The sequence below is a fragment of the Crocuta crocuta genome, unplaced genomic scaffold (assembly GCF_008692635.1).
Source record: "Crocuta crocuta isolate KB4526 unplaced genomic scaffold, BGI_CrCroc_1.0 scaffold177, whole genome shotgun sequence".
Lineage (NCBI taxonomy): Eukaryota > Metazoa > Chordata > Mammalia > Carnivora > Hyaenidae > Crocuta > Crocuta crocuta.
The window spans coordinates 822926-895014 of record NW_027531880.1 but is presented as its reverse complement, the minus strand read 5'-3'; the positions used below and the strand labels follow the sequence as shown (position 1 = coordinate 895014).

At 39.2% G+C, this 72089-nt stretch overlaps 1 protein-coding gene across 5 annotated transcripts; it reads right to left on the bottom strand.

Annotated features, from left to right (window-relative positions):
* Positions 1-46004: 46004 nt before the first annotated feature.
* Positions 46005-67062, bottom strand: SLC18A1 (solute carrier family 18 member A1). 5 transcript variants are annotated; one of them, XM_077773096.1, is made up of 15 exons: positions 66939-67062; positions 65919-66282; positions 65249-65307; positions 62552-62635; positions 61351-61443; positions 59432-59521; positions 59147-59190; positions 56814-56874; positions 56635-56730; positions 50255-50333; positions 49462-49513; positions 47888-47951; positions 47512-47631; positions 47156-47289; positions 46005-46325 (listed from the first exon to the last, which is right to left on the bottom strand). In XM_077773096.1, the coding sequence occupies exons 1-15, from the start codon at positions 67060-67062 to the stop codon at positions 46212-46214; spliced, it is 1578 nt and encodes a 525-aa protein (XP_077629222.1). In that variant the 3' UTR covers positions 46005-46211. The 5 variants fall into 5 exon arrangements, with proteins under 5 accessions (XP_077629222.1, XP_077629225.1, XP_077629224.1 ...); XM_077773099.1 differs by lacking the exon at positions 47156-47289; XM_077773098.1 differs by lacking the exon at positions 56635-56730.
* Positions 67063-72089: the final 5027 nt, after the last annotated feature.

Below are 72089 nucleotides of genomic sequence, written 5' to 3'. Positions count from 1 at the left end.
CACCTGTGTCACTAGGCCTCAAGCAGCGCTGCCCATATCCCAGAGTCACACATCCAAGCGTGTGTGTTTTAAGGAAATGACTTTTTTCAGCTTCTAACTTTTCTATCTTGTAGAGAGAATTTTAGGAGTCCAAACAGGAAAAAATGTGGTGAGTCTAGAGGCTTTGGAACAGCTGACTTGCACAGAAAAGAATTGAAAGCATCATGGAAAGTTGAACAATAAACTGTGGGATGGAGAGATAGTCCCAAAACCAAATATATTAGGAAACCCCCCTATTGGAGAAATAATTACTTTTTCTGTGATTTCTGTGACCACTCAATTTGAAACCAGACTTTAATTGAAAGATATTTTCTCCATGGTTTTCCTTAAAGGAGTCCAGTGCTTGGCACTGTCATTATACATATAGCCCTAGATTTTTAGTCACTTCCGACTTAGTGAAAGAAGATGTTAGTTGAAAGATGGTTTATGCACAGTGATTTTTCAGAGCTGAGAATATGGAACTTCCCTTAATGTTCCCCACATAGGTTTTCAAACACTTCAAACTATAATAGAAAATAATCACTGTTTTTGAGTAAATGGTGAGCATCCCTCATATCATATGCAAATACTTTCTTGTTTTCCTTCTCAGATGGCTTTTATGTCCATTATCTGTCTTAATCTTGATGCATTATTATGGAAAGAAGCAAAACAAGGTTGTTATTGTTTAAATCCATATAGGGGTGAGAAAACTGAGGTAGTTATAGGATCACGCAGGCTAAAGGGAGGATCTATACCTGATTGGAGTATCTGATCCTCCAGTTCAGGTCTCTCTTAGGTCACAACGCCAACCAGTTCACTGTCCTTCTCCTGGCTGGGTTCCTCCATTATGCAAAGCTTTGGTTGGGTTCAAATTATTTTTATTCTAAGAGACGTATCAAAAATTGGTGGGGAGATTACATGAGATTTCAAAACAAAGCATATTGTTGGTGGGAATGTAAACTGGTGCAGCCACTCTGGAAAACAGTATGGAGGTTCCTCAAAAAGTTTAAAATAGGACTATCCTGCAGTCCAGCAATTGCACTACAAGGTTTTTACCCAAGGAATACAAATATGCTAATTCAAAGGGATACATGCACCTTGATGTTTACAGCATCATTATCCACAATAGTCAAATTGTGGAAACAGCCCAAGTGTCCATCAACTGATGAACAGATAAAGAATAAAATTTTGCCATTTGCAGTGACATGGATGGAGCTAGAGAGTATTATACGAAGCGAATTAAGTCGGTAAAAGACAAATACCATATGATCCCACTCATATGTGGAATTTAAGAAACAAAACAACAAGTGAAGTGCAAAAAAGACAGAGAAAGAGACAAACAAAGAAACAGACTCTTAATTCTAGAGAACAAACTGATGGTTACCAGAGAGAAGATGGGGGTGGGGTGGGTGGAATAGATAATGGGCATTAAGGAGTGCACTTGCTGCAAGGAACTCTGGGTGTTATATGAATGTGTTCAATCACTGTATTGTACACATGCAACTACTATTAAACTGTATGTTAACTAACTGGAATTTAAAGGAAAAACTTTAAAAATATAAAATGAAAATAAATACAAAGCAGAGTTTTGATGTATTGCTTTTAATTATTTATTATTCTTTTTTTAATTTGCTTTTCATGGGAATAGTTTTAAATTTTGACTAACCTAGAAACAGGCTATGAGATCTTTATGTTTANGAACAGATAAAGAATAAAATTTTGCCATTTGCAGTGACATGGATGGAGCTAGAGAGTATTATACGAAGCGAATTAAGTCGGTAAAAGACAAATACCATATGATCCCACTCATATGTGGAATTTAAGAAACAAAACAACAAGTGAAGTGCAAAAAAGACAGAGAAAGAGACAAACAAAGAAACAGACTCTTAATTCTAGAGAACAAACTGATGGTTACCAGAGAGAAGATGGGGGTGGGGTGGGTGGAATAGATAATGGGCATTAAGGAGTGCACTTGCTGCAAGGAACTCTGGGTGTTATATGAATGTGTTCAATCACTGTATTGTACACATGCAACTACTATTAAACTGTATGTTAACTAACTGGAATTTAAAGGAAAAACTTTAAAAATATAAAATGAAAATAAATACAAAGCAGAGTTTTGATGTATTGCTTTTAATTATTTATTATTCTTTTTTTAATTTGCTTTTCATGGGAATAGTTTTAAATTTTGACTAACCTAGAAACAGGCTATGAGATCTTTATGTTTATCAAAAGAGATCTATAGAGAAAACACTGCACAACACTGGGCTGAATGGTCAGCAAGATTTTATCCAGCAAGATTTTATCCAACACTTCCGATCACTGATTCTAATACCATTTTCTTTAGCACCATCTAGAATTTCATTTGCATATTTTGATCCATATTCCCCAGACTTTCAGATATATTTGCTAGGTTTGCTTTTTTAAATGTTACTCATGCATGTATGTACATATGTATGTGTTTTGCTAACTTAACTTAAAAAGGACGGTTACATGATTTAAGACAGAATCTAACCCAGGAGTAAGGGAATAATTTGAAGATTTTACAAGGATCTTCCAGTTGCAGATTCTAAAAGGAAGTAGATACCACCCAAATGAATATTATTGTGACAACCTAAAATATTCATGATTTGTTTTGCTAGAAGCTCATTTTAAGGAATGTGTTGTTAGAACTCTGTTTCAGGCTGGAAATTGAGTAGAGCCTCTTTGCAGAGAACTGGTTAAAGAAGCAAATCCTATGAATTCAGTAAAGGAAATGAGTGCATGCCAGCCCCTTCTTTCTCCGAACTCTTGGATCTTGTCTTTCACTTAGATAAATGATCTAGAAATGGTTCCAGGTATGTTTTTGAATGTTTGTGAATATAGAGGTATGCATTGAAGGATAATTTTTCTAGAAAGTAGTACAGTAAATTTAGCTCAGGGCTTCTTTCCTTTCCTTCTCCTGCTGGATTGTAAAAAAACAGAAAATCAAGTGTTCTTTGGCAACCATAAATGATGATTGTCATCTGGATAAAAATCAGGTAAAACGTGTTATAAATGGCTTTTGTAACCATCATTTTTACTGATCGTTTACTCAGAGAAGGAAATAGGTTCATTTTACAGAATCTTCAGTGTTTAGTGGACTGTGTAAGGAGACCTAGATCTGCATTCTGACTCAGCCATCCATGAGTTAAATGACCTGAGCATGACACTGAGCCTCATGGAATGTCTGTGTCTCCATTTACATATTTGTAGAGCAAAGAACACCTACCCTGTTCATACTGAATCAAATGCCACAAAAATTTTATGATATTATTATTATTTTCCATCAGGAGTTTTTATCTGCATATCCTAAACTAAATTTCCGTATTTTCCAAGACCAAAGGAGACCCTGTCTGTGGTTTTAAGACTGGTCTCAGATCCACAAGGAGATAGGGGGTTGCCAGAATGTGCTATAGTTCCCTTCCCCAAAACTGAATGTGCTGTGTGACCTAAGATGCTTCAGCAGAGACTGCCAGAAACAGAACCCTCTCTCTTGATCTGAACACAGCTTGACATACATAAGACATGATACAATGTTACTGTTCCAACAGACCCAGTTTCAGGCCAGGCAGCTCTTCAGCCAACTTCCTGTCCCAGGGCTCTGCATGTCAAGGCTGATTCCACCTGGACCACACATCAGAAACCATTGACTTTAGTGTTAGGAATGACTATGTCTTCACCACATCTAGGGCACTAAAGTAGCAGACTTGTGGGAAAAATCAAGGCAGATACTGCTTGCTGTTGGTTAGAATTGTTTCTTGATTTGGTATTACAGAAATGTGTGGAGAATTTGATCAGGTCCTCTTTCACCTAAAAGGATGTGTCTCTAGCTTTCCTTGCCAAATATAATGAAATGCCTTTACCACAGCTCTCAGGGGAGACATGGTCATATATTTTAGGAACATTTGGCCTAGCACTGTGAGTTATGAAATGATTTTGAAAGAGTGATCCAGTGATATCCTGTTTGGATAGAAAGGGAATGTGGTATATTTTGCTGTTGTTTTGCTTTTTAGTGGAAAAGTAAATCTTACAAAACTAGACCAATTCCCTCTGCTTTCTCTACTTCCTTTCCCCTGTGTGTATGGGAGAAAACATAGACATACTCTCAGTGTCTTCATGCTTCCTACTATACAGAGAAATATTTCCACCAGTGAGTCCTTTAAACCCACAGTGATCTCTCTAATGCAGTATATTTCCTCAAAATTGTATGTATCTAGCACATTTGGGTTATCTGCTTATGGTCTCTCTTGGCTGCCAGATGATTCTTGGCTCTCCTCATGCTGTTCTTTCATTTTCTTGGTCCAAACAAGATAAAAATTTTGAAAGAGTTCCTTGGACTTCTGCACCCTGTACCAAATTTTGCAATCTCCTCAGTTCTGACAGAAAACGAAGTCAGGGATTAACAGCTACAATATGGCAACTGCAGTGCAAGATCTGAGACCACGTTTCAGGCTCTGCTGCTCCCATGGCGGGGGGGCACTCCTGCGGCCTCCTCCCCAGGATGCTCTCTGTCTTGCATAGCACTGCCAACATTATCTTCATGGACGATAATTGTTACAGAGCTCCCTTTCCTACCAACAGTGAGATAAAAGCCAACTTTCCCCAACCTGGCTTTTGAAGTTTCTTATAACCCAGGGCCAGCATGCAGCTCCTTTGCCTCCCATTTTGCTTAATATGGACTTATTTCCTGTCTCATTGCCTCTCTCTGCCACTGCCACCGGAGTTTTTCTCAAAATATCTGTTTTGCTTTCTGAAGACATATTTCTGAGCTTTTTTAGCCCAGTTGAAATCAGCTGCTTCTTGAGAATGCTGCTCAAACCTTGTAACTTCCATAGTATCTTCCTTCACATGAAGTGATGTCTATTTTTTTCTATTCTTTCTAAATTTCTATGACTCAGAAATTTTCTGTATTTTTCACTTCAATCAGTCACTCTCCCGTAACTGCAATCTTTAATAATGTTATGGACTGAAAGTTTGCATTCCTCTAAAATTTATATGTTGAAGTCCTACCCCTCAATGTGATGGTATTTGGAGAGGGGCCTTGGGGAAATAATTAAGGTTAGAAGAGGTCCTGAGGGCAGGTACCCCAGTCTCATGGGATTAGTGCTTTTATAAGATAAGACATGAGTTCTCTCTATTCTCTCCCTCTCCCCACCTCCACACCTCCTTCTTACCCCCTCCCCATAGGCAGGCACTAAGGAAAGGGTATGTAAGAACAAGGCAAGATGATGGACATCAGTAAGCCAGAGGGAGAGTCATTACCAGAACCCAACCATGCCAGCCCCTGATCTTCAGGAGGACTTCCAGACTCCAGAACTGGGAGAAAATAGCACTTCTGTTGTTTAAACTAGCTAGTTTATGGTATTTTGTTATGGCAGCCTGAGCTAACTCAGACAAATATTTTAAGTCTTTTGCTGGGTAACTTTTTCTCTTGTTTTACGTCCTTATTTTTCCAACAGGATAACTTACACTCCTGGAGATCAAGGCCTTAAATACCTTAATATTCCCCCCAGGGCTCGATATTCAAAATATTAGTTGGTCTCTTTTGAATTCAACTTAATATTTTAAACCGATTGAAGAAAAATCTATCTTTATGGAAGTATGGTTTCTGAAAATAATTCAAGAGGTCCAGTTTTTTAAAAAAATTAAATGTTTATTTTTGAGAGAGAGAGAGAGAAAACGCGTGTGTGTGTGTGCGCATGCACGCGCGCGCGCAAACACACACACACACACACACACTCACACACACACACACGAGTGGGGGAAGGGCAGAGAAAGAGGGAGACCCAGTATTCAAAGCAGGCTCCGGGCTCTGAGCTGTCAGCACAGAGCCTGACACGGGGGCTTGAATCAGGAACTGTGAGATCACGACCTGAGCCAAAGTCAGCACTTAACCGACTGAGCCACCCAGGTGCTTCTCAAGAGGTCCAGTTTTTATCCTCAAGACCATATCCTAAAGAGAATAATGTTTCCTTAAAATATTGTTCAAAAATATCTTTTTGAGACTTGAATGTATAAATAGAAATTATTTGCCAATTCTCTTAGTAATTTGGATATTCATGTGTGTTCCTTACTCTTGATAAAAGTTATATTAGTTTTTCATCCTTCTGACATAGTTTGAAACTCCAATCTGCCATCTTGTTTACATGATTTCTTCACAAGAGCCCTTTCTTCATAATCACAAAGGTTAATGTCAGTTTATCCTTCATCCTGAAGCACTGTGATTTTTTAGGAAGCCGAGTCAGAATTGGTGAGGTTTAACAATGAAAGCATTTTACAATAAAGGTTTTCTTTTCCTAATCAGTATACATTTTGCAAAAGCTTTATTTTCTCCTTAACATGTTCACTACTATATGAGAAAGAAAAGAAAAGAAAAAAAAAAAACCAAAATGGCTGAGGGCTTGTTTCCCACTTCTCTCCTGCATGTGAGGTAGGGTTCTGGCTCTCTGAAATGTGTTCAGAAACAATTCCAAGAATAGCAAGATGGAACGGACTGATTTCTGGGAACTCATTGCACTTCCACCCAGAAATTGAGGAAGACCAGGTGGCCCAGAGATGTCAGCAGCTGATGAAAATAAGTGTGTAAGTATTAGACAAGGGACTTAATTCAGTGGGGCTGCTGTTCCCTGATGGGGAAAAAGACCACAATGCATTTTCTGTCCACAAGTAGATGTTAGTTTGGCAGATGTTATCCCTAGAAAGTGTATTATTAAGAGCTCAGCCTATTAACCTGAGGACCTAGGCCTGATTTGGAATGCCCTCCCATTTCTCCTTCTCTACTGGCTGCTCTCTGAGGATTCTGTTTCCTGCCTCTCTGACCACTGCTCTCTACTGCTCCTGCACTATTGGTCCCAAATGACTGTACTGTGCTCAGCATCCTTATTCAGAAACATTGGATGGTCCTTTAAGAGTCTACAACATTAATTCCAAACATCTTCAGAACAATTTTGAAAACCCTCCACAATTTCTCTTCTTTAACCTGTTCAGGCTCCTCTCTTATTATAACGTCTCATACATGATATCCATAACCCCACTGGGTTTGAACACACTCTAGTGCTTCCTAACTTTGCTCAAGCTGTTCTCTTTCCACATGTCCTTTCCCTCTTTACCAACCTGGCCAGTGCTGTTTGAAGCTGTATTGGAGTCAAAGGCAAAAGGACAAATACACACCTTATCAAAATATGTTCTCACATTTGGAATCAAATGGAAAAGTTAATAAAATCTCTATAGTCAAAAAACATGACTATCTATAAAGCTTTGTGTTTCCCAATCTGTTTGCAGATCATTGTCAATCATCATAAACTTCTTATGTGGTAGGGAACTTGGTACCAGGAGCTGATTGAAAATTACTGTTCCCAATGTACAAGAATGCAGAATTACAAAACAAACATTTTTTCCTTATCGGGGCACCTGGGTGGCTCAGTTGGTTAAGTGCCCAACTTCGGCTCAGGTCATGATCTCGCAGTTTGTGAGTTCGAGCCCCACATCAGGCTCTGTGCTGACAGCTCAGAGTCTGGAGCCTGCTTCTGATTCTGTGTCTCTCTCTCTCTCTGCCCCTCCCCTGCTCATGCGCTGTCTCTCTCTCAAAAAGGAATAAAAAGAAAAAAAAGAAATGTTGATATTTTGTTCATCATGGGCTCTTTTGTGTTTAATTTTTTAAATATTTCATTAAAATACTATTTATCTTAATAACAGAGGGTTGTTTTCCTTTTTTCATTTCTTTTTCTTGGAGTATAATTGATCCATAATGTTACATTAGTTTTAGGTGTGTGACTTAGTGATTTGATAAATTTATATATTATGGTATGTTCACCACAAGTCTAGCTACCATCTGTCACCATATATTGCTATTATATCATCATTGACTGTATTCCTTATGCTGTGCCTTTTATTCCCATGACTTACTCATTCTTTAACTGGAGCCCTGGATCTCCCTCTTGCCTTCACCCATTTTGCCCATTCCCCATCTCCCTCTCCTCTGGCAACCATGAGTTTTCTCTCTGTATTTATAGGTCTGAGTCTACTTTTTGTTTGTTTATTCATTTGTTTTGTTTTTGTTTTTTTTGTTTTCTTAGATTCCGCTTATGAGTGGAATCATATAGTTTTTGTCTTATTACACTTAGCATAATACCCTCTAGTTTCATCCATGGTATCTCATCTTTTTTATGGCTGCAAAATATTCCATTGTACACATATGTATGTATATATATTTCCGTATTCACTTGTCTGATAACTGAGTTTCTTAATTGCACTTTGTACCCTAGTCAAAATGCTTTATTCTCCTTACTCTAATCCCTGCCCTGAATCTGGCAAAATAGGGCATTCAAAGCTGTGTTTAGTTGCTATTTCCTTTCATAAGGAAGCAGATCACACTCATTGGAATTGATCTCTCCATCATCATACTTCCACACCATACTGCTTCAGCCTGGGTCTTCTTAACTACTCTGCTCTTTTTCTGGTTATTGCCATGTGGATCTTGCTCACTTACCAGCTGAGGGCTCCTGGAGAGGTAGGTCCATACCTTTTTCAACTCTATATTCCTTGCTATGTTTAACACAGCACTCTGCATATGTAACTATTCAATGAGTTTGGGCTTGATTAGATAACAAATACTAATCTCCTCACCTGAAATCCCACTCAGATGTTATTTGTAGTAAGATATAACTTAGTAGAATTTTTTTATTGCAAATGAGGGAATTTCGTTCCTGAAGTTCTAAGTATACTAGTTAAAAAGTAGTTCCACAAGGGGAAAAAAAAAGTAGTTCCATTATATGGGGGCTGGAATGTAAATGCACAACAATGCACAACTCCTGCTCTTCTCTGTTAGTGTTTCTTCCCAATGAGCCTTTTCCCATTTCTCCTCATTAGATCAGTGAGGGATTCCCCACAATCATGCTGCCCACATTCTTTACTCTCTTTGCTATAGAACCAGGCTTGGGGCTCAATGCTTCCAATGTTTCTCATATTTGTGTTTATTCCTGATCCTCTCCACTAATCTCTCTCATTCCAGTAGTATCTCTCACATGGGGTAAGCCACTGTTGCCCTAGATTACTGGGAAGAAGGGAGCTTCTGATCTTTCCTAGCGAAGCCCAGAGACTCACTGTGCTAGGGAAATGGCTCTGGAAAGGAGAACCAGGGTCCCCAAGATGCAACTGTCCTTGATTTGAAAGGCTTTGGACCTACTGGCAATTCCCTAGGAAATTTGAAGGTATTTTTCCACACATTTTATGGCATACCTTTCCATGCTTAAATTAAGATGCTATGTATAAGAATGAAAGCAACTCATAAGATTTTTAAACCGAGAGAATGAACAGCTGAATAATTGTCTAAGTGAAGTGGTCTTGGTGATCTCTCTACTCTAAAGGTAATAAATATATCCCTAGACTCTCAGGAAGAAAGGAGGGGAAAGTGGGCCTTTTTATTTGTGGCAGATACAAGGTTGTATAGGCTACTGATGAAAAAGCTCAATTGGTCAGGGCCACAGAGGAATAAAACTGGAGATAAATCCCCCCAAATCAAGGACCTTGACTAACTTGATGCTTCTGGACTGAAGCATCCTGTGGCTTGTTTGAGACACCTTTTAGACTCTGTTATAGTTTGCTGCTTCCTGCTGCAGACACCTAGCACAGACTCTCTAGACTATGTGATCTAGCTTCCTGGTGGTGGCCACTGCTTATATAGCCACTAAACATGCAGTCCAACTCACTGAACTAAGTGTGGAAACTCTTAAAGAGAAACAAATCACAACACCAGAAATGAATTACAATAGCCTTTAACTTAGGTTAATACTATACTTGCTCTATTCAACCTTTGTATAAGCCAATTCCACTGATTCCCAGGATGCTCTTGTTCTCAATCCCAAGTTTGACAAGTGGTGCTTATATGTCCCAAAGGAGCAAGTCTGGTGGGTGGTTTTGCTAGAATAATTTCCTACTTAGCCTCTCCAAGCCAAAGACAGGCACTGTGAAGTCTTTTTAGGAATGATTTTTTCAATATTCTAAATTCCATTTTTTCTACATCATATCAGTGGGTGTGAAAGATGTGTGACACAGGCATTTGGAACTCTATGAGGCTGAGTACACCAAATTCCAAGGCTGTTGGGCTTTAGACACATACTGAAACACGCATGCTGGCCCACATATTTACCCAACTCTGTCCCCCACTATGGCTACCAGTATATCTCATTCCAAGCCCATTTCCATTGCTACTCCATGTTGGTCTTCGCCTCTTGAGTAAATGAGCCAAGTTCATTCATTCATACCATCACGTATTCACTTCCTCATCAAACATGTTTTGAGTAACTTCTATGTCCAAAGCACAGCAAGTGCTGTGAGGGTCTCAGAGATAACTCCCAGAGCACCTGAGAGCCCTGCTAGCTGCCACTTTCTTCTCCCTGTCAGCCCCACCCACTGTCAGCACACCTTAGGGTCAAATTTCCTATTGCCCTTACCTCATTCACAATTCCTTGGATGAATTAAGTTTAAGTGTTCAATAAGAAAAGTTTTGGAGACTTATCCTTACAAGAAGGGGGAAAATTTTAGGAAAGATTCCTAAAACCAGCGGACTGGTTTTTCAATTTGGAAAATAGAAATTCGGGTTAGCTAAATACTACCAGACACCAGGAACTGTGTACAGGCAGAAAAATTGCAAGGCCTATGCCAGAAGAGTCTGCTTCTCAGCTCCTATGGGAGATCAATACAGGCTAATGTACTAACTCACCAGGGATGGCTTTATAAGAAAGATGGCAGGACAAGTATTTTTCTAATGGTAAACATGATGTTTTTCTTGTGGCTGATTCACCCAACTCCCTCCCAAAGCCTACTGAATGAGAGAGTTCTAGCTGAGTTTTTGAACATTCAACCTATCTAATTCTATACTAAACATCAAGCAAACTGCAGTAACTAGAGGCTCCACTTCCTGGCTGGGAAGAGCTCAGACACGGATGTGTATAGAGAGGATCTACAGGTACATGTAAACATGGAAATGAGCAAACACCACCAAGACTACAGGCAACACTTGAAAAGAAAGAAATCTTTTTCTAAAGTTTATTGATTTATTTTGAGAGAGAGAGAGAGAGCCCACGAGCAAGGGAGAGGCAGAGAGAGAGGGAGAGAATCCTAAACATGCTCTGTGCAGCCAGCGTAGAGCCTTATGCAGGGCTCAAACCCACAGACCATGAGATCATAATCTAAGCCGAAATCCAGAGTCAAGCACTTTAGCTACTGTGCCATACAGGTACTCCACAAAGGAAGAAATCTTATTGTCAGGAATTCCTCATTAGGAATGAGTGTGAAAATAAGAAGCCTACAATTTGCTTGCCACATCAGCGGGTAATGTTTCAGGTGCATGATGTTAAACCTCACCCCAGCCCCTGAAAAGCAGATGTTAATATCAGTTTCCCACAGGATAAAACTGAGGCATAAAGGTGACTTGGCTTACCTAGTGTAACTATTGGCAGGACAGGGATGGTGACCCGAGTGTGTAAGTTTCTACCTCTCTCTCAGGTCTTTCCCAGAAATCAGAGCCCTCAATCAATCCCCTCCTCTGGGACATGCAAGAGCCAGGGCTGCCCATTCAGTCAAGGAGGAGACCATGGCCCACTTGGTAGGATTTCAGAAGTGCTGCTGACTGAAAAGTTTCCCTCAATGGCTTGCCAGCAGTGCCTGCTGATAATCATATCATAATTGTTTCTTTGGTTGTTTACATTGTATTTATCTGCATTCACTCTCTTCCTATTTGTTGGCTTCTCCTCAGTCCCCACAAAGCATTCAACTCTTCCCATTAAAAACAACAACAACAACAACACCTTTCCATACTTCTGCCTGTCCCCCTACCCCTTCTTACAGCCTTCTCTTCACTGTTCCAACTTTGGAAAAGAAGTATCACAGTGCTGCTATATGTCTTTATCCTCCTATGACTGGTCCTCATGTCCACTAAATCAAGCCCTCCCAAGAGACTCTTAGTTGTACGTATAATAGAATTTTTGCAGCCTTCTTACTACCTGGCCTTTCCATGGCATTCAATGCTACTGATCACCACTTCATTGAACATTGTCTTCTTTCTCAATTTTAGGCAATTTTGTTTTTTCCTCAGAATTGTTGATGGTGGTCTGTTTCTCCCTCTTCTCTGCCTGCATGTCTGAATGGCTCTAATTTAAAGTCTATCCCCTTGCTATTTCTCCTTCTTTCTTCTCATTCTTGGCCAAAGGCACCACCATAGAAAACCATGCCATAAACGAGGCAGGAAGCCATATTTTTTGACACCTCCTTCTATTCCTCAGTCTCCACATTCATCCACACTAAGTCCTATAAATTCTACTTTTTTTACTCATCCTGTCTCTTCTGCTGTCTCTGCTACTGCCCCTTTTGAGTTCTTTTTTCCCACTTGTAATAAAGAGACTCCCAGCTGATATTCCTGCTCATATCTCTCCACCTCAGTGGAACCTCTACATGGCTATCAGAGATTCTTTGAAAGTATAAACATGGCCATATCAGGACATGACAAAAGCTTTAAATAATCCTGATTATTCAGATATTAACTTACTATAAGTTAATATCAGAATTCCATGGAATGGTCTTTAAGCCTCTTTACAAGGAACCTTGCTGTACAGTCCTTTGCTGGAAGGCCTGCAACCAATCTCACCATTCACCCAGCCCTCTAGGCCCTCTGAAGAACCTATCATTCCTGAGAAGCTATGCCTTCCCATCTGTGGTGTTCACTTCCCCTTTGTCAGAAGCACACTCTTGTCCATCCCTCAAGGTCCAATCCAAATATCAATTCCTCTGGCCAAGTCCCTCTCTTCTCCTCTGACTCTCTCTCCCAAGAATGGTTTAACTGAAGTGTCCTTTGTGCATCTTCAGCAATGTAATCCTTCTGCTAAGAGAGCCCCACCCCCAAGACCCTCTTTAATGAGTTACTGGATAGGTAAGAGTCAAGTTTTGTCTAACTTTGTTTTTCTAGTACAGTCACTGATACATCATAGGAATCAAATAAACCATAATGATGATCATGAAAATACATAAATGAATGAGTGAATGAACCAATGTATTTAAATTTTTCTTTTAAGAGCTTTCATGAAGAAGGACAAAAGAGAGATGGAAGTAGATCAAAGGGGAAGCAGAAGCAATGAACAAGGTAGCATAATTTAGCTTATTCGTTTACCAGTTGTGTTTAATTTTTTTACATTTATTTATTTTTGAGAGACAGAGAGAGAAGATTACAAGTCGGGGAGAGGCAGAGAAAGAAGGAGACACAGAACCCAAACAGGCTCCAGCTGAGCTGCCAGCACAGATCCTGATGCAGGGCTTAAACTCACAAACTGTGAGATCATGACCTGAGCTGAAGTCAGACACTTAACCTAATGAGCCACATAGGTGCCCCTGTTCACCAGTTGTATTTAAATGAAAGGACTATTTAAGTTTTATTTTGCAGAAATCCAGCTAGCAGTTTAGCACTGGGGAGCTGCCTCAGGAACCCCAGGCAAGGTGAGAATCAACAGAGAGCTGACCCCAATCCCAAAAGTGGGAGTGGCTATACACAGCCTCTGGATGCCTGTGCATTCTGAATTTAAAAAAGAAAAATTATCAAAACAAACACTTCATAATTTTCCCTTGAGCCTTTTTCTGGAGTGACAGTTTTCTATGCCTGAAGAAAACTCCCTAAAGTTGAATAAGCTGTAAGTTTCCAAGGATTGGAGCTAGGTTTCCATAGTGTGGTCAGGGCTCCTCCTGGTGGATCTCTATGAAATGAATCTTTCCTAATTCCATCCTCTTCCCCATTTACTCAACATTCTCTCCTTCATCAACTAATGTATGTGCCTTAGTTTTATATTGTTACTGTGGCAAATTATCACAAATATAGTGGCTTAAAACTATACACACACACACACACACACACACACACACACAATCTTATAGTTGTGTAAGGGCCAAGGGCATGCTACCCAGAAATGGACCACTTTACAGAAAGATTATTTTGAGCTGAAGGCAGTTGAGACCCTAAAATTGGTTGGGGAGCAGAAATACCTGTCTCCTGAAAGATCCTTCTAGCTGCAGTAAGAATCAAGTTGACATGAGACAGATTAAAAGGAAAAAATCAAATTTAATAGGCATACCTTTGGAGAACCTACATAGACATAGAAATACCAAAGACAGTTAAAATAAGATATAAATGATATTCTGAACTAAGGAAGATGGGGTGGGATCTGGGATTTCAGAGGAAGGAAATGCACTTGACAAGGTGATAAGAGCAGCATATATCTGGTGATTAGATGTTTGCCCTGACATACAGTTGGGCCACTCAGATAAAATTTATATCTGTGAATAATTCTTATTCTGGGAAAGACCTTTAATTTAGACTCTCCTGTGAGGTTAATAGAGGGACAGAAGTTTCTTTTGAGCTTACAGGATCTCAAGTGACTTCAGCTCAAAATAATCCATATGCCAAAGTGGCACATTCTGGGCTGGAGATAAGGGAGCTTCCCTGAACTCCTCCAGGTCCCTCATCTGAAACTTCCATGGGAGTATCACATATTGAAAGTTGAGCTGGACAAGGAGTCAGGATGGCAGGGGAGTAGGGAGACCCTTGGCTTGCCTTGTCCCTTAAACACAGATATATAAATATCAACTCATTTTGAACACCCAAGACATTGATCTGAAGACAGAGAGCAAAAAATTCACAACTAGAGATGTAAAAAAACACCACATCGTGGAAGGTAGGAACTGTGGAGAGGTGATTTGAGGGAGAGAATAGCTATGGATACTGTGATGGAAAAGGAGTCCTGATTGTGAAGAAAGGAGAGAGAGAGAGAGAGAGAGAGAGACAGAGAGATTGGGAATTGCACAAGAAAAACTCTTCCCCAAAACCATCGACTAGGAAAAGGAGACAGGAGGACTACCACTACCACAAGCTTTTATAAACAGCAGAGTGCAGAGTCTAAAGTTGCAGAAGTCCGAGACATCACCAGGTTGGCAACTGGTGGGCTTAGCAGTGTTCTGGTGGAGAATGAGGGTGGAGAGAACAGGCAGCATGGTCTGAGGATCCCCGGATCCCCTGGGTAGGACGGGGAGAGGCAACACAATTGGACTCCCCTGCTTGGAGTGCCTTTGGGAGAGGGAACGTGATCTCTCTGGGAGCCAGTCACCCATCTTTTGCCACTGAGCTGCCCTATTCACTAGCATAAGAATGATGGCGCTGGCTGAGGGCAGTGAGTCTTGGTCAGCTGCATTTTGCCATATATTCCAAGCTGCTGTGTGGTAGGTGCCTGATTTCTGAGACAAACTGGCAGGTGGTGGCCTTCCCCCAAGGGACTGGTGCCGGTCTGCACCCTACAGCTCTCTAAAATTTGGAGTCTTGGAACCCAGCTGCGCACCTGAGATAAAGTACAAGAGTCCTGCAGCGCCTGGAGGGTGGACAGCTCAGATGAAGGCAGGGTGAAGGCAAGGATCTGAGAGGCTGAGGACACAGAAGAGTGGATTGCTCTTCTGTAAGGGCTTTCTGAAGGGTGGTGGATGAGAGCTCCCTGCTCTGGAGACAGTACAATTTACACCTAACCCATCAGCACTGATCGCTTCAGGGAAAAAAACTCAGCGCCACCTAGGGGAAGCCAGAGCCACTTACACCAAGCCTGGCCAACTTTTGCCAGGCCGGTGCATCTACACTAGGGCAAGTTCCCGTGAGAATTGGTGCGACGGGCCCCTCTCCCAGAAGACCAGAACACACCCCTCATACACACCAAGTCCACAGATCATAGAGTGCTGCAAAACTTCAGCTCTAAGGGAAATAGAATTGAGACCCTTCTTATTTTTTATTTTTATTTATTTTATTTTTTATTTTCAGCAAAAAATTTTAAGGTGTATTTATTTATTTTGAGAGAAACAGAGAGAGAGAGAGCACAGCAGAGAGAGGGAGACAGAGAATCCCAAACAGATTCCACACTGTCAGTGCAGAGCCCGACACAGGGCTCAATCTCATGAACCTGAGTCAAAATCAAGAGTCTCATCACCGACTGAGCCATGCAGGTGATCCTTTTTATTTTTTATTGTGTTTATTTTAATTATTACTTTTAATTTTTTTGCATCCAACTTCTTTCAACAAGCACACCGAAACACACCTAGGATTTAGTGCATGTATATATTTATGTATATAATTTTTTATTACTTATCTTTTTTAATTTGCATCCAAATCATATAGTGCAATAATGATTTCAGAAGTAGACTCTGGTGATTCTTTCCTACTATCTAAGTTTAAAAATATTTTATTTTGTGCACTTGCATGGCTCAGTCAGTTAAGCATCTGACTCTTGGTTTGGCTCAGGTCATGATCTCACAGTTTGTGGGTTTGAGCCTCACCTCAGGCTCTGTGCTGGCAGTGCAGAGCCTGCTTGGGATTCTCTCTTTCCTTCTGTTTCCCTCCCCTGTTCATTCTATCTCTCAAAAAAAATTAATAAACTTTAAAAAACTATTTTATTTTATTATTTTTTAAAATTTCTTGGATCTAACTTCTTGTGACATGCAGATTAAAACACACCCAAGGGTCTAGTTTCCCTTTTTTGTGTGCATGTATGTGTGTGGACAAAATGACCAGATGGAGGAATTCACCCGAAGAGCAAGAATAGAGAGTAAAAGTAAAAGCCAGGAATTTAATCAATAAGGATATAAGTAAGATGTCTTAACTAGAATTTAAAATAACAATTATAGGGATACTAGCTGGGCTTGGAAGAAAAGTCATAGAAGACACTGGAGAATCCTTTATTGTAGAGATAAAAGAACTAAAATCTAATATGGTTGAAATTTAAAATGATACAACCCAGATGCAAATCCAAATAAATGCTATGAGAGCAAGGATTGACAAAACACAGGAATGAATCAGTGATATAGAAGACAAAATTATCGAAAATAATGAAGATGAAAAGAAGGAAAAAGGTATTGGATCATGAATGTAGACTTAGACAACTCAGCAACCACTTCAAACATAATAACATTTGTATCATAAGAGTCACAGAAGATGAAGAGAGAGAAGGGGCAGAAGGCTTATTTGAGCAAATTATAGCTGAAAACTTCCCTAATATGGGGAATTTTGATAACTCGAAACATTAAAAAGAAACAGAAAAAAAATAAACAACCTCAACAAATCTTTCGCTTCCTTATTCTTTTTTTCCTAAATAGTTTATTGTCAAGTTGGTTTACATATAACATCCAGTGCTCATCCCAAAGAGTGCCTCCCTCCATGCCCATCACACCCCTTCCCCTCTCCCCTATTCCCATCAGCCCTCAGTTTTTCTCAGCATTCAAGAGTCTCTCATGGTTTGCTTCCCTCCCTCTCCCCCACTATTTTTCCCCTTCTCCTCCCCCATGGTCCTCTGTTAAGTTCTTCCTAATCCACCTATATGTGCAAACATATGGTATCTGTCCTTCTCTGCCTGACTTATTTCGCTCAGCGTAACACCCTCAAGTTCCATCCATGTTGCTACACATGGCCAGATTTCATTCTTTCTCATTGCCATGGAGCCTTCCATTGTATAGATAAACCACATCTTCTTGATCCATTTGTCATTTGATGGATACTCATGCTCTTTCCATGATTTGGCTATTGTTAAGAGTGCTGCTATGAACATTGGGGTACATGTGCCCCTATGAATAAGCACTCCTGTATCCCTTGGGTAAATTCTTGAAGTGCTATTGCTGGGTCATAGAGGGGTTCTATTGTTAATTTTTTGAGGAACCTCCACACTGTCTTCCAGAGTGGCTGCACCAGTTTACATACCTACCAGCAGTGTAGGAGGGTGCCCATTTCTCCACATCCTTGCCAGCATCTATAGTCTCCTGATTTGTTCATTTAAGCCACTCTGGCCGGCGTGAGGTAGTATCTCATGTAGTTTTGATCTGCATTTCCCTGATGATGAGGGATGCTGAGTATAGTTTCATGTGTCTGTTGGCCATTTGGATGTCCTTCATATCTTCTGCCCATTTCTTCATTGGATTCTTTGTTTTTTGGGTGTGGAGTTTGGTGAGTTCCTTATAGATTTTGGATACTAGCCCTTTATCTGATATGCCATTTGCAACTATCTTTTCCCATTTCGTCAGTTGCCTATTAGTTTTATTGATTGTTTCCCTTGCTGTGCATAAGCTTTTAATCTTGATGAGCTCCCAATAGTTCATTCTTCCCCTTGATTCCCTTGCCTTTGGAGAAGTGTCGAGTAAGAAATTGCTGCAGTTGAGGTCAAGGAGGTTGTTTCCTGCTTTCTCCTCTAGGGTTTTGATGGTTTCCTTTCTCACATTCAGATCCTTTATCCATTTTGAGTTTATTTTTGTGTATGGTGTAAGAAAGTGATCTAGTTTCATTCTTCTGCATGTTGCTGTCCAGGTCTCCCAGCACCATCTGTAAAAGAGGCTGTCTTTTTTCCATTGGATACACTTTCCTGCTTTGTCAAAGATTAGTTGGCCATACATTTGTGGGTCCAATTCTGAGTTCTCTATTCTATTCCGTTGGTCTATGTGTCTGTTTTTGTGCCAATACCATACCGTCTTGATGATGACAACTTTGTAGTTTAGGCTAAAGTCTGGGATTGCGATGCCTCCCATTATGGTTTTCTTCTTGAATATTACTTTGGCTAATCGGGGTCCTTTGTGGTTCGATACAAATTTTAGGATAATTTGTTCTAGCTTTGAGAAGAATGTCAGTGTAATTTGATTGGGATTGCACTGAATGTGTAGATTGCCTTGGGTAGTAATGACATATTAATAATATTTATTCTTCCGTTCCATGAGCGTGGAATGTTTTCCCATTTCTTTGTGTCTTCTTCAATTTCCTTCATAAGTTATCTATAGTTTTCATCATACAGATCTCTTATATCGTTGGTTAGGTTTATTCCTAGGTATTTTATGGGTTTTTTTTTGCAATTGTGAATGCTATCAGTTTCTTGATTTCTCTTTCCGTTGCTTCATTATTGGTGTATCAAAATGTAACCGATTTCTGTATGTTGATTTTGTCACCTGCAGCTTTGCTGAATTCATGGGACAGTTCTAGTAGGCTTCTAGTGGAGTCTGTCAGGTTTTCTAAGTAGAGTATCATGTCGTCTGCGAAAAGTAAGAGTCTGACTTCTTCTTTGCTAATTCTGATGCATTTTATTTCCTTTAGTTGTCTGATGGCTGATGCTAGGACTTCCAGCACTGTGTTAAACAACAGTGGTGAGAGTGGACATCCCTGTCGTGTTTCTGATGTCATCATTGAGGATGATGTTAGCTGAGAGCTTCTCATAAATGTCTTTTATAATGTTTAAATAAGTTCCTTCTGTCCCAACTTTCTCGATAATTCTCTTTGTGTGTTGTTGCATTCGATTTGCAAGTATCTTGTTGAGGATTTTTGCATCTGGATATTGGCCTGTAGTTCTCTCTTTTTTTTTTTTGTTGGGTCTCTGTCTGGCTTGGGAATCAAAGTGATGCTGGCTTTGTAGAATGAATCTGCAAGATTTTCTTTCATTTCTATTTTATGGAATAGCTTGAGAAGAATGGGTATTAACTCTGATTTAAATGTCTGGTAGAATTCCCCAGGGAAGCCATCTGGCCAAGGGCTCTATTCATTGGGAGATTTTTGATAACTGATTCAATTTCTTCAATAGTTATGGGTCTGCTCAGGTTTTCTATCTCTTCCCATGTGAATTTTGGTAGTGAGTGTGTGTTTAGAAATTGGTCCATATCTTCTAAGTTGTCCAGTTTGTTGGCATATAATTTTTCATAATATTTCCTGATAACTGCTTGTATTTCTGAGGGGGTGGTTGTAATAAATCCACTTTAATTCATGATTTTGTCTATTTAGGGCTCTCTCTTTTCTTTTTGAGACACCTGGCTAGAGGTTTGTCAATTTTGTTTATTTTTTCCAAAAAACCAACTCTTGGTTTCATTGATCTGTTCGACTGTTTTTTTTTTTAATTCTATATTGTTTATTTTTGCCCCAATTTTTATTATTTCTCTTCTCCTATTGCGTTTGGGGTGCTCTTGTTGCTCTCTATCAAGTTCCTTTAGGTGCACTCTTAGATATTGTATTTGCGCTTTTTCTAGTTTCTTGAAATAGGCCTGGAGTGCAATGCATTTTTCTCTTAAGACTGCCTTTGCTGCACCCCAAAGAGTTTGGGGTGCTGTATTTTCATTTTCATTTGTTTCCATGTATTTTTAAATTTCTTCTCTCATTGCCTGATTGGCCCATTCATTCTTTAGTAGGGTGTTCTTTAACTTCCATGTTTTTGGAGATTTTCCAGACTTCTTCCTGTGATTGATTTCAAGTTTCACAGCATTGTGATCTGAAAGTGTGCATGGTATGATCTCAATTCTTTTTTATTTATTGAGCGATGCTTTATGACCCAATATGTGATCTATCTTGTAGAATGTGCCATGCACACTTGAGAAGAAAGTGAATTCCATAGCCTCAGGATGTAGAGTTCTAAACATATCTGTTAAATCCATCTGGTCCAATGTCTTATTCAAATCCATTGTTTCTTTAGTGATTTTCTGTCTAGTTGATCTATCCATTGCCTTAAGTGGAGTATTAAAGTCCTCTGCTGTTAGCACATTCTTATCCATAAGACTGTTTCTGTTTGTGATTAATTGTTTATGTATTTGGGTGCTCCTGTATTTGGTGCGTAGACATTTACAATTGTTAGGTCTTCCTAATGGATAGACCCTGTTATCTCTTCCTGATGGATGGACCCTGTAATTTTTATAGTGCCCGTCTTCATCTCTTGTTACTGCCTTTATTTTAAAGTCCAGTTTGTCTGATATAAGTATAGCTACTCCNATGCTTTATGACCCAATATGTGATCTATCTTGTAGAATGTGCCATGCACACTTGAGAAGAAAGTGAATTCCATAGCCTCAGGATGTAGAGTTCTAAACATATCTGTTAAATCCATCTGGTCCAATGTCTTATTCAAATCCATTGTTTCTTTAGTGATTTTCTGTCTAGTTGATCTATCCATTGCCTTAAGTGGAGTATTAAAGTCCTCTGCTGTTAGCACATTCTTATCCATAAGACTGTTTCTGTTTGTGATTAATTGTTTATGTATTTGGGTGCTCCTGTATTTGGTGCATAGACATTTACAATTGTTAGGTCTTCCTAATGGATAGACCCTGTTATCTCTTCCTGATGGATGGACACTGTAATTTTTATAGTGCCCGTCTTCATCTCTTGTTACTGCCTTTATTTTAAAGTCCAGTTTGTCTGATATAAGTATAGCTACTCCAGCTTTCTTTTGACTTCCAGTAGCATGATAGTTATTTCTCCATCCCCTTACTTTCAACCTGAAGGTGTTCTCAGGTCTAAAATAGTCTCTTGCAGACAGCAAATAGATGGACTTTGTTTTTTTATCCATTCTACTACCCTATGTCTTTTGATTGGGGCATTTAGTACATTTACATTCAGTGTTATTGAAAAATATAAGTTTAGAGTCATTGTGTTCTTTGTAGGATTCATGCTTGTGGTGGTGTCTCTGGTACCTTGTGTTCCTTGCAACATTTCCCTCATAGAGCCCCTCTTAGGTTTTCTTGTCGAGCTGCTTTAGTGGTGGTGAATTCTTTCAATTTTTGTTTATTTGGGAAGACTTTTATCTCTCCTTCTGAATGACAGGATTGCTGGTTAGAGGATTCTTGGCTGCATATTTTTTCTGTTCATCACAATGAAGATTTCCTGCCATTCCTTTCTGGCCTGCCAAGTTTCAGTAGATACGTCTGTAGGTACTCTGATAGGTCTCACTTGTATGTTAGGGCCTTTTTATACCTAGCTGCTTTCAGAATTCTCTCTTTGTCCTTATATTTAGCCAGTTTCACTATGATATGTCATCCGAAGATCAATTCAAGTTACGTCTGAGGGGAGTTCTCTATGCCTCTTGGATTTCAATGTCTGTTTCCTTCCCCAGATTGGGGAATTTCTCAGCTATAATTTGTTCAAGGACTCCTTCAGTGCCTTTCCTCCTCTCTTCCTCTTCTGGAGTTCCTATGATACAGATATTGTTCCATTTGATTGCATCACCCAGTTCTTGAACTCTCCTTTCGTGTTCCTGGATCAGTTTATCTTTCTTTTTCTCAGTTTCCTCTTTTTCTATAATTATGTCTTCTAATTCACCTATTCTCCTCTCTGTCTCTTCAATCTGTGTATTGGACACCTCCGTTTTATTATGCACCTCATTTATAACATTTTTTAATTCATCACAACTATTTTAAGCTCCATTGTCTTTGTAGCAATAGCATCTCTGATGTCTTCCATCTCTTTTTCAAGCCCAGTGATTAATTTTATGACTATTGTTCTAAATTCTTGTTCGGTTGTGTTGCTTATATCTGTTTTGAGCAATTCTGTACCTGTCATTCTTCCTCAAATTTCTTTAGAGGAGAGATCTTCCGTTTTGTCATTTTGGCTAGCTTTATGTCTCTTGTTAGTTTTAAAAGCTTGTTATGTGCTCTGTACCTGTGAGTACTGCTATATTAAAGAAGACTCATTGAGGGGCACCTGGGTGGCTTAGTCGGTTAAGCGTCCGACTTTCGCTTAGGTCATGATCTCACGGTTCGTGGGTTCGAGCCCCGCGTCGGGCTCTGTGCTGACTGCCAGCTCAGAGCCTGGAGCCTGTTTCAGTCTGTGACTCCTTCTCTCTCTGACCTTCCCCTGCTCACGCTGTCTCTCTCTCTCTCCTAGAAATAAATAAAACATTTAAAAAAAAAATAATAAAGAAGACTCATTGACTGTCCAGGGCCTGTTCATTCAGGAAGTGTTCTTTTAATGGTGTCTCTTGGTCTCTCTTGTTGAGACTTTGGTTATTTTATTTCCCTATTCATAGAGGTATTTGGGACTCTCCACCATGTGTACTTTGACTTGTTTCTTGAGGTAGCCCTGGAAAAGAAAACAGACAGACAAACACACAAAGAAAAAAGGCACGCAAACACACAGACATATCCAACAAACAAGCAAACTGAAAGGGAAAAATAAAAAGAAGAAAAGAGAAAAAAAGAAGAAAAGAAAAGAAGAAAGAAAAAACCCAAAAGACAAAGGACAGTCTAAAAATAAATAAATTTCCCAGTTATAAATAAAGAGCAGGGTGTATGCAGTGCTGATGGAAGAGCATATATGAAAAGAGAAAGCGAAATTGGAAATGAAATGACCAGGCAGAGAGACTAAGAGGCTTAATTCAGAAAGAGAAAGAGGAGGATATTTTAGGAAGTGAGGAGAAGGAAACGAAGATAATGTTACTCAGAGAAACTATATAGTTTGATACTCCAGAAAGAGAGAAAGAAAGGTAGCAGTGGAGGTGTAGAATATACATCTAGAGAATGGATTTAATGTGACTGTTTCAGTAAACCAATGACCAGAGCGCCCAGTCCAGCAGAGGGGAGGGATACAAATGAGACAAGGGAAAATATATCTGAATAATAAGAATTGATCTAGAGTTAATCACGGCAGTGCATCCATGTTGTTCTTGCACTGGGCTCCGATAAAAAAAAAAAAGCAGCTCTAGCGGGATGGGCGTGGTTTGGTGTAGGCAGGTCTTAGCCTCCACTGCGACCTGCAGGCGGCTCCCTGAGGTTCCTCCCTGGTGGTAGTGGGGAGAAAAATGGTGGTGCCCCAGTCCCTTCTTGAACCAAGCATTGCAAATCACTCTTTTGGGTTCGATCTCCCTGTGCCTTGGGCGTAGCCAAGGTGGGCCATGTTCTATGTCCCAAGCCTCGCCTCGTTTCCAGATCTTAGTCCACGCGCTTTATTGATACTGCCCGAAACATAATCCTGCAGGCCGGGCCCTTCCCAGCTGGGGATTGGGGATCGATCCGGGAGAGCAGAGGAGCAGTTTCAAGCCAGGCCACTTCCCTGCCAGGGATCGAGCTGGGAGAGCAGCCGAGCAGTTTCTCCTGGCACTGCCTGGGACTGGGGCACCCTGCCCAAAGTCAGCACCACAGCTGAGGTTTTCCTCTTCTCCAGGGACAGTTCTATGAGCAGTTTCAGCTGCTCTTTCTTTTCCCTTCGATTCACTGTGGCTCCCCATGAAGGGGGCTCCCTCCCTCCCTCCACGTCTCTTGTCCTGGCCCATTTTTATCTTCCCCAGTTTGCACTCATGCACCTCTGAAGTTGTCTTCTCAGTGGACTCTGTCTCTTTTCCTCCCAAACTCCTGTGGTTCAGTGTCCTATGGCTTCAGGCCTTCTCAGTTTGAGAGATGGGGGTGAGTGAAATGTACAGAGAGCTCCCTACTTCTCCACCATCCTGCCTCTTGGACTTCCTTATTCTTGAAGCCTCCCATCCACTTCACTTGTTTTTCTGTAGAATCCTTTGTTCCAAAAACTCAATAGTGATAGTTACACCTTGCTGACCTTAATGTATACTTGAGAACACCTTGAAGCTAGGACAAATGTCGGTGGCTGTGCATACCAGATTCCTAAAAACACCCAGATTCTGTATTTTCCTATAAAACCCCTCAGCTTTTTATCCTGGGTATATCTTCAATTTTGAAGTCATGAGGCTGATGCAGCCTCCTCTGCTGGGCAACATAGTAAAACTACCAATCCTCTTTATACCCAAACTTTGTGTTTGCATTATATTCCAGCTTCAGAGTGTAGGTTTTCAACAATAAACTTATATTTTTTTATATTTAATGTTGATAACTCTAAAGACATGTCTATATTAATTAAACCAACAACTTTTATTAGCTCTAATATAAAATATTTTCCAAGATCATAAGAACTTGAAAAATATTTGAGTTATTTCCTATCTTTCTGAATTCTAGAATGTACAATCCTTACAATCACTTGCCATTAAATCAACTAAACAGAACTGTTTTACATGTTAACTTTAGCAATACCATCTGGAGGTAAAGAAATCTCACATTTACAACACACATGGATGTACACACAATAAAACACAGACAAGATGTAAACAAAATCTTAGCTTTGTTTCTACTAATATTTGTAGAGAGATATTATAGACCCAATTTTTAAACATTTCCATTTGTTTATTTTTATGAAAATCTTTTCCCTAGAATTTGCATGTCAAAGATTGGCTCTTAGGTCCAAGAGAATATGGGGGTATACATTTATATCAATGGAAAAGACAAAGGATCTAAGTTTTCTCCAAGGTGGATATTAGTAGCATATCTACCTGTTTGTTATCAGAGGTGCTGGAGTCTTTGCATAAAAGCTATTTCAGCAGTGGGGTTTTTTTTTTTAGTTAAAAAAATTTTTTTAAATGTTTAGTCATTTTTGAGAGACAGACAGACAGAGCGTGAGCAGGGGAGGAGCAGAGAGAGAGTGAGACACAGAATCTGAAGCAGGCTCCAGGCTCTGAGCTGTCAGCACAGAGCCTGATGTGGGGCTTGAACTCACAGACTGTGAGATCATGAAGAGCCAAAGTTGGATGCTCAACTGTCTGAGCCACCCAGGTGCCCCTATTTTTTTTTTAATATTTGATTTATTTTTGAGAGTGAGAGCATGAGTGGGGGAGAGACAGAAAGAGACGAGGGAACAGAAGATCAGAAGCAGGTTCTGCACTGTTAGCAGTAGGCCCAACACGGGGCTCAAACTCACAAACTATGAGATCATGACCTGAGCCAAAGTCAGACACTCAACCAACTAGCCACCCAGGCACCCCTGAGCAGTTTGTTTTTTAAAAAGGACTTTCCCTTTTTTCCCCTTCAGTCTCAGGAGATTGTTGGCTGTGTTTATATTTCAAAGACATGATAAGGGGGTGGCTGGCTGGTTCAGTCAGTGAAGCATGCAACTCTTGATCCGAGGGTCATGAGTTTAATCCCCATGTTGGGCATAGAGCCTACTTAAAAAACACAAAGACATGATATGATTTATAATTTTAAAAGCCAGAGGAAAAAATGTGAAGAAAATTTTTTTCTAGAATTTCAGAGTACTTGGTATTTAAAATTTATCCTTTTTTAAAAGTATGAAACAATTTGGTTCTATTTTACTGATCTTTTATAATATCCACAAACATTTTGAGAAGAATATGCAAGATTTGGAGATCGGTAAGGATAGGTAGGTTTTAACTTGTTTCTAGAGTTGTAGTTCTGGTTTTGTAGAGAGTTGTAAGATAAAGACAGCTGTTTCTAATTTCCCAAAGAACTGGATTAAAGTCTGGATATCAAAGGATTGGCCCATCTTATTAATTAAATTTGTTTCTTTTTGCCAGGGAGAATTTTTTGTCTGCTTATTTGTTTTGTTTATTAGATTCCTCATATAAGTGAAATCATATGGTATTTTTCTCTGTCTTATGTAGCAAGATACCCACTAGGTCCAACCATGCGGTCACAAATGGCAAGATCTCCTTTTTCATAACTAATATTCAATTGTAGATATATATATATATACATATATATATATCTCACATCTTTTTTACCCATTCATCTATCAGTGGACATGTGGGCTACTTCCATATTTTGGGTGTTATAAATAATGTTGACATAAACATAAGAATGCATATATCTTTTTAATTTAGTGTTTCATTTTGGAGGGATAAATTACCAGTAGTGGACCAGTGGATCATATGGTATTACTATTTTTAATTTACTGAGAAACTTTCATTCTGTTTTAAACAGTGGTTGCACCAAGTTACACATCCATCAACAGTGCACAAGGGCTCCCCTTTCTCAAAATCCTCACTAACACTTGTTATTTCTGGTCTTTTTGACACAAGTCATTCTGACTGGTGTGAAGTGATGCCTTCTTTGGAAACAAAAGTGTATATTAAGGTCCTGATTTTTAAATCAGATTTTGTGAGGCCCCTGAATGGCTCAGTTGGTTGAGCATTCAACTTCACCCCAGGTCATGATCTAGTGGTCTGTGGGTTCAATCCCCGTGTCCAGCTTTGTGATGACAGCTCAGAGCCTGGAAACTGCTTCAGATTCTGTGTCTCCCTCTTTTTCTGCCCCTTCCTTGCTCACACTCTGTCTCTCTTTCTCTCAAAAATAAATAAACATTAAAAATATTAAATCATATTTTGTGTGTATGCATATGAGTTGTGTAAGTTTTGTTTTGTTTTTATTTTAAATTCAGTATAGTTAACATAGAGTGTAATATGGGTTTCAAATGTACAATATAATTCTACAAATTACTCAGTGGTAATCAAGTTAGGTGAACTCTTCACCTGTTACACACCTCATCTCTGGTAACCATCAATATGTTCTGCAAACTTAAGAGTCTGTATTTTTGGCTTGTCCTGTTGTCTTTTTCATTGCTCATTTGAGTGAACTCATGTGGTATTTGTCTTCCTTTGACTGTTCATTTTGCTTACGTTATATTTTCTAGCTCCATCCATGTCACTGCAAATGGCAAGACTTCATTCCTTTTTATTGCTGAGTAATATTCCACTGTACCACACCTTCCTTATCCATTCATCTATCAATAGAAACTTGGTCTGCTTCCATAATTTGGCTATTGTTAATAATTTTACATTGACCATAGGGGTGCATATATCTTTTCAAATTAGTGTTTTTGTATTTATATTTCCTGTGTAAATATCCAGTAGTGCAATTTCTAGATCATAGAGTAGTTCTTTTTTTTTTTTTCTTGAGGAAACTCCTTACTTTTTTCTACAGTAGCTGTACCAGAGTTTATTCCTACCAACAGTGCACAAATGTTTTTTTTTTTTATCCACATCTTTTTGGCTATTTTGTTTTTAATTTCATCTTTCTGACAGGTGTAAAGTCATACTTCATTGTGGTTTTGATTTGCATCTCCCTGACAATCAGTGATATTGAGCATATTTTCCTGTGTCTGTTGCCCATCTAGACATCTTCTTTGAAGAAATGTCTGTTCATGTCTTCTGCCCATTTAAAAACAAATCATAAGTTCTTTATGAATTTTGGACACTAACCCTTTATCCCACATGTCACTTGCAAATACCTTCTTCCATTCCGAAGGTTGCCTTTAGTTATTTTGATTGTATTCTTTACTGCACAGAATATTTCATTTTGATGTAGTCCCAATAGTTTATTTTTCCTTTTGTTTTACTAACCTCAGGAGATATATTTAGGGATTTTGATGGTTTCCTGTTTCACATTTAGATCTTTAATCCATTTTGAATTTGTTTCTGTGTGTGGTGTAAGAAAGTGGTCCAGTTTCATTCTTCTGCATTTTGCTGTCCTGTTTTTCCAACACTATTTGTTGAAGAGATATTTTTCCATTGTTGAAGATTAATTGACCATATAGTTGTGGGTTCATTTCTGCTTCTTTCCCCAAATTAAGAGAGTTTTTAACTATTATTTCTTCAAGTAAATTTCCTTCTCCCTTTTCTCTCTCTTCGTCTTCTGAGATCCCTATAATGTGATGTTATTATGGTCGATGGGGATCACTGAGTTCCCCAAGTCTATTCTTATTTGCATAATCCTTTTCTCTCTCATATGCTCAGCTGGATTACTTTCCATTACACTGCCTTCCAGGTCATTAATGGTTCCTCTCCTTCATCTAGCCTGATATTAATTTTGTCAAGTGTATTTTTTAGTTCATTTTTTCATGTTCTTCATTTCTGGTTGGTCTCTTTTGCTTTTTGTCTCTTTGTTAAGGGTCTCACTGATGTCCTCCAGTTTTTTCTCAAATCCAGTGAATATCTTTGTAATCATTACTTTAAATTCTCTATCAGGCATATTACTGATATCCATTTCACTTATATCTCTTGCTGTGATTTTGTGGTGTTCTTTCATTTGGAACATATTCCTTTGTCTCTTCATTTCGTCTAACTTTCTGTATCTGTTTCTCTGTGTTAGGAAAGACAGTCATATATCCTGCACTGGAAAGTAGTGGTCCTATGAAGAAGAGGTCCTATAGTACCTTGCTGTGTAGTTTCATCTCTTCAACAAACCTGGCATTTCAAGGTTGTCTCCTATGTGTGATGAGCGTGCCTTGGTGCTATAGCTGAACCAGTTTTCTTTCAGTCCTGTCACCTGCAATGGCTCTCTTTATTTTGGGGGTGCAGTTTTTGGTCCCTTTGCTGGTCTGGGGATTCCTTGGTCTTGTGTTGAGTGAAACCAAGCATTTGCCAGAAATGCAGTAGCACCAAACTGCAGGTTACTTTCCTTGTGTTGTCCCCTGAGAAGCATTTATTGGTGGGTGGGGCTTGTAGTCAGACCAGTTGTCTGCCTTCAACACACTGCTGGAGCCTCCATTTGACTGGTATATGGTTATCTTTCCCTCTCACTGGGGCAAGAGTCACTTTGGAGTGGTACTGGCCTGTGTAGGGGTTTCTTACACACTTTCAGGCCTGCGGCACTACCCTGTATGAGCTCTTGCCAGAAGCATATTGGAGAGGGTGAATCCCCCAAAGCACTGCCTAGGGGTTTGTGCAGCAGTGCTAGTGAGCTTAGGTGCCATGGGAGGGGCCCCACAGTACCAGGAATGAGGTACCTTCCTTGGAAGCAGGGAGCAGGGGGCAGGGAGCAGGGTGCCAGTACTAACAAGCTTTGTGTGTCCCCAGTTCTCACAGAAGGCCCATGCCAAGAGGGACTCAGATGAGCCTTTGGGAGGGATGGAATTGGTGTAAGTATGAAGAGGGGTGGTAGTGTTATCAAGTTAGGTAGGCAGTCCTTCAGGTGTCTGTGTGTTTATGCTGGGAGGCAGTGGAGGAAAATAGTGCCTGCCAGTTCCTTTTTCCTGGAGAAGTTCTTGAGCAACTTCTGTCCCTCTGGGACAGGTTCTGAGATGAGTATATAATTCTTCCTGTATGCCTCAGGCACCTTTTGAACTACTGCTTATTTGCTGTATGTCTGTGAGAGGTTTTTTTGTGCTCAGGGAGGAACTCAGTTTCCTCTCACTCTCCCAGCTCTCCCAGGGCTGAGTCCATAGATTTTTTAAATTCCAGGTTTTAAGTCCTACTGGTTATAAGAACTCTTGAAATTTGACCCCTTTGGTTTTCAAAGGCAAACGTTTTGGGGATTCATCTTCCCTTTTTATGGACCCCAGTGTGGGGTCTGTTTCTCTCCCTTTTCCATGCCCAGTGTTCCCCCACTGACTGGAGCATCCTGTGGGTTCATTTAGCTCCTGACCACATCTTTACTCTTCCTACCCTTTTTGATATGGCCTCTTATTTTTAATGTGTGCCCATCTTTTGTTCATTTTATGTTATTTACACTGATTGAGTGTTGTCTAGTTGTTGTATCCATGGGACGAGGTGAGCCTAAGGTCTTTTTACCCCATCATCTTCCCCAGAAGTCAAGTATCATATTTCTAGAAATGCAGAAAAGTTTCTATGTTCAAACTTTACTGATAATATACAGCTAAAAAAAAAAAAAAGAAGAAGAGTCCTGTATTAAGTTTTGTGCATGAGCAGAAAATATTTGTTAAGTTATTAGTTTATAACAAAAAGAGCTCAGACTTTAGAAGTATAGCAACCTGAGTTTAAATATAGCCTTTACTGCTTGTTACATGAGAAAGTGACTATGTACACTTAAGCTGATTACTTAAACTCTCAGCCCATTTCCTTGTTTATAAAATGGAGACAGAAATGCTTACCCCAGGAGGATGGAGTAAGACAACATATTTAGGAGGGTCAATATGTCATAGATTTCTTTTTATGGAGTTTAGTGGAAAAAGATTATAAAATTATAATGAGAAAAATAAAAAGAGACCTGAGTAAATGGAGAAATAATTGTAAAATTCGTTAACAGGCAAAAGCAATTAATGGAGTTAGAAGTCAGATTACTGATTACCTTTAGGAGGAGAGTTTTGACTGAGGAGAGACAGCATTCCGAGGTGATGGAAGCATTCTACATCTTTATCTGAGTAGTAGTTACATGGATATATATATATTTTTTTTCCCCACATACACTTAGGATTAATGCATTTTCGTATAGCTATAAGATACACAATTATTTTTTCTTGTATGATTTCATTTTTTTAATCTTTAAATTTTTTTTTAAATTTTATATCCAAGTTAGCATATAGTGCAACAAAAATTTCAGGAGTAGATTCCTTAATGTCCCTTACCCACTTAGCCCATCCCTCCTCCCACAACTCCTCCAGTAACCCTCTATTTGTTCTCCATATTTAAGTCTCATGCTTTGTCCCCCTCCCTGTTTTTATATTATTTTTGTTTCCCTTCCCTTATGTTCATCTGTTCTGAGTCTTAAAGTCCTCATATGAGTGAAGTCATATGATATTTGTCTTTCTCTGACTGACTAATTTCACTTAGCATAATGCCCTCTAGTCCCATCCACATAGTTGCAAATGGCAAGATTTCATTATTTTTGATTGCTAAATAATAATCCATTGTATATACCACATCTTCTTTATACATTCATCCATCGATGGACATTTGGGCTCTTTTCATACTTTGGCTATTGTTGATAGTGCTGCTATAAACATTGGGTTGTATGTGCCCCTTCGAAACAGTATACCTGTATCCCTTGGAGAAATACCTAGTAGTGCAATTGTTGAGTTGTAGGATAGTTTTATTTTTAATTTTTTGGGGAACCTCCATACTGTTTTCCAGAGTGGCTACACCAGTTTGCATTCCCACCAGCAATGCGAAAGTGATCCTCTTCTCTACATCCTCGCCAACGTCTGTTGTTGCCTGAGTTGTTAATGATGGCCATTCTGACAGGTGTGAGGAGGTATCTCATTGTGGTTTTGATTTGTATTTCCCTGATGATGAGTGATGTTGAGCTTTTTATCATGTGATGGTTGGCCATCTGGATGTCTTCTTCAAAGAAGTGTCTATTCATGTCTTTTGCCCATTTCTTCACTGGATTATTTATTTTTTGGGTGTTGAGTTTGATAAGAAAGGAGGAGACGGAGAGGAAGCAAAAGTAGAAGAGGAGGATAAATAGAAGAAAAAGAAGAAGAAAAGAGAAAAACAGAAAAGAATGGGAAGGAAAAAAATGACTATGAAAACTGGTTGGTGGGGGAGTCCTAGAACTTAAGTCAGGACAGTGATCTGAACATGTTTAAGTCTGCCCCACCTTACACTCCCTTTCCTTAAGGCTTACTAAATTATCTGTATCAGTTCTGGAAGCTATGGGAAGAGACATCCACACATAGAGACTCTAAAGAATTTTTGCGCATACTGATGTGACTGAATGCAGAAAAAGTAGACCATCCCATGATTCAACCATGAGAAAGGAGAGCCTGTGTAGGAGTAAGTGGAAGTTACTTCCATTTAAAAATTCTTGTCTTAGACCAGTGAGAGATGGGGGCCAAGACAACCAGAGGACAGCTAGAGTGGAGTTGGACATGTAAGATATGCTGCTACCACAATTTCTGGAAAGTGCTCTGGACACAGAGATCAACAGAGTGGTGATTCCCCCACATCATTCACCCACAGCCTGCATGCCAGACATTGTGCATGCCAAAAGCAAATTCAGCCATGGCTTTGTCTAAGCTAATTGTTAACAAGAATAGTCATGCCAATTCACAAAATAAATCACTTTCATTCAGACTACTTTAGGAGATATAAAAAATAAATACAGGCACACAGACCAAACTCTCTAATATACTTGTCTCAACTCTGCTTTTTTCAATGTCTTTATATAAAAATTCAAACTGTGAGTATCTTTTCCCCCATCTTCACCTAAAGGACCTGGAAAAATTTGAGTAAAGGCTCATTATAAGCTGTAATAGCTACACTATTAAGGATTCAAAAGAAAGATTTAGGGAAAGTAGATGATAAGAGATAGGAACAAATTTTTGGAAATTGTTGGGATTAAAATGTTTAATAAAAACTGATGGGAAAATTAGCAAAAGAGGGATGTCCAATAGCAAATTCAAACAAAAAGAGATGACAATTAATGAGAGAAAAACTCTAAAGTCCTGATACACAAGGGAAGCCATTTTAGATTTCTTTCTGAGTCAACATGACTGTATATAAACTGTTCAAACCAAAAGCCTGATTCTATGGCCCAACATGATGCATTATACATCTGCTTTGTAAATTGTAGCCTAAAGGAAAATCATTTTGTCTTTAAGCATTGTCTTCAATGCTCCGACCCCCTGCATGTCTTTATGATAAAACTAGTGATTCCTGCCTATATGTTAATCTATAACCTTTTGAGCTTTTGTAAAATGTAAAAAAGTATATAACCTTGTGAAAACTGTTTATTCTCTGGATCAGTTTCTTCCTTGTGAAGATCATATTTCCCAGAATAAAAATTCCTTTTAGAGAAGTTTATTCTTTTTGCATCAACACAATTAAAAGAAAGTCAATTTATATCACTGAACTTCATAAGTAATTAGGAATTGAAGATAGTATAAGATAAAGGGATGAAAAAAGGCAAATTGGTGGGGAAAAAAGCCTGTGTAAGTACATCTAGGTTCCATCCACCATATTCTAAAGCCTGCCAGTAGCATACCTGCCTCCTGGGAAGAAAAGAAAAATTGAACCAAAGAGGCAAAAACTAAGGGCATTACTCACAATGGAAGGCAGTGCCATGCCTAAAATAGTAAGAGTGACTCAATAGATGTCCACTTTCCCACCCTGAGACCACTTAGGCCATTATGATCTAACAACGTTAACTTCAACCATCCCCTACATACCACTGGGAGGAAAAGTTTTTACTGGAGAAATTAAAGACAAGACCAATAGACACTGATATGGGGCAATTTTCCCAAAAATGGATCAACTGACACACAGTCACCCCAGGAGTTCATAAGCACTAGTCATCATGTGGTCCTTTAGGAACTTCTTAATACATTATAAGACACTTGAAGAAAATCTCCCTGATGAAAGACAGCTCAAAACAAGCAAGGGAACTGGAGAAACATACAAATACAGGGAGTAAAAACATAGCTTGATCCACTCTCAATGAGAGAAAAATATATTACAACCATGAAATGAAATTAGCAGGGTATTTATAAATTTAGAGACCTCTTATAAATTAAATTATGATAGCTAAAAAGTAAAAAAAAAAAAAAGAACAGATGGATATACAATTGAGGAAATCTCTCATAGTAGAGTGATTAAACAAAAAAAGTTTAAAAGTTTGAATAGGAGGGAAGATAAGGATAATCAGTCAATTCAGGAAGCTCACAGTAAACTAACAGGATTTCCAGAATGAAGCAAAAGGTGAGCATAAAAGAAAACTATAACAAAGATAGTACAGTAAGTTCCCAGAAAAAAAGAACATAATTTTCTAGATTGAAAAGTTCCATGGGGTATGCAGCACAAATAAGGAGATCTCCACAAAGACTCACTATTGTGAAATTTCAGAAGATCTGGAATAAGATCCTAAAATCCAAAAGCAACAGTAGATCCATTCAAAGGACTGAGAATCAAATGGTCCTGGGCTTCTCAACAACAATACTGAAATCAGAAGACAAAGGGCTGCATTCAAAGTCTGAGGAAAAATTATATTTAGCCCAGAACTCTGCAATTATTTATCTCCCATGCACCTATTTGAGGAAGTTATGGGAAGATGTACTCCCCCAAAAAAAAAAAAAAAAAAAGAACAAATCAAGAAAGAGGAAGAAACTGAATCCAGGAAACAGGGGATCCAATTTGAGAAAGCAGTATAGGGGAGGCCCTAAAGAACAATCTTGCAGACAGCTTAGAAAACCAGTCCAGAGGACATAGGGCTGAAGTTATGTCTCCAAAAATAAATTAAGTTGAAAGATTATCCAATATGCTCAGATTATTAGTCATAGGGGTTTTATAAATCTATTGGAGGACCTGAGAAAACTGAGTGACAGCCATCTGGAAAAGTGAAGCAGGCATTACCAATTCCAGAAAAGACAAAATATTGTAGAAAAAGGTAATGAAATCAGAATGCCATCCTTAGTTCTGCAGTGAGTAATACTGATGTGGTCAAAATAATGCAAATACTTATTATTAATTTAATAAATTGTGGTATAATCATACTGGAAATTAGAGGGAAAGGTAACAGGTGGTAAAAATATCAAATCTCTATCTGCCATTAAAGGAAGATAGTGGATGTCAAAAGATATTAAATCAAGATATTCGTGGGGGAAGTCTGAAAGGATGGCACAATAAGGGCCCTCTTGTTCCATGAATATAACTAGATAACACTCACATCAGCATAAATAACCCAGAAAATGATCCAAAGACTGACAGAACAAACTCCACAGCTAAAGATAAAGAAGAGGCCTCTTGACCACATCAAGAGGTCAGAAAGGGTAAAGACACAGTTTGGGAGCAAAACAGACCATGGCTGTACATGGTGGAAAGAGGGCAAGTGGTGCAGAGAAGAGCAAATAACACATTCACATCAGGGATCCCATGAACAGGGATGATGAATCCTCATAACATTTGCCTTTAAAAGTGAGAGGGGTCAAATTTTGTGAGTTCTTACAACCAGTGAGACTCAAAACCTGGAATTTTATAAATTAGTAGACTTGGCTCTGAGAGACCCCAGAGGGCATTAGGAAGCAGAGTCCCTGCCCTTAAAAAGACATCAGGACAAACAGCCTGTGCAGTTACAGCATAGAACAACCAGTTTGAAAAATGCTGGGAGAAGATGGGAGGGAGAGTGATTCACTCATCTCAGAGCTTGGTGTGAAGAGATAGGGATCAGAGGGAGATACCTCCAGGAACAAAGGAGCTGACAGTTACCATTTCCTTCCCCCATCCCCCAGCATAAACAATGGCTATCTTCTGGAACCAGTGCTGTGCCCACACAAACTGGCTTACACCAAATCCCCCACCCCTGCAATTCAGTGAATCCACCTTTCCTAGTCATGCTTTCCTTAGTCCCAATGCTTTGGGTTTTCTCCTTCAGAAGAATAGTACAAACCCTGTCCACACCACATCTCTCCACATGGACATATTGTGGGATCTCGGTGCTGATGGCAATGGGGGTAGGTCTCATTTCACAAGCAGACTACCACATACCTTGTTAAAATAAGTTGGGTAACCTCTACTATGGGATCAAACACTGCCATAATAGGCAAAGAGAGCTTCTGCAGTCAACTGGACTGAAGGGAAGAGAGGACAAGATTCCACAGTAGAGCACAAGCAACACATATAGGAGACATTCCCTGAAGCATCAGGCCCTGGAGAACAGTGGGCACTGCATTGCGGGACACTACAGAACTTCTTCATAAGGTTATAATCATTGAGAGAAGAATTAGATGACTTTCCCAACACAGAGAAACAGATACAGAGAATTAGACAAAATGAAGAGACAGAGAAATAGGTCTCAAATGAAAGAACAAAACCAAACCACAGTAAGAGACCTAAGCACACTATATATAGGTAACATGTCTGATAGAGGATTTAAAGTAATAATTAAAAAAAAAAAACTCACTGGACTTGAAAAAGAGTAAAGGACATCAGTGAGACCACTAACAAGAAGATTTAAAAAAGGAACAAATCAGAGATGAAGAATATAATAAATGAAATAAAAATACATGTGATGGCAAAATAAAGGAAAATACACTGGATGGAATAAATAGCAGGTTAGATGAAACAGGGAAAAAATTAATGACCTGGAAGACAGAGTAATGGAAAGTAACCAGCTGAGCAAAGGGGAGGAAATAAAATTATGCAAATTGAGAATCATCTTAGGGATTTCAGTGACTCCATTAAGCTTAAAGAATTCACATTACAGGGATCTCAGAAGAAGAAGAAAGAGAAAAGGAAGTGGAGAACTTACCTGAAGAAATAATAGCTGAAAACTTTCTTAATATGAGGAAGGAAACAGATCTCCAGATCTAGGAGGCAGAGAGAACTCCCAACAAAATCAAACTAAGAAGGTCCACACCAAGATACATAGTATCAAAATGGCAAAAAGTAGTGCTAAAGAAAATATATTTAAAGCAGTAAGAGAAAAGAATATAGTCACATACAAGAGAAACTCTACAAAGCAATAAACAGATTTTTCAGCAGAAACTTTGAGGGCCAAAAGGGAGTGACATAATGTATTCAAAGTGATGAAAGTGAAAAAATCTGCAATCAAAAATATTCTACTCAGCAAGGTTATCATTCAGAATAGAAGTGAGGAGTTTCTCAGACAAACAAAAACTAAAGGAGTTCATGACCACTAAACTAGCCCTGCAAAAGAATATTAAAAGGAACTCTTTCAGTGGAAAGGAAAGACCATAAATGAGGTATGAAAAGTTAAAAAAAAAAACAATAAAAATAAGTACTTCAGTAAAAATCAGTCAAGGAATTCATAAAATGAAAGGATATAAAATATGACACCTAAAGCATGGGGAGGGGAAGAATAAAAGATGAGTTCAAACTTAAGTGATCATCAACTTAATATAGGCTGCGATATGTAGATGTTATAGGAGAACCTAATGGTAACCACAGTTCAAAAACCAGTAAGAGATATGCAAAGAATAAAGAGAAAGGGGTCCAAGTATATCACAAAAGAAAGCCAACAACCATGAAAGAAAGCAAAGAAAGGACCAGAGGAAAACTACATAAACAATCACAAGACAAGAAACAAAATGGCAAAAAATACATTTCTCTCAATATTTACTTTGAATGGAAATGGAAAAAATGCTCCAATCAAAAGACATAAGGTGACAGAGTGGTCAAGAAAATAAGACCCAATCTTGGGGTGTCTGGGTGGTTAAGTTGGAAAGTGTCTGACTTCGGCTCAGGTCATGGACCTCATGGTTTGTGATTTTGAGCCCTGTGTTGAGCTGTGTGCTGACAGCTCAGAGCCTGGAGTCTGCTTTGGATTCTGTGTCTCCCTCTCTCTTTTCCCCTCCCTGCTCACACACTCACACTCTCTCTCTCTCAAAAGTAAATAAACATTAAAAAATTATATAAAAAATATAAGACCCAAGCATATGTTGCCTCCAACAGATTCATTTCAGGTATAAAGACACTGCAGATTGAAAGTGAGGGGTTGGAGAAACATTTATCATGCAAATGGATGTAAAAAAAAAAACTGAGGTAGCAATATTTATATTGAACAAAATAGGCTTTTTAAAAGATTTTATTTTTAAGTAATCCCTACACCCAAAACATGGGGCTCAGACTTACAACTCTGAGATCAATAGTTACATGCTGCACTGACTGGGCCAGCCAGGTGCCCCAGACAAAATAGACTTTAAAACAAAGACTGTAACAAGAGAAAAAGAAGGCCTTAAGTAAAAATAAAGAGGACAATCCAAAAAGATATAACTGTTGTAAATATTTATGTACCCAACATAGAGGCACCCAAATATATAAAACAGTTAATAACAAGCATAAAGGAACTAACTGATAGTAATACAATAATAATAGGGGACCCTAACACCCCTCTTACCTCGATGGACAGATCATCCAAACAGAAAATCAACAAAGAAACAGTGGCTTTGAATGATACACTGGGCTAGATAGATTTAACAGATAGATCCAGAACGTTCCATCCAACAACAGAATACACATTCTTTTCATTTGCATGTGGAGCATTCTCCACAATAGACCACATATCAGCCTACAAAAAAATCTCAACAAATTAAAAAGGATCAAAGTCATACCAGTCATACCATCTTTTTTGACCACAACACTTATGAAACTAGAAATCAACCATAAGAAAACATCTGGAAAGACCATAAGTATATTGAGGTTAAATAACATACTACTGAGCAATGACTGAGTCAACCAGGAAATAAAAGAAGTAACAAAAAATTACATAGAAACAAATTAAAATGAAAACAAAATGTTCCAAAATCTTTGGGATGGCCAGCAAAAGTGGTTCTTAAAGGAAAGTTTTTAGCAATACAAGCCTACATAAAGAAGCAAGAAATATCTCAAATAAACAACCTAACCTTATATCTAAAGGAAATAGGAGAAAAAACAAAACTGAAACCCAGTAGAAGAAAGGGAATAATGAATACTAGAGTAGAAACAAATGATATAGAAACCAATAAAACAATAGAACAAATCAATGACCAGGAGCTGTTTCCTTGAAATGATCAGCAAAATTGATAAACTAGCCAGACTCATTAAAAAAAAAACAACAAGCAAACAAACAAAAAACAGGACCCAAAGAAACAAAATAAAATTAAGAAAGAGAAATAACAACCACCACAGAAATACAAACAATTGTAAGAGAACATTATGAAAATATATATGCCAATAATTTGGACAACTGAGAAGGAATGGATGAATTCCTAGAATATTTCTATATATATTTCTATATATTCTAGGAATTTATCCATTTATTCTCAGTTGTCCAATAAATATAAGGTTATATATAAGGTTATATCCTTCTAGGAATTCATCCATTTCTGAAGGATAAATTGAAACAGGAAGAAATAGAAAATTTGAATAGACTGATTACTAGCAATGAAATTGAATCGGTAATAAAAAAAGACCCAACAAACAGAAGTCCAGGACCAGATGGCTTCACAGGCATAAGAGTTAATACTTATCTTTCTCAAATTATTCCAAAAAATTGTGGAGGAAGGAAAACTTCCAAATTAATTGTATGAGACCAGTATCACCCTGATGCTAAAGCCAGATAAATACATCACAAAAAAAGAGAACTAAAGCCCAATATCTCTGATAAACATAGATGCAAAAATCCTCAACAAAATACTAGCAAACTGAATCCAACAATACATTGTAAAAAATCGTTTACCATAATCAACTAGGATTTATTCCCAGGATGCAAGAGCAGTTTGATATTTGCATAACAATAAAAATGATACATCACATCAATAAAGGAAAAAACCATTATTATCATTTTAATAGATGCATCAAAAGCACATGACAAAGTACAACATCCACTCATGATAAAAACCCTCAACAAAGTAAATTGAGAGGAAACTACCTCAACATAATAAAGGCCATAGATGGGGGCGCCTGGGTGGCTTAGTCGGTTAAGCGTCTGACTTTCTTTCGCTTAGGTCATGACCTCACGGTTCGTGGATTCGAGCCCCGCGTTGGGCTCTGTGCTGACTGCCAGCTCAGAGCCTGGAGCCTGTTTCAGAGTCTGTAACTCCCCCTCTCTGACCCTCCCCTGCTCACGCTGTCTTTCTCTCTCTCTCTCTCTCCTAGAAATAAATAAAACATTTAAAAAATATATTAAAAAAAATAAATAAATAAAGGCCATAGATGAAAAACCCACAGCTAACATCATATTCAACGTGGAAAAACTGGGAGCTTCCCCCCTAAGGTCAAGAACAACTCAAGGATGTCCATTCTCACCACTTTTATTCACATCGTGCTGGAAGTTTTAGCCACAGCAATCAGACAACAAAGAGAAATAAAAGATATCTAAGGAAGGAAGGAAGGAAGAAGTAAAACTTTCACTATTTGCAGATGACATTATACTCTATGTAAAAAACCCCAAAGACTCCATCAGAAAATTAGAGCTGATAAATTAATTCAGTAAAGTCACAGGATAAAAAAATCTGTGTGCAAAAATTTGTTGCATTTCTACATATTAATAATGAAGCAGAGAAAGAGAAATTAAGAAAACAATTTCATCCAGAGTTGCACCAAAAATAATAAAATACCTGGGAATAAACTTAACCAAAGGAGTGAAAGACCTGTACTCTGAAAACTATAAAACATTAATAAATAAATTGAAGATGACACACAAAAAAGGGAAAGACTTGCTCATGGATTTGAAAGATAAATATTATTAAATTGTCTATACTAACCAGAGCAATCTACAAATTTTATGCAATCCCTATAAAAATACCAACAACATTTTTCACAGAACTAGAACAAACAATCTTAAAATCTGTGTGGAACAAAAAGACCCTCAATAGCCAAACAACAGAGAAAGAACAAGGCTGGAGGTATCACAATTCCAGATTTCATGTTATATTACAAAGCTATAGTAATGAAAACAGTATGGTATAAGCACAAAAACAGACACATAGTTCAATGGAACAGAACTGAAAACCCAGAAATAAACCCAGGTTATATGGTCAATTAATCTTTGACAAAGGAGGCAAGTAGAAGCAATGGGAGAAAAGTCTTTTCAACAAATAGTGTTGGGAAAACTGGATAGTTACATGCAAAGGAATGAAACTGGACCACCTTCTTACACCATATGCAAAAATAAATTCAAAATGGATTAAAGACTTCAAGTGAGACTTCAAAACATAAAAATTCTAGATGAGAGCAGAAACAGTCACATCTCTGACATTGGCCATAGCAACATTTTTCTAGCTATGTCTCCTGAGACAAAGGAAACAAAAGCAAACATACGCTATTGGGGCTACATCAAAATAAAAAGCTGCACAGCAAAAAAAACAATAGACAAACTAAAAGGCAACCTTGGAAATAGAAGAAGATATTGCAAAAACATATCTGATAAAGAGTTAGTATCAAAAATATGTAAAGAACTATACAATTCAACACCCCAAAACCAACAAGTGTTGGAGAGTGTATAGAAAAAGGACCACTTGTGATCTGTTGGTGAAGGTACAAACTGGTGCAGCCACCTCAAAAATTAAAAGTAGATCTACACTGTGATCATTAAATCATACTACTTGGTATTTACCCCAAAAGTCCAAAAACACTAATTCAAAGAGATACACACACCCCTATGTTTAGAGCAGCATTATTTACAATAGCCAAAGTATAGAGCAGCCCACTTAACAAATAAGGAATTTTCTATTATGACATTGCTTTTATGTAGTGGAGTTCTACCACTGTTTTGCTTTGTAAGACTGCTTTCCTCTCCCCAGGTCCCTGACACTCCATGACATGATTCCATGGTAGATCTAGGTGAGCACCATGCCACCTCCACATTGTCATGCACTACACCTTACTTTCCTCCTTTCTTGTGAAGATTTCCCAAGCCACGTATTGTGTCATCCACCCTGTCTGCTGACCCACAACACACACAGTACTTTGCAATCTTTCCTTTAAGAACAGTTTTCAGTTACTGAACTGGGCCGAGTCTGAGTAACCAAAACAAGCCAGATTCTATCCAACTTCACTTTTCTCCCTTGTGATCCCAGGATACTTTATGATAACTTACTTTGGAGGATAAATGCAAATAGTCCTTGATCACTCCTCTTGCTTCTGCTAACACTGTGCTCTTCACTCTACAGAGGAAGAAGAATAAAGGCAAAAAGGGGAAGGAGAAGAAGGAGGAAGAAGAATCACATTTTATTTCCAGTAATTTCCTGAAAACAGAAATTCAAACCTCAAGTGACATTTGTATTTCTGAGGTGATGTGGAACATTGGAGTGACCTCTCAGCTTTGACTCAGGCTCCCAAAAGCCCTGCCCCTGGCCCTCAGTGAAGGTACTCCCAAATGAGCCAATGGTGGAAGGAAACATAAAAATTCTGCATATGGTGATGCCCAGAGGTATGAAAGATCCATTTCAGGTCACACAGCTAGAATGTGGGAGAGCTAGACAATTAGGATTAGGCCTGTCTACTCCTGACTTGATTTTTCTATCACCTTAGAACCCACAACCATTCCTCTCTCTTTTTTTTTTTTAATTTTTTAATGTTTTTTATTTATTTCTGAGAAAGAGACAGGCAGCGTGATCAGGGGAGGGTCAGAGAGAGAGGGAGACACAGAATCGGAAGCTGGCTCCAGGCTCTGAGCTGTCAACACAGAGCCCGACACGAGGCTCGAACCCACGAACCGTGAGATCATGATCTGAGCCAAAGTCGGACACTTAACCGACTGTGCCACCCAGGCGCCCCAACCATTCCTCTCTTAAGACCTTCAACACAACAAGTGTGGAGAGTGCTGTGTCCCAAAGCTACCTTGTTTGAATTTTCCTGTGTTCCAGAAAAAGGTTTTCTCCTACAGACAAGACTGCAGGGATGAACTCTGCAGGCCTGAGTTGTGTAAGAGTGGCTCTGGTGCACTGCCTGTAAAGCTCAGCTTGCTTGGGGAGAACGAACAGGTATTGAAGACAACAGGGGTAATCTGCCACCTCTCATCTAGGACCATTCAGGGATGCTAGGTGGAAGTACTGCATTTCCCTTCCTTCATGTCACCCTCAGAGGAAAGACCTACACAAGCATTTCAGAGCTGCCACCAGGAATAGGGTCAAGTCAGTCTGGGCTATATCTTGGAATAATGAATCTCGTAAGACAACACAGTGGAAGATAAATATTCCCTAATATTAACTCTCAGCTTTTTAGTACTTTTGGAGTGGCTCTTTGTGGAAGTGTTCTTAGACCCTGTGGTCACTAAGACTGGGACTTTCTTAAATATTTTAGCTACTTTAATCGTATCCCCTCAGATTTAGGTCCCTCCCTGTAAGAATTGTCTTGATTTGGGGCACATGAGTGGCTCAGTCAGTTAAATATCTGACTCTTGATCTTAGCTCAGGTCTTCATCTCAGAGTCATGAGTTCAAGCCCCTCATTGGGCTCCACACTGAGCACAAAGCCTACTTAAAAAAAAAAAAAATTCCTGTCTTTCTCCACACCACTCTCCCTGCCACCCATTCATTAGTGCTTCCTCTGCATTTTCTCTGACTCCAGAGTCACTGCCTTAATTTGTGGTGCTGTATCTTCCACCCAGGTTTTGTACTTTGGAAGCAAATGTCTTTTGGTTTGTTTCCAACATTCCTCCTGAGAATGCCCAAATATTTCACTGGCCTATTGACCACAATGTCTCATTAGTCCAGCTGTCTTTTCTGTTGCATCATAATTGGTAGTTCAGAGCCCATCATCTTATAAACACGTTTATGGTCTCTTCAACTCCTCTCTTGCTAAAGGAGAAAATGGACATCTTCTTCTTTTCCACAGGGGAGGTCATCTGACATTGTATGCTACTTAAAAAAATACATATTGTGGCTCATTTTACTGGATTGATATTTTCATTTTTAGAAGAACCTAGTATCACTTATGAATGTAGAAAGTTTATAATACATTCTTTTCTTCATATTATATATAAAGCCACGAATAAAAAACAATCCCATTTTCTATTTTTATGGGATTCTCATTTTTATACTCTTCTAAACATAGGCTATGTTTATGATCTATTTGTGATCTAAAATAAAAAATGCTCCTTGACTTACTTTGTAGTATGTGTTGTTGACTTTAGTATAATAAAATATAATTTACAATAAATTATATCCATTGTTTTCCCCTTAAGTATATGTTTTATATTGCTTAAACAATGTTAACTGACAAGTCAAGGGTGGGTTCCTCTTTTTTTTTTTTTTTTATTTTTGAGAGAGAGAGCGAGAAAGAGAGAACATGATCTGGGGAGAGGCAGAGAGAGAGGGAAACACAGGATCCAAAGCAGGCTCCAGGCTCTGAGCTGTCAGTACAGAGCCCAGTATGGAGCTTGTATTCACAAACTGTGAGATCATGACCTGAGCCAAAGTCGGATGCTCAGCCAACTGAGCCACCCAGGCGCCTCTGGGATAGATTCTTTAAAAAATTTCTTCCTATTTTGAGAAGAGAGGAAAACAAACCACAAGAGACTCTTTTATTATTAATTAATTTATTATTTATGATAGACAGCAAACTGAAAGTTGACAGAAGGAGGTAGGTGGGAGATGGGCTAGATGGGTGATGGGTATTAAGGAGGGCACTTGTGATGATCACTAGGTGTTGTATGTAAGTGATGAATCACTGAATTCTACTCCTATAACCAATACTGCACTGTATGTTAACTAACTAAAATTTAAATTTAAAAATTCTTCCTACTTTATAAACGGGGTAACAATTTTTGTAACAAGCCCACTCTTTATTATAAATCCTCCTCCACATGTAATAAGAGTGTATCATAGTCAGTACCCCTGACTCTTCTGCACCCTATCTTACATCACTCCCACTTTTGTACAGGGAGCCAGTGGCTATTCACTCTGTTCATTTCTAGTTACAGCTTATATAATCTGACATAGGATTTTCTAATTTTACCTTTGGGCTCTTCAAATTCTGAGGCACTATCATCTTGACTAAATGACAATATAAGCACATCTGGTTTTGAAAATCAGATAAGTCTAGTTACTTCTAACCCTTTAAAAACATATCCATAAATCAGATATCCATTGTCCAAGTAATAAGGATTCAGTAAAGTTCAGCTTGAATTTGTTCCAGTAATTTAGAGTTCATACTGAGCCCACCAGACTCCTGCAAAGAAGTGTAATGATCAGAGACAGATACCATTCCAGAGCTTGAACATCTCAATCTGATAACCAAGTACACCCACAGCCTGCATCTGTGGGTCTTTGCATTCTTACTTCTGCCTCCACCTCTCACCCAGACTATGAGCATTTCTGCCTCTTTGTACTTTAACACAGAATGTATACTAACTTGCAATACTGATCATTTTTATAGTGTGTATATCTTGTTTGCTAAAATATATGACAAGCTACTTACAAGTGGGTACCATGACTCTCATCTTTCTAAAGCCCTATATTTAATAACTGTTTGAAGAAGGTAACAAAATGTCAAAATATTTATAGAACCTATGTATTTGCCCACACATTCTCTTTTGCTATAAAATAACATCTAGTTTACTGTGTCTGAATTAGCTAATAACTTATTCATTAACAAGTGAGAACTATTCCTCGTTATAATCCTTGTATTAGGAAATCCACTGTTTGAAGGGATTTCAGGAAAGTTTCTTTTCACTTCCTCTGATAAAATCTTGGAGTTAATAAATTGTTTTCTATTTCCTGTCCTCCTGCTTTTACTTCTAAGAGTCAAAGAGATTTAGGAAAGGTAGAAACCCAGCCACCCATTCACTGAAGACAAAATCACTTTAGCAGCTATAGGTTTAGCCATAGAAAAACCACTCAGCTACTAAAAGCCAGGCAAACAATTTCCCAAATCGGCAATTTGGCAGCAATACAATGTTGAAGACCTTTTTCCAACACAGCTGAGAAAACTCAGGAAAGAACAAATGGAAGGAATAGAGGACAAAATTTTTGTGATCTACTGGGGATGTGTCAAAGAAAATCAGACAACAGAGGAAATGAGGTTTGCCATTCACCCCATCGGTTTCAAGGCATCTGTACTCAAAGCTGTTTCCGTGGAATGAGTCACTCCTTGCAGAACCCACTATAGCTTAAGTTTATTCAGCCTTACAACAGCCTAGGAGAAAGCATCACTATGTCCTCCCATAAAAGATGAGCCACCTGAGGCAGCAAAACATAGTTGAAGAGCTATAGGTTACATAGATGAGGAGAGAACCAGGGAATGGCACTCACGGAAGGGGAAGAAAAGAGTTACCCAGAGGAGAGGGAAGTGAAGCCTGTTGTATGGCCCATAGAGATCTGGTGATTAAGGAAAGAGGTGGTCACTCTTTGGTCACTGAAGTCCAAGACTCATGGATCTACATGTGACAAGGCTCAGAGACCACCTTCCACTGTTATTCCTTACTGCCAGGCTCCTCATCACTGTCTTGCCCCAGAGGAAATTCCCTTGTGGGCTTCTGAGTTGCACATATCCGAGTCTCCATGGGGCAGTCCTGGCTCAGAATTGCCTAAAACAAGAGGAAGGAAGAGAAATTACTGCATATCTTTTACCAGTCTCCCAGTTCCCTTCCCTCACTACCTCATTCAAATCTAGTGTTTCTCAGGAAAGACTCAATAAACAGTGTAGAATTCTTTTTCTCCTTCATGTACAGGCACAGGCCTCCCAAGACACTTAGGTGTAGCAACCCTAGTCAAGGGAAATATCTGGCATGCTTTTAATTGAATCTTGACATGGTAATACAAGCTACAGCAGGGAGCCAGCTGAAACTGGATCCATCCGCTATCAGACCTGTCTTCTTTCATCCCTTTGAACACCCCCCATAACCATCACTAAGCCACCCAGACCTTTAGGGTACTCATGCTTCAATAATAGGAAAGTACCATATTAACTAAAATCATATGTTGTGGTTCTCTTCCCTGAGGTTTTGTACTTTAAATGATGACCTGGTAAAGGTAATGGCAGACATGAATGAATGAATGAGCGAGCCTGGTGGAATTTTGCCTACTTTGGGGAAATAATTTGGTAATTCACATTCTTCTAGTAAGTAAAGTACAGGATGCCTTTGATGGCCCCTGCACCTAAGCCTCTCATTTTTCTTCTTTATTTAGGATCCTTCTTAACCACCCAGTGTAAGAAGCAAACTGGTTATGTAGAGAAGGGAAAATAACAAAGAGAACAAAAGAAAGATAAAGGTGAATATGAGATCAGAAAACATGGCAAAGCAGAAAAACATTCAAAGAGGGAGGAAATAGCATAGGTGGACAACAAAATGAGAGCCAGATGGGAAAAAAATCCCAGAAGATTATTATCATTTTAGCACCAGTCAGAAAACCTTACCAGCTTTTCCTTCTTAGCTGGGGGGCTTCTCAGGTAGTAACAGAAAGGAGCATACATGATGTTGATGACCCCAATGATGACCATAAGCCAAGGGAAGCCAATGGCATGCACAATGGCTCCCCCAGTGGATGGGCCTGTGAGGAATAAACCACATTTACAAGTATTTATTGGAGCCTTGGTCACACAGAAGACACCATACAAGGGGCAATGGGTGACCCAGAGGATGTCCCAAAGTCAAATGTCTTCAGAACCCCCGGAGAATTAGCCTTCTGACTCTATTTCCAGCTGGTAAACAATAGATAAGAGAAAATGGGACACCAGATCAATGGGTACTCCCCTGTCCCCTGCCAACATACCTATAGCAAAGCCCATGCAAAAAGCTACATCAGCTATGGCATAGACACTCCCATAAACTGAGGTATGACGCAGGTCCACCAGATGTCCCATGATGGGCATTATAGAGGAATCCACCATACCTGTGGCCAGAGAAAACAGGACAGTCAGCTCTACTCACAGTCCCTTCCCTTTTTGTGGCATCTTTGCTTCTTATCCTCTGTTAGTGTTTTTGCCTGCTGTCCTCCCACTCGGCCCTCACACTTACTCCTGGTAGGAGTTAGGAGTCCACATCTTTACCAGCTGCCCTCCTGCTCCTTCTGCCTTTACATATACCTCCTCTTATCCGACCCAAAGCCACAATTCAGGAGGTTCTTGTCTCCTTTAAAGTACTCTTACCTATGGAAAAGCCAAGCCCTGCATTGGGGCCAATGAGGCCAAAAATATTATGAGCCAGAGGAACCTGCAACAGGGAAAGGAGAACAGTTCATCAGGAGTCCACCTGAGCCACCTCAGAAACAAAGAGTTTTCATGTGAAATGCATTTATTATCCATGTGCTATGTACCACATGTATTAAGTATCTGGATTCTCACATCTCCTTATGAAGAAGAATCTTTACCTCCAATTTAAAGATATGAAAGCTGGATTGGTGCCATTTGGGTTAAATGTTTTATCCAAAGTTAAGCTAATAAGTGGTAAGATTAAGTCTAAACCTAAAATTTGACTCCATTATACTATAACAATGGTCCTCTTCTGTTGCTTGAGCTCTCCCCTTACTTTAACCCCCTTCCCCAGACCCATTTCTGTCCTCACTATTCACTGAATGGAATTTCTTCCCTTTTCTATTAGAAACATTCAAAGGTTTTAGTTAAATTCTAACTTGATAGCCACTGGAGCAAAACAAAAGACACCAACAACCAATTACCTATACTCTAGAGAGGCAGGTGGCATGGTGTGGGATGCTGCACCAGCAAGCTTGTGAAACTTATTCTTTTGCCTTCCCAATTCCCCACTGAAAGCCTTCCTTTCCTCTTTTGCTGATTCTTTACCTCCCTCCCTCCTTGAGCAGCTGTTATCTACACCTGCCCCAAAACATTTACCCCTCAGAGGTTTAACATACCATTTAGATGTCAGTGGCTAAACACAATTTTAGGGATTATTCCCAAAGGGTATTTATATTTTATCAGCAGTTTGGTTTAATATTTACTGTGGGCTCACTATGTGCCAGACACTGTTGCAATTTATATGCACAACCCTATGAAGTGCTATCAGAATGCTCTCTACACAGATGGGGATATTAAGCAAAAAGAGGTGACATGTTGCTACATCTCAGTCACAGCAAGTCAGCAGCAAGTGGAAAAGATGGGAATGACTGTGGAGCTCAAGTTCCTGATCAGGACCTCCAGCCTGTCTTGAAGCACTTGTATTCAGTGCTTTACAGCTCTAGTCACTATTCCCTCAAGCCTAGGAGACAAGTGTGCTGATGATTCCCATTATGGAGAAGAGAAAATGAAGGCTTAGAGAGTTTGAAGGGGGCTCTTGAAAATAGAAAAGCTCTTATTTCTTTCTTTTTCTACCAAACTTCTGGCACCAGAGCCTGCAACTCAGATGATGGTTCCCCTAGGGTCCTGTCAGGGTGGGATGAATAAATTAAGTCATAAAATTCATCACTCTGTTTGAAGTATCTATTTCTGTTGGCCCAGAAATAGATACCAACATGGATAGTTTCATGTGCCCATAAATGGGGCCTCAGACCTCTGGCTACAGCTGCCCCAATTACTGTTCCCCCCTCTTTCCCTCCTCCCTTAATGGTATGCCTGATGGCATCTCCCCCAGTGCTAAATTCCTACCTATTTAGCAATCATTGATAAGTTAACCCTCTGTTCATTTTAAAGGAAAACAGTCTTTAAATGTCTGGGTCTCTCTCTCTCTCTTTCTCTCTCACATACACACACCTAGACCTTATACTTACACAAAGCAAGCTGGTACCTATTACCATCATCCCAATCAGGGAGCACAGCCACCTAGAAGAAAAGAGCCATCAGAAATAGTGCTAAAGGGAGAAATCCCTTCCACCAGCCACCCTATCTCAACCACACTGATCAGTTCTACCACCCCTAATTCCAAGAACCCCTTAGGATGTGAGAAGATGAAGACATTTCTATATGACTTGTCTATAATCAGGTGAGCCCTTTCCCTGTCTTTTCCTTGCCCTCATCTCTTCCTGGCTCCATATCTCTTTTAATAGGAGAAGCAGAGTAGGTGGAACGGAACATATTCTTTCCTCCCCTAGAAGAGGAATCAGCTTACTCAGAAGGTACTTGCCCCTTGGGAGTAACCCTCAAACTTAATTCATGCTACCTCCCAATTCAGACTATGTATCACCTATTCATATTTTATCTGGTCTTCAAGGTCCATCTCAGAAGCCAGGGAAAATACCAAACTTCTTTCCTTTTCTGACTTCTAAGAGCAAGGATTTTTAAAAACTTATTTTAAAAATCTTTATGCTGAGCTCCAAAGATAAAATTAAAGCTGTTCTCATTGTAATTGAACAAAATCCATACTCATATCTTTTAGCCCTCAATCTTTTCTACTTGGTGGCCTCTGAGGCACCTCTTTAATACACTCTAAGGATCCATGGAACACAGTCTGATAATCACTGCCCCCAAAGTACTGAGCTTTTTCATGTTCTCTGTGGGGTTGTTCTCTGTGGGCTCTCTCATCCTACTTTCCTATTATTCTCCACAGAGTCCCAGGCTACATACCGACCCATCTTGTTGGCCAACACAGCAAAGAGGTTGGTGCCAATGAGGTAGGACACACTGGCAGGCAAAAAAGCTAGACCTGTAGAAAGACAAATGAATCTTAGGACATTCCTAGTTAACTATTATATACTTTATTTCCTACAAGACAGTGAAGTCCCCCCTACTACCCTCAAGGATCCCAAACCACTTGGTTTTGTGGTTTTGGAGATCCTTGTGCAAACTCAGAGCAGTTGACATAAGGCTCTCACCTCCATTTATCTCAGGAGTAGGGCTTTGTTTAGCTTTCATACAATGTGCTCCCCACTTAAACTTCTTGAAGAATGGCCATAATGAACCATTCTCACATATAAAATCCTTTTGATTATGAGGATAAGAACGTCAGTAGCCTTAGAGAGAGAAATACATATCTTTTGGGAAATGAAATTCCTACCTTGCTATTCACCCTTCTTCCTACTGCTCTGGTAATGATCTTGGATATGTTACTAAATCTTTCTGAGCTTTGGTATCCACATCTGGCAAAAACAAAGCTATGACTCAATCAGACCAATTTACACTGAGAAGTACGTTGGATACCATATGTAAAAGTATTTTGTAAACTGAAGCACCAGTCACATTGCTCTAGATCATGGGCTTTGGAGCCAACAGTTCTGGGTTCAAATTGTGGTTTTGCTATTTTTTAGCTCTGTGACTTTAGGCAACCTACCCTCTCATTCATTCATTCATTCATTCATTCAGTTTACTTTTAATGAGCTTTTACTATGTCTCAGGTGTTCTAGGATTGGATGGGGTAAATAAGATAGACAAAAATCTTAGTTTTTGGAGAGTTTACATTCCAAGGGAGGGAGTCAGACAATAATAAACACACAAAACAAATGAATGAAAAAGATAATTTTGAAAAACTATAAGTTCTGTGAAGAAAATTTAATGTGATGACATGGAAATGTGATCAGGAACAAGGCTAACTTCAGTTTGGGAGTTGAAGATTTTTGAGGAGATGATATTAAAACTGAGATCTGAAAAACCAAAGCAGGGCATTTCAAGCAGAAAAGCAAACAAACAAAAATATCTAATGCAAGTAACTTAAAGAAGAAACCATTTGTCTGTTATAGGAAAAGAAAGGAGGTCTGTGTGGCTGAAACACAATGAGCAAAATGAAGAGTGATAAAAAAATATGTATGTCTATGGGGGGTGGGTTAAATGGATGATGGGCTTAGGAGGGCACTTTTTAGGATGAGCATTGGGTGTCATATGTAAGAGATGAATCACTGGGTTCTACTCCTGAAGCCAAGACTAACTTGTATCCTAGCTAACTTGAATTTAAATAAAAATAGAAAAGTAGATGTAGGCCTAGAATTTGGAATTTATTCCAAGTGTAATGGAAAATTTGGAAGGAAATGACATATTTTAATTTACATTTTTAAAAGTCCTCTGGTTGTGGTTAGAAGAATGGGATCATGGGACTAGCGTGGAAGCCAGAAGACTATTTGCAGAACCCAAGAAGAAAGTGACAATGCTTCAGATTAGAGATCACAATGGAAAGAAGTGAGTAAAATCAGCAGTGTTATGGTGGTAGTCAGTGGAATTTTCTGTCAGATTGGGCATGGGCATAGTGGGAGTGAGGGAAAGAGAGAAATCAGGGATCTCTCATTTTTGTCTTACTCAATTTCATGGCTGGAGATAGAGGAAGAGCTTGGGGAAAACATGAAAGGTTTGAAATATGTGTTAGATATCCAACTGGAGATGTCAGGCAGTGGGTGTATAAGTCTAGACTTCCAAGGACAGATCTTAAGCACAGATATAAGTGTTTGACTCATTGTTTTACACATGGTTCTTAAAGCCATAGGGAGGGCTAGGATCACCTCTGAGATATCAGATGGAGAAGAATAGAAAGCCAAAGTCTGAACCATCAGGGACTCTTAACTTTAAAAGTTAGCAAAGGAATAGGAGGTAACAAAGGTGATAAGAAGTAGCCAATGAAGTAGTTAAGAAGGGATGGAATGCAGAAGAAGAAGTAAAAGAAGAAAGAGGAAGAGAAGGAGAAGGAGGAGGAGGAAGAGAAGAAGAAAAAAGAAAAAAAGGTGGAGGAAGAGGTGGTGGGGGAGGGGGAGGAGGAGAAGAAGAAGAAAAAGTAGTAATAGTGGTGCTGGGGGCAGAGGGTGGTGGGGGTGGTGATGGTGGTGGTAGTGGTAGTAAAAGGAGTAGTAGTAGTAGCAGTAGTAGTAATAGTGCAGTAGAAGTGGTTTGGCCTCTGAGAGAGTTGGGAGGCTTCAACCATAAAGAGAAGGCAGTGAATGTAGGTACAAATGCAGAGAACATGGGAACATGCGAGTTCTCATCTCATTGCTTCTATTTTCTCAATGACTAGGAGGTGAGAAGGATGAAGATAAAGAAATGAGGGTATAGAGGAGGTTTGAATGGATAAGTGTAAAATAACCATTTCAGAAAGTTGGAAGGAGAACATAACTGGGGACTTAGAGAAAGATTGTTGGGTAATAAGAAAACCGGCTTCAATTTTTTAAAAGTAGACTCCACACCCAACATTGAGCCCAATGTGGGGCTCAACTCATGACACTGAGCTGAGATCACGAGTCAGACACTTAGCCAACTGAACCACCCAGGTGCTCTGATGAAAACCTACTTTAGATTTGTAGCCATAAATATAAAGTTAAACTGATAACCTAGTTGTATGTTTTCCTACAGCCCCAATCCACTACTCATGTGCAGGCAAGGAGTAGGCAAACAGACTGGCTTAACCAGAATTAATGCTATGCCAGCTGACAACCTCAGAAGAAAAGCAGGGCAAAGGAATTAACAACGCTTTCTTTTTTTTATGTTTTTATTTATTTTTTTTATTTTGAGAGACAGAGATGGAACGAGTGGGGGAGAGACGGAGAGAGAGGGAGACACAGAATCCGAAGCAGACTCCAGGCTCCATGCTGTCAGCAAAGAGCCCAATGTGGGGCTTGAACCCATGGACTGTGAGATCACGACCTGAGCTGAAGTCAGATGCTTAACCGACTGAGCCATCCAGGTGCCCTGGAAGTAAGGGTCTTTACAGGAGAATTAAGAAGAAATGATCCAGCAGCAGCAAAAGTAAGGAAAATCTAGAGGAACATGGACTTCCATCAAGAGGGAAAATCGTGTTCTCAGGAAACATTAGGGATTCAGGCCTATAAGATGAAGGAAGTGTTTGGAGAAGAAGATGAAGGCATGTGTTAGAAGAAGAAGATGGGGACATGTGTTAATAACAGGAGGTTCTACAGGGCCAGGGAGTTTTTGGAGGGGGGAGATAGGAAATTAGGTCAGATTAAGAAATTTGTTTTTTTTTTTTTTAAATTCAAGTTAGTTAACATACAGTGTAGCCTTGGCTTCAGGAGTAGAAACCAGTGATTCATCTCTTATATATGATACCCAGTGTTCATCTCAAAAAGTGCCCTCCTTATTGCCCATATGAAATACGGTGATAATAATTCCTACCAGATGGCTGGTTGTGAGCCTTGAGATAATGCATGCCAACAGTTTTGCACAGTGTCTGGGACAGAATAAGTGCCCTCAGAGCACCAGCCTTAACTGTTAACATCATAACCAGTGAGTAGCAGGGTCAGGACTTGAACCCAGGCCCTCTCCTTCCAGCTTCATGTGTCTCCATTACCCATACCAGTAGCGTGAGAGCACAGATGGCTGTAGCATAAGGGACTGTAGAAAATCAGCAGTGTAAGTTTCTTCAAGCCTCACTAGCCTCTCTATGCCTTTTTGTACCTATAGGAAACAGCGTTTCCTAATGGAAACTGTCATGATGATTACAATTAAACCCAAAGTCAACAATTCACCAGTTACTGGTCAACGGCTTGTTTAATTTTAATATTCTCTTTATTGAGGTGGAAGTGAAGCATATCTTAGTGTATTTGTCTATCTGTACAGGGCAGAAAAACTGTACCCAGCTGTTTATTTTTAATTGATTTTAAAAATTTAGTATACCTACTCTATTGTTTACCTGAGATCTGGAAATAAGTACCTCTAAGAAGCCCACTAGCCACTTAAATACATCTCTTTAACATTGCTTTGAATGATGTGGAACTTTCTAAATGAGATTTTCCTCAACTAATGAGGCTTGTTCTTTAGGACCTGGGTATAGGTTGCATTTTGGTAGTATTTTGTGTAAAATAGGCGTTCCAAACTATATGTCAATGGACAAACATATATTTTTCACAGCATATCTTCTGAGGAGCAGAAAATTACACATATCTGTGACTGTCAAAATAATTTCTAGAAAAATAATGGTGAAAATAGAAATAATTTTTATTTACTGAGTATAAGTATACTGTATTCTATGTACAGTGCTAATCCATTTAGAATATATGGACCCATTTAATCCTGAAAACAATCCTGAAAGCATCTCCCTTTTTAAAAATAAAAAAAGTGGTGTTTTAAGAGGTTAAATAACTTACCCAAGGTCAAAAGCAATTGGTAATCATGATTCAAACCCAAATGGGCCTATTTCCAAAACCTGTGCTGTTTCCTCCACTTAGAGTACTGGGTCACTTAAAAAGTATCCAGTCACAGACGACAAAGCACTCTCAAAAGTGCTGTCTACAACTTCTCCCAACAACCATGAGAGGTTGTCTCCATTTAGTGCAATATTTTTCAATGTCGTCACTGATAACACATCAGCATCACTAAGAAACTTACAAAAATTCAAACTTGATTCTATTGAATTTCTGGGTGGGGCCCAGCACTCTGAATTTTAACAAGCTCTCCAGATGATGTAAGAACTAGTGAAGCTAGACTTACAGATGCAGATAGCTTTGAGGAAAAGTTGTTTTTTGTTTTGTTTAAATCTTCATTTATTTTTGAGAGAGAGAGAGGGAAAGAGAGAGAGAGCAAGTATGAGCAGGGGAGATGAAGAGAGAGAGACACACACACAGAATATGAAGCAGGCTCCAGGCCCTGAGCTGTCAGCACAGAGCCCAATATGGGGCTTGAACCCATGAAGTGCAAGTTCATGACCTGAGCTGAAGTCAGATGCTTAACTAACTGAGCTGCCCAGGTGCCCCAAGATTGAGGAAAGTTGTAAAGGATAGTGGGAGACAAAGTCTTCTTGTCGTTCTGACTTACTCTCCAGAGGGCTTTCTACTGCAGCCTCACCTGCATAAGGGACTGGCGTGGAATCAGCCCAGGGAATTTCTTTTGGCTTCACTAGCCTCTCTATGCTTTTCTGTACCTAGAAGAAACAGTGCTGCCTAATAGAAATTGTCCTGACAATTACAATTAAACCCAAAGTCAGTAATTCAGCAGTTATTAAAGGCTGGTTTGCTTTTAATATTCTCTTCTGTAGGGTGAAGAAAGGTTGGGGAGGAGCTGTTCTGAGCTGTATTTGCCCACCTGCACCAAGAGCCTGTGCTGCAAAAGCCTGGGGGCAGAGGACACTGTTCTGTACCAAGCACCAACTAACTCAATTAATTGTCATGGTCAGAGCGAGTTGCAGCTCAGAAAAATTCAATTTGAGGCTAGGAGTGCAGCTTGGAGCCTTGTTTAGAATTGTCCTCTAAAAAATTAGATTTAGTACTTTTTATTATATACTGAGTTATGTCAGGTTCATATCAACTTCCCATCTGGCCTCATAAGCTTCTCCTCCCTATAGTGACTGAATGGCACACAGCCTTCTATGTTCCCTTTTCTTAGGCTTCCTGAGGCCAAGCTCATCTAAGCTTAGATGAGTCGTGAGGACGTCTCACCATGAAGCAGAGGAAGCTAGAGGCCTTTATCACAGAACAATATACTCCATAAGCACCTTGTTAGAGGTAAAAAGATAGGAAAAGGGTAATCTAAGGGAAGGGGAGTTGAAGAGAGAAAAGAGTGGATGATAACGGTGGTGCACATTAATATTCCACAGGTGCAAAGCATTTCCACAAGTTATAACATTTATCCCTCAAATTACCCTTTGAACTAGACAGTATTCCGATGCCCTTTTCAGAGATGAAAAAACTGGTGCTCAGAAAATTGATGTGGTTTTCATAAGTTTGCATAGCCAATCAATGGAGCTGAAATGAAAACCTAGGTCTTTTAACTCAAAATTATTGATCATTCTATGACATAGCTGGGCATGTTGCTGCCCCATAGCCCCTCTCAACCCCTCCCACCCCACCCATCTCAGGATGCTTCTTGGAGGTACTGCCTGACCACTCAGGCTCAATTTTAAGTGTGGAAAGAGAAGATACAAATGAAAAAAAAAAAAAAAAGAAAAAGAAAAGAAAAGTTGTGACAAAGGAAGCACATTGTGACCCTGAAGACCTGAGGCTGATAATGCTTCTCAGTTACCTTAGAAAGGGCCATGGCATAAACGTCTGTCCAAGCCCAAGTTGGGTAACAAGGTCACTTACCTAACTGCCACTCAGGGGAGCACATGGTCTGCATCATCCAGATGGGCAATGTCGGCTCCAGCATGGCCACTCCCATGTTAGCAAAGCAGAGGGAGCCTGGAGAGACATTTCTGTGAGCCCCCATGGCTACCTGGAAGCCCAAACTCTTCCTATCCCAAAGAGAGGCATTGTCAGCTTACCTGCAGCCACCAGGATATAAGGGTCTTTGAGAAGCGTAAGGAGTGGAGTCCCCTTAGCACTCTGAGAACATACACAACAAAAAAATTTCCATTTGTACAGTGTACATCTCTCTTATTTTCATAGAATCTGAGAATATGAAGACAGAACCTTAGAAACCATCTATGTCAGCCCCTTTACTGAAGAGACCAGACAAGTTAAAGGAGATAAAGTGACTTTCCTAATGTCACAAAGTCACCTGGCAGTTTACCTCCTGTCTGTAAGGCAGATAATGTAGTAGTCACAGAGAGGAGGACAACATATTCCACACATGATTCCTGCCTTCAAACGGTCATCAACCATATGAGAGTGGATTGTCAGCAAGGCCAGCCTTGGACAATGGATGTGTGGACTATTGGTCTTGGGCTTTACCATTAGATCTCACTGGCACTAATTTTTGCCCTGGAAGAACCACAGGCAAGGTGCTGAATCCCAAAGGTGAACACAGAAGTGATAACTTAGAAAGCTCCTCAAGCATTCTGAATGCTTTATTCTGACCATTTTGAGCCATACTAGACAAGTGTAGCAAAAGGTGTTTGAATATCTAGATTAAAATGTGAGCCTAGGGGCTCCTGGGTGGCTCAGTCTGTTAAGCGTCCAACTCTGGGTTTTAGCTTACGTCATGATCTTATGGTTCTTGAGTTTGAGCCCCATGTTAGGCTCCACATTGATGTGCAGAGTCTGCTTGGGATTTTCTCTCCCTCTCTCCCTTTCTCTCTCTCTCTCTGTCTCTTTCTCTCCCTGCCCCTCCCCTGCTCATGGTCTCTTTCTATTCCAAAATAAATAATCTTAAAAAATTAAAAAATAAATAAATAAAAATAAAATGTGAGCCTAAATATTGAGTTCTAATTTTCCCCTCTCTTCAGAAAATCTTTACTCCAGCTAAACTCAATCACTCCACCTTCCTCCCATGCATTCCAGTGGGTCATTTTTGCCTAAACTATCTTCCTTCTCTCTACAGGTCCTAATCATCTAAATCCTACCCATTCTTCATAATCAATCTTAAATGGCTCCTTCTCTTCCACAGTATTCTTTGACTCAGTAGCTGGAACTTCTCCCTCTTTCCAACTTTCTGAACTTTGTGTCCTACATCCTGTCTTGTAATATAATTAATAGTTTTGATGTGATAATCATCTCTGCCTACACACAGGGGTGGATTAAAATATTCAGAGATACTAAAACTAAATATATAATTCAAATTAAAGAGACAAATCTAAATCATAAAATACACATTAAGAAGTCCAATAAACCCTTTGGCCCAAAAATTCCACTTCTAGCAATTTATTCTATAGATTATTTCCAATGTTATAAAAGTGCATATATATATAAGGTTATTAATTGTAGCATTGTTTATAATTGCAAAGTACTAGAAACTACCTAAATGTTCAAATGTATGAGATTGAATAAAATATGGTACATGCACAATGACATTTCATACAGCCAGAAAAATAATTGAATTTTTTTGCATATGTAGAACATTACCATCCAAGTCAAAACTATTCAAAAAGATATTAAATGAAAACAATTTCTCCTCTCACAACACTTTTGATACCAAATGTGTGGGCTTTTCCACCAAGCAATTCTTCGGTTCTCTGTGGGCACCAACTGGTTGTCACAGAATTTAATTCAGTTCTGACACTACTTGGAATTAGCACAGACCCCACAGATTAAGGGCTTGGACCCACAAGACTGCCTCCACTTCATACCCCAATTGTAAGCAATGTGTTCCCATGTTACCCACACTTCTGTCTGATGTGGCTATAAAATCCAGGTTTTTAGACCAAGCTTTCCCACATTTTCTGTACTTCCTTGTCTTTCATTCTATGTGGTTTGATACAAATTTCTCACAGCCATCTTTGGCTTGGAGTCAGACAAATACCAACTCTGATATTTAATCATGATAGGATGATAGTGTGCAAGGTGCTCTTAGGGGAGAGATTTAACAGCATCTAAGGTCTTCTCTAGCTCTGAGGTGTTATAAGCATGAATTCACAGGTCCCAATGTCATTGTCTCCTGTTCTGAGTTTATATATACAAATTCTGTAATGTTTCTTTAATTTTTCATAAGGCCTTTCCTCCATCTTTGTCCAACATCAAACCAGACTCTCCCTCACCATCCCCAATAGTACTATAAATATGGCACTATCTTGGAATCCAGGTATAGTTCTCACTTTCCCTCACTCCACTCCTCTTACCTTTCTTCTTATGGCTTGACAGGGATGACCTAGGGGAGCCTGGATCTTAGCACTTAACCATTCTATATATCCCTTGGGAATAGAGCTTTGTGCCTTCTTACCTCAGGAGAGACTTTGGAAGGCTGTAGGATACACAGCTGGAGTGCTAAGAAAGAGGCAGAGAAAGAGACAGTTCAGTTTGTCCACTGATTAGTTGGAAACTTCAGTAACAGCCACACGGTTATCATCCTATAATGTAGAGATCTAACTCCCTGAATTTCTTCATTTTTTCCTAGAATAGTGCAGTCCTTGATCTTTTGAGTATATCAAGACTGACACCACAGCAGAGTACATTGCCAACCCGACTTAAGCTATCATCTGTCTGGTGGTCTCTTATGATGACTTACCTCCATTCAGTAGTGCCAGAAAGGCCAATATAAGGAAGGGTGAAGAGTGTCCAACAAACACATCCATCACACTTCCAAAAGGAGCTCCCACTGGAAAGGCAAAACAGGCATGGGTTTCAGAGGTAAGGGTCAATTCCTAGTTGGTGTGATTTGCCCACATACACCCAATAAGATTTACCAAAGCGCTACTAGGCACTGAGCTCCACATGAGGTTCTGGGAATTCAGAGATGAAGAAGACCTAATTCCCAGGGGCTTATGTTCAAACAGAGAAAATGCGTGTGATGGGGGTGGTGTGGAGTGATCCAAATAATTAGAACATGGTGAAAAGTAAAATTCAACAGTAAAGTTCAATCTACAAAGTGCTGTGTAAACACAGTGCAGTGAGTTCAGGTGGCTACAAGGGCTTTGTCAAGTGGGTAATGCAGGTGGGGAGGAAGCATAAATGAAGAGCACTGAGGTGTAATAAAAGAGACTGTGGTTGTAGAAGAAATAGAATGAAGTCAGTTCAGTGTTCAGTCACTAGAATATGAGTATTTGGGAGAGAAAAAGTAGAGGTGGGGAATGTTGAGGCCTAATAGTCAAGGGCCCCATATATCCAGATAAAGCATGTATTTGGCCTTGTGGGCTATGGAGAAACATGCTTTTTAGCAGGGGAGAAATGCCACTACCTCTGAGCATAGGAAGTTTTTTCTGGTGGCACTTGGGGGAAGAAGGGAAGGCAAAAGAGATCAGGCAGCAGGCTGGTTCCAACTGAGACGTGATGAGGAACCAACCTTGAGGAAGTGGCTATAGAGAATATAATGGGCTCTTCCATTTGAAAGTGAGAAGTGGGGGCGCCTGGGTGGCTTAGTCGGTTAAGCATCCGACTTTCGCTTAGGTCATGATCCCGCGATTCGTGGGTTCGAGCCCCGTGTCAGGCTCTGTGCTGACTGCCAGCTCAGAGTCTGGAGCCTGTTTCAGAGTCTGTGACTCCCTCTCTCTCCGACCCTCCCCTGCTCACGCTGTCTCTCTCTCTCCTAGAAATAAATAAAACAAATAAAACATAAAAAAAAAAAAAAAGAAAGTGAGAAGTGATAAAGGAGACCAAGATGTACCAAAAGTTTAGCTTGGGTGGATTTTAATCCATTTTGTTAAAATGGATTTTAGCAAAGAACAGGGTTTTTGTTCCCCTCTCTCCCATGGTTGTGGTGGGAGGTGGGGTATGGACCAGGGAAGAGACCTTTGGTGTTTTCTCCTCAACTAGACTGCAAGGAGGGAAGGAAACATGTGTGAGGCTTCTTACCTATATCTCTCTGTCTTAACATTGTGCTTGGCATGTAGTAAGTGTCCATAAAATATATGACTTCTCGGACTAGTCAATTAAATCATATGGGGGATGAACCTCAAAGGAACATAGGCTATGGTTTACAGCTTGGGTTTTTAGTCCAGAAAATGTGAGTCTATATCCTTGCTATGGCATTTTCTGGCTATGTAATCTTGGACGGTAATTTAAACATTTTAGTCCTCATCTATTTAATGAGGACAATCATTCCTCCTTCATAGTGGTGTGAGGATTAGGAGAGATTATGTTTGCAATGTATTTAGCACAAACTCCGGCAAGGAGCTCCTCTCATTTTGAAAGCACTGGCCATGTTTGAAAGTGGAGGTGAGATAGTGGCTGCTAACATGGGGATATTTGATCACTTGAACAGACTAGGTTTCTAGACCATTCCCAGGTCTATTAAGCTTCTTAAGGGGAAAGAGACTTTGCCTTTTTTGGGGGAAACATTTCAGAAGGACTCAAAATATAATTGGACAGAAAAGGAAAGAAAATACTGTCTTCCATGACCTTGGAAACACCTGCCTCCTGGGGGCCATCTTCAAAGAGTATGCACTACCCTACCCTCTGAACCTAGATTTGGGTCCAGGTTCCACTTACCCAGCAGTCCCAAAGCCAGGCCCCCCAGGGCAATGCCCATGGCATGCCCTCTCTCATAGTCATCAGTGTAGATACTTGCCAGCATCCCAAGACCTAAAAGGAGAGTTACATATGGAGTTAGCATACAGGAGCCTTCTGTCTGCCTCTCTCACTGAACCCTTGGTCTACTAGTTCTTAGTCTTCTATCACTATTATATCATCAGGAGTCATATTACTTAGAGTTCCAGTTTGAGGAGTTTTATAAAACTTAAACTATAGTATTTTATAAATACTGTCCTCACTGGTTCCCCAAACTCCCACATTGCTCTCTGCTCCTGCTCACAATATTGTTGGAAGTTTAGAAGTCTCTGGGAAGGATAATATAGAATATCACTGTCCACTGATTCTGCATTTCATTGCATTTTATCATTCCCTACCATATTTCCCTGAATTAATGGATATGGAGTAGGTCAAAGAAAGGAAAATCTATAAACACAGAACACTATTAGATTCAATGGAGGTGCCCAAGGAAGACGAAAGCACAGAGTATCTGGAAGAGAGCATAGGCTGGGCTCTCATGTCATTTATTCATGTGCAAAATGGCATAAAATATCTACTTTGTGGGATTACATTAAATGTTATATTTGATAATACTTAGCAAAGTATGATAGGGTTATTGGTAGTATTCACATTACTTTTCCTATAAAATGTTAAGAGAGGGACAGAGAAAAGATCATAGAGTAGCCTTAAATACAAGCCTGGCCTACTCCATGCTTTTACTGAGCTTATATGACCTAAGATGGCTATATCTAAATATTGTCAGAGAAAGTTATGTCAGGCTTCAGGATTTATAACACTGCCAATAACTATAATTATCTTGCTTTTGTTTAGTCTTTTAATGTTTATTTATTTTATTTTTGAGAGGGGGTAGGGCAGATATGGGGGGAGATAGAGAATCTCAAGTAGGCTCCATGCTGTCACCCAATGTGGGGCTCAATACCACAGCCATGAGATCATGACCTGAGCTGAAATCAACAGTTGGACACTTAACTGACTGAGTCACCCAGGTGCCCCCAATTTTCTTGTTTTTGAATCATAATTTCTGCCTACTGGGATACTTTCCTATCTATTCATATAAAACTTATAGGGTCTGAAGATAGTAAGAGATGTGTGTGTGTGTGTGTGTGTGTGTGTGTGTGTGTGTGTAAGATGTCAGTATTACCTGCAACAGATGAAAATGAAGATCCAATGCCTTGAAGGGTTCGAGCCACAAAGAGTAGGGTATAGGTACCAGAAAAAGCAAACACTGAGTAAAGAGAATAACAAGCATGCTCCAGTTAGCAAATTGTCTTTATCCCTGGCCACCAGAAAATGTGCTCATGATATTATAGATATAAGTCATTAAATATATGTTTTAATAAAGCATGATCACTGCTCCCTGTTTTTGGAGATGTCTTTCTAATCTCCCACACCTTAATCAGGATTGCATTTTCATTGACATGAAAACTGAGAAACCACAGAAGTATAAACCAGTTCACCACACAGTGGATGGAAAGCTGGATTTTGACATTTCCTGTCCAAAGATCAACATCCTGTACACTGGAATCATGGCTGTCCATAAAGTTTAATGCCTTTAGATCCTACTTCTCAATCCTTCATTTTCAACACCCACATTTGACCTTTGCCATTGTTGGTCTCCATTGGATCATCTAAAGCGAGGGGACAAAAGCTATATGTAAATGAAGGACCATAGGCATTGGGTAGAAAATAATATCTTGTGATCCAGTTAGGTATTTCCTCTTCCTACTGGAAGATATTTTAAACAAATCAAATAAGTGAGTATGTATTAAGTAATACCAAACACACAACTATACTAGATAGACTCTGCAACAGATGTGAAATAAAGGAAGGGCATCCAGTTCATGCCCTTTAAGTCTACTCAAGACTAGCATACACAAAACTGAGTACCAAACAGAAATACATTATCAAAAACTAAATTATAGGGTATTGATGGTAAGCTTGGTAAATCCAGACATGTCTCACCTCCATTTCAACACAATGCCCCTGAAAGAAAGATGACTCCCTCCCAAAGTATCTGAATCAGCAGAATTGTAATCCATTTGCCCTTTCATTACAGATATATTTGGTTGTTTGATATCTTATAATTTTCTCCCATTACTTCCTGATGTGATCACACTGTCTCCCAAACATGTATGGACTTGATCTCTCTTTGCTGGGTTTCTAATGCCTTCTCCTAAACCTTCTGATTTTCAGTCTGTTCAAGGTTGGCTGTTCCTATGTCCTTTGATAACTGAGTGACCAACTTGTCTCAGGTTGCCAAGGACTTTGTATTCTGGGAGGCCCGTGAATCTCAGGCAAAGTAGAATGGTTGGTAACCCTATGTAGGAAAACCAAAAAAAGTTCTTTCTCACTTTGCCCCTAAACATGGGCTGCCATTTCACTCCTAATTACATTAAGCATAGGTCCCAGGTGGAGGCCCTTAAGAGTAATAATGGGCATCAGCAACCTCTTTTTAGTATTTAAAAACCCTAAAGAAATGCCACATAAGATTCCCTAAAGACCAAACATTTGCTAGAATTAGGCAAATTCAGTATAGCAACACTGGTTATAGCATGGAAATAATAATCATTATTTAATTGCAGAAAATCAAGCAAGGACCTTATAGTAAAGAGTTTGGAATACTATAGCATTATCTTAATCTGCTGGGTATTTGTTTTATCTCCCCAGGCATGCATCACAAACTCTTGAACTGGAACCATATCACTTCATTTTTTAACTTTCCCCAATGGCTTTTGCCATCAAGACATAATATGTGTGCTCCATTAAGTTTTTTGGAGAGAATTATTAGTCTCATTTGATAAAAGAGAGAATCCTATTCATTTTTAATTTACCGTTTGGCATGGGCTATTCTAGAAGTTCAATAAACATTTCTAACTTGAATTTCCTCATTTTCTTTGATTTAGCTAGAATTTTTCACAAGTAAGCTGCAATTCTCAGAACTTCACACATCAAGCTTCTGCTCTTTGCAGCTTTCCAGCCCTGAATGCAACAAATTTATGCTAATTATTGGATGATAAGAGTTAAGACCTATGCTGAAAGGGAAGAAAACTTGAGGTAGGGCAATAGAAAAAGCAGAAAAGTAACAAAAAGGTTATAAGAAAAACAGGAGAGAGAAGGAAATAATGTTACTGGAAGCAGAGTCAGCAGAGGCAGGCTACCTTATCCTGCAGTAACCTCCCATGCCCCTTCATTCCTTCTTATTTTAATTTTCAGGGTCAATTTCCAGACATAGTTTGTTCATTTACTGTTCTTATTCCATCTCTATTTTATTAGAACATTTATCTTATACTGGATAGACTATTTGTCTTTCTTTTTCTTGTTGTTTTCAAAGCAAAATTATTTCTTAAGCTATAATCTTTAATGTCCTTACTTGAAGGCAGTAGACTTTTTCGTATTATCCAGTGGCTATTGTCCAATTTAGATTCTTTGCTGGTGGCCCTTTACCTTTGTGTATCAAAACAATACAACCTTTTCCCAAAGATGAGAGGTTTGTACTAAACTCATTCAAGGGACTACTGATAGACACACACACACACACACACACACACACACACACACACTATAGCACACTTATTTAAAAAGTCTTTACAATTTTTCACAGCTGTTGGAAGTGAGGTGTCTGTTCTTCTGTAGCAGAATATACAAATGCCAAGTAAAATGATTTGCCACTACTGTTCTAGTCCCCATATCAAAAGCAGCAAAGCATTTAAATCAGTGTCATAGGCCATTTAGTCAGATGCCTAATTAGCTAGCTTGACCCTACTCTCTTTACTGTAGTGCTTGTGATAAAATCAAAGGTTATCAGTGAATGAAATAAAAGAGGAACCAAATTACTTACTAACTGTGGAGAGAAATAGGATAACAAAGCCAGCAAACATGGGGATGTGATAGCCAATTCTAAAAGAGAATTAAAAAGAAAAAGATACAGTCTCAATAGGCAACAATATACTTGGACTATATTTTTTTCTTATAATTGAGAATAGAACTGCTGTTGAGTACATGGAAAAACATATCTCTGAAGGCAAACTGAGAGATGGATATGACATATGAATGTGTATAAGCGAATAAATAAATATCCAAATTTACCCAGAGACCAGGGCCAAAATCTTTTTTTTCCAGGAAGGATGGCCTAGTCAGAGTATATATTCCTTTGAAACATCAGGGTAATCCCAAACACAGCCAGCAAACCAGTGTTCTAGACTGTAGTAGTTCTGCCTTCGAGACATGTTCCAGAGCACTGAAATAACATCAGCAGTATACTTCTGACCATTTGTTCTTTTCTTGGTACTCAATGGTCATTACATCATTAAGAAAATTTGAACTCCATGGCATTTCATCAATACCATGTAATCCTTTGGGTAACCAGCTTTCCAAATAGCTGACTCCCCTGAGATAGACAAGTATGTTTTCCTTCTTTTTTTCTTCTAACTACTTTTATGATACCACAGCCCATCCTCTTACTTCTGAGCCAGAGAGTACCATGTAGAGCACTGTACTTATTGAGATACCTGTTGGTGAGAGGTCCCACAAATGGGTTGATCAGAAGTTGCATCAGAGCCTTTGAAGCAAACAGAACCCCAACCCGTATGTTTTCTTCCTCCAAAAACTCTGTGCCTTGCAAGCAATTGTTTTGTTGTGCTGAGACGGCTCCAGTGACTAGAGGAGGGATGGTACCAGAAGTGCGACCTGTCCATTCTGCGCCACTGGGTGCACTTTCTTTAATAGCCATGGTGTCGTTATCAAAGAAGGAGAAGATCGTGGAAAAGGCACGAGAAGTAAGGGCATGCTGGGAAACTGTGGTGGTGCCAACATACAGAGGAGCGTTGATTTCTTCGAACTCTGTGGCATATAGGAAGTTGGGTACAATGGGCACTGAAAGTCAAGAAGGACAAGTGATGAGGGCTGAGAATACTTTTGAATGCTAATTGGTTCAGGGCCATTACTATGAGCTTTATATTCATGCTCTGAGTGACATGATTTGAAGCCTACTAAAAGACTGTGCTGTCCAAATTATCCTATTAGATTAAGTAAATTCCAACTAACACAAAATTGGTCCTTATTACTCTTGGATTCTGTATTGGCCAATCACCTACTTGCTAACATTTATTTCTAATCACAAAATCAATATTTATAGAGTTTTGTCAGACATACATACAGAGTGGGGAAATTTTCAAGTTACCAGATGCTCACTTTCGCAGCTGAAGTTCAACAAGGCAAACTTTGTTTTACTGTTTCATCTTTCATACAGAGATGGCAAAGCATGGAAATGGTAGGGTCAGGGAAGTATAGTGCAAGAAGCTCTAGCTCTGGGATCAGTTGGACAGAACTTGAACCCCAGCTTAGCACCTGTTAGTAGGGAAGCCTCAGGCAAGTCACAGAACAGCTCTAAACTTCGTTTATCTTTTGTATTTTTCAAGCATAAAAAGAAAAATCCTCATGTCCACTCACTGCTAAATTTTAGCAGGGTCTGTGCTCCCTACTGGGACCCAGAGCAAATTAACCCCCAGTGCAGAGACATCCAAACATACCCACTACAGTAAGCAACATGTTGTCCAGGAGCAGAGCAACAAACACCACCACCAGTACTAGTTTCCGAGACTCTCTCCCCTCCTTGAGCAACTTCCAAGGAGCATCCAAAACCACCCTGAGCATGGTAAGAGCTGGGCTGGAGGTGTCTTCTCCAGTTTCTTATGGAAGATCCTGTTACGGCTATAGGTCTTCTGCAGCCTTTATAGAAGAGGGAAGAAATTCTGCTCAGACAAGTGGAACTCAGTATTAAAATGAAAAGTACAAGTAGTTGCAGATACTAGGATGGTATTTGAACCATTTTAATTCCTGTGTCTCTGTTCACTTCTTATACATCTCAACAACACTACTTGGTTCCCAGAATGCCTTATAGGAAAGTACTGCTTACCAGGTTTTTATATCTGGAATTCTAAGCACATTTTTTTTCTCTTTTTTTCAAATTTTATTTAAATTCTACTTAGTTAACATACAGTGCAATGTTGGCTTCAGGAGTAGAATTCAGTGGTTCCTCACACACATACAACACCCAGTGCTCATCATAACAAGTGCCCTCCTTAATACCCATCATCCATCTAGTTCATCCCCCACCCAGCTCCTTCCATCAACTCTCAGTTTGTTCTCTATCATAAAGAGTCTATTATGGCTCATTCCTCCCCTCCTTTTCCCTTTTCCATATGTTCATCTGTTTTGCTTCTTAAATTCCACAAATGAGTGAAATCATATGGTATTTATCTTTCTCTGACTGACTTATTTCACTTAGCATAATACTCTCTCTCTCTCTCTCTCTATATATATATATATACCACATCTTCTTTATCCACTCATCAGTTTATGGACATTTGGGCTCTTTCCATAGTTTGACTACTGTTAATAATGCTGCTATAAACATCAAGGTGCATGTACCTCTTCTAATCTGTATTTTTACATCCTTTGGATAAGTACCTAGTACTGCAATTGCTGGGTCATAGGGTAGTTCTACTTTTAACTTTTTGAAGAATTTCCATGCTCTTTTCCAGAGTGGCTGCACCAGTTTGCATTCCCACCAACAATGCAAGAGGGTTCCTCTTTCTTAACAGCCTCACCAACACCCGTTGTTTCTTGTGTTGTTAATTTTAGGCATTCTGACAGGTGTGGGGTAGTATCTCATCATGGTTTTTATTTTTATTTTTTTTTAATATTTTTATTTATTTCTAGGAGAGAGAGAGAGAGACAGCGTGAGCAGGGGAGGGTCAGAGAGAGAGGGAGACACAGACTCTGAAATAGGCTCCAGGCTCTGAGCTGGCAGTCAGCACAGAGCCCGATGCGGGGCTCGAACCCACGAACTGCGAGATCATGACCTAAGCGAAAGTCGGACGCTTAACCGACTAAGCCACCCAGGCGCCCTTCTCATCATGGTTTTGATTTGCATTTCCCTGATGATGAGTGACACTGAGCATCTTTTCATGTATCTGTTAGCCATCTGGTTATCTTCTTTGGAAAAATGTCTATTCATGTCTTCTGCCCAATTTTTAACTGAATTTTTGTTTTTTTGGGTATTGAGTTTAATAACTTCTTTATAGATTTTGGATACTAACCCTTTATCACATGTGTCATTTGCAAATATCTTCTCTCATTCCATAGGCTGCTTTTTAGTTTTGTTGATTGTTTCTTTTGCTGCACAGAAGCTTTATATCTTGATGAAGTCCCTGCAGTTCATTTTTACCTTTGTTTCCCTTGCTTCTGGATACGTGTCTAGTAAGAAGTTGCTATGGCCAAGGTCAAAGAGGTTGTTGCCTGTGTGCTTCTCTAGGATTTTGATGGTTTCCTGTCTCACATTAAGTCTTTCATCCATTTTGAATTTATTTTTGTGTATGCTGTAAGAAAGTGGTCCAGTGTCATTCTTCTGGATTTTGCTGTCCAGTTTTCCCAACACCGTTTGTTGAGAGACTGTCTTTTTTCCATTGGATATTCTTTCCTACTTTGTTGGAGATTAGTTGACCATGTAGTTGTGGGTCCATTACTGGGTTCTCTTATGTTGCATTGATCTACATGTCCGTTTTTGTGCCAGTACCATGTTGTCTTGATGACTACAGCTTTGTAAGAGCTAGAAATCCAGAATCATGATGCCTCCAGCTTTGCTTTGCTTTTTCAGGGTTGCTTTGGCTATTCAGAGTCTTTTGTGGTTCTACATAAATATTAGGATAGGGATTGCATTAAGTGTGTAGATTATTTGGGGTAGTATATACATTTTAACAATGTTTATTCTTCCAACCCATGAGTACAGAGTTTGTTCCATTTCTTTGTGTCCACTTCAACTTCTTTCATAAGTGTTCTATAGTTTTCAGAGTAGAGATGTTTTTGGTTAGGTTTATTCCTATGTATTTTATGGTTTGGGGTGCAATTGTAAATGGGACAATTACTTGATTTCGGGTTTTTTGTTGCTTTTTCTTATAATTCTACCTAGGACATTAAGCAGATTCTAGCTCTATTCACCCAGCTCTCTTTCCCAAATATTAGACATTTGCCTATCACTTCAATGGTTTATGTCAATATGTGAGGACTACTTGTATTATCACTTGTTTAGTCTTTTCCTTTAAGTCCACTCTTTTTAAAAACCAAAATACCATTGTTGTTTTAAAAAATAAATATGCCATACCAAAAAAAAGTATGGTGGGTGCCTGGGTGGCTCAGTCAGTTAAACATCCAACTTTAACTCAGGTCATGCATGACCTTACTGTTTGTGGGTCTGAGCTCCACATCAGGCTCTCTGCTGTCAGGACAGAGCTCACTTTGGATCTTCTGTCCTTCTCTCCCTCTCCCTCTCCCTCTCCCTCTCCCTCTCCNCCCCTCTCTCTCTCCCTCTCCCTCTCCCCCTCCCTCTCTCTCTCTCTCTCTCTCTCTCTCTCTCTCTCTCTCTCTCTCTCTCAAAAGTAAACAAATATTTGAAAAACGTATGGTTTATGCCTATGTACCAATCCAAAATTATAGCCTATGGTCTGTCCCACCCCAGAATATCTCATGTGCCACAAGCGTTACTTGTGCTGCCCACAGAGAAACCCTAACCTAGACCAACACTGTCATTTCACAGATGAGAAATCTGAGTCTCAGGAGGTTAGGAGCTCTGTCTCAGGTCACACACTTAGTATTAAACTGTAATAAAACTCCAAGTTTTTCAACTTGCAGGATTATATTCCACCATCTTCCCTTGCTCTGTGGTACTTGAAGCATTTCTATTTTGTCTGAGCTATAAATCTCTGCTTAGAAAGGTGTCTTACTGTTTGTAAATAAAATACTGTCACGATTAGTTCTCTCCTTAGGATTCTATAGCATTAATTAACATTAAGTCATAGTATTTTTTTTAACTTCAGAAAATAACAGTTTCTGGGAATTCTTTTATTTTTTTGTGGCTTCTGTTGTGGTATCAACAATGCCAATCATATAAATTTTAAAATATATTACTGTCATGAAATGTATCAGGCTCTTAAATTATGTAACCTTTAATTTGGTAACCCCACTTCTAAAACCTATCTTAAGAAAAAGATCAGAAGTGCAGCCAAAGATTTATGTTTAAAATTATTAATTGCTGATTATTGATATCAATAAAAAATAAAACATTTTAATGGTGGAACATAAACAGCTCTTAAAATCATTGTTTCAAATGATTTTAATGACTTAAAAATACAGTTAAAAAACAAAATTAAACTGTATTTGCAGCTTGACCTTAATTATATAAAAAATAAAATATGTGCATATTTTGAAAGATTAGAAAGATACACACCTGAGTGTCAGCTATTATAATCATTGACTTAAATTATTTTCTTTTTGCTTTTCTGTAATTTCTAAATATTTTTAAAAATTTTTAATGTTTATTTTTGAGAGAGAGACAGAGACAGAGTGAGCAGGGAAGGGACAGAAAGAGAGGGAGACACAGAATCTGAAGCAGGCTCCAGGCTCTGAGCTGTCAGCACAGAGTCAGACATGGGGCTCAAACTCAGAAACTGCGAGATCATGACCTGAGCCAAAGTCGGACGCTTAACCAACTGACCCACCCAAGTGCCCCAGTAATTTCTAATTTTTTAAACTACTTTCATAATATAAGAAATAAATAATTTTAAATGGTTACCACTGGAGTTCAACAGTGGGCCTTAAATGTTGAGAGTATCCCAATTACTGAGCTACTCTGTTCTGTTCTAAGACTGGAGCTAAGAGAAAAACATCATCCATATGAGAGTTCTAAGTGACCAAGAGGTCCCCACTGAACCAAATTCCCAGATAAGTTTTAACCAGAAAATGCATGTAATCATTTAAGATCCTTCATTTCTCTATATAAATAATGTATTTCTAAATACAAATTTAACCTAGGATAGATAAGGAAGAAGAGACTTAAAAAAAATCAATAGAAAACTACATGTAAAATGGAATAAGTACTATAAAGACAGATCAAAAAAATATAACCAAATCAAACAAAACCAAACAAAAACTAAATCAAGAATTTGTCAACAAAGTAGTAAACTTAGTCTGCTAGACTTAGTTTACTAGAGAATTACTAGAGAAATCAAGAATTTGCCAACAAATCAGCAGTAAACTTAGTTTACTAGAGAATTTTAGTCAAAATTCTCTGTCGAGAGACACAAATTAAAAGGAAGGATTAAATGTGTTAAGGAAGAGAAATATTTTACCTTAAACTCCATCTTGTGTGAAGTATTCAATGAGTTATTGGCAGCTGTTTGCTGTTCAGCAGGGATTCTGTTGAGTAGATCTGCTGAAGGATTTATTGCCACCTGTTATCTGAGGATGTCATGTGAGCCCTTTGTCCACAAAGATTTAATTGGAACCTCCAACAGGTTTCATTCAGACCCTTTGTTCCGTGCGTCAGAAGCAGGAAAGCAGTACTAGAGAGGATAAAGAGGAGAAATTATCTTAGGCAAAGATGGGCTGCGCTGTGCTGTTTTTCATCTGTGCTTATCTATCATTGAACTAATTAACTCTTGCCTGGGTCTGAATGCAAATTGGAGATAGAATGAAGCCACAGTACAGCTTCTGTCCCTTGCTACTTAGTCAAAGAGACTCCATATACCCCAATTGCTTTTTGGAAAGAAACAAATTCTGGAAGATCCACAGGACCAAAACAAAACAAAACAAAAACCCCAAAACTATGCAAGTTGTTCTCAAAT

Bases quoted from the DNA above. Each gene is read 5' to 3' on its own strand.
- SLC18A1 (XM_077773096.1), bottom strand. From the start codon at position 67,062: ATGCTCAGGGTGGTTTTGGATGCTCCTTGGAAGTTGCTCAAGGAGGGG. The intron at 66,283-66,938 runs GTATGTTTGGAT...CTTGACTTTCAG, and splicing joins CATGTTGCTTACTGTAGTGG to TGCCCATTGTACCCAACTTC. The intron at 61,444-62,551 runs GTAATACTGACA...CTCTCCTTTTAG, and splicing joins TTCATTTTCATCTGTTGCAG to GTCTTGGGATGCTGGCAAGT.